Source organism: Calliphora vicina, chromosome 4, assembly GCF_958450345.1.
Source record: "Calliphora vicina chromosome 4, idCalVici1.1, whole genome shotgun sequence".
NCBI classification, from domain to species: domain Eukaryota; kingdom Metazoa; phylum Arthropoda; class Insecta; order Diptera; family Calliphoridae; genus Calliphora; species Calliphora vicina.
The window spans coordinates 102,914,785-102,986,453 of record NC_088783.1 but is presented as its reverse complement, the minus strand read 5'-3'; the positions used below and the strand labels follow the sequence as shown (position 1 = coordinate 102,986,453).

The 71,669-nt window shown below is 30.2% G+C and overlaps 8 protein-coding genes across 10 annotated transcripts; 3 read left to right on the top strand and 5 right to left on the bottom strand.

Moving 5' to 3' along the window:
• Positions 1-5,633: 5,633 nt before the first annotated feature.
• LOC135958957 (general odorant-binding protein 28a-like) lies at positions 5,634-6,403 on the bottom strand. Its single transcript, XM_065509905.1, has 3 exons — positions 6,265-6,403; positions 5,916-6,004; positions 5,634-5,852 (listed from the first exon to the last, which is right to left on the bottom strand). Exons 1-3 carry the CDS (start codon positions 6,401-6,403, stop codon positions 5,634-5,636), a joined length of 447 nt encoding a protein of 148 aa, XP_065365977.1.
• A 5,786-nt stretch (positions 6,404-12,189) lies between these two features.
• LOC135958919 (general odorant-binding protein 28a-like) lies at positions 12,190-12,939 on the bottom strand. Its single transcript, XM_065509865.1, has 3 exons — positions 12,801-12,939; positions 12,516-12,604; positions 12,190-12,444 (listed from the first exon to the last, which is right to left on the bottom strand). Exons 1-3 carry the CDS (start codon positions 12,937-12,939, stop codon positions 12,226-12,228), a joined length of 447 nt encoding a protein of 148 aa, XP_065365937.1. The 3' UTR covers positions 12,190-12,225.
• A 7,164-nt stretch (positions 12,940-20,103) lies between these two features.
• LOC135958225 (general odorant-binding protein 28a-like) lies at positions 20,104-20,822 on the bottom strand. Its single transcript, XM_065509112.1, has 3 exons — positions 20,678-20,822; positions 20,401-20,489; positions 20,104-20,322 (listed from the first exon to the last, which is right to left on the bottom strand). The coding sequence occupies exons 1-3, from the start codon at positions 20,814-20,816 to the stop codon at positions 20,104-20,106; spliced, it is 447 nt and encodes a 148-aa protein (XP_065365184.1). The 5' UTR covers positions 20,817-20,822.
• A 3,846-nt stretch (positions 20,823-24,668) lies between these two features.
• On the top strand, positions 24,669-25,602 carry LOC135957767 (general odorant-binding protein 28a-like). Its single transcript, XM_065508568.1, has 3 exons — positions 24,669-24,857; positions 25,085-25,173; positions 25,235-25,602. Exons 1-3 carry the CDS (start codon positions 24,719-24,721, stop codon positions 25,451-25,453), a joined length of 447 nt encoding a protein of 148 aa, XP_065364640.1. The 5' UTR covers positions 24,669-24,718; the 3' UTR covers positions 25,454-25,602.
• A 12,081-nt stretch (positions 25,603-37,683) lies between these two features.
• Rpb5 (DNA-directed RNA polymerases I, II, and III subunit Rpb5) lies at positions 37,684-38,528 on the top strand. Its single transcript, XM_065508954.1, has one exon. It carries the CDS (start codon positions 37,801-37,803, stop codon positions 38,431-38,433), a length of 633 nt encoding a protein of 210 aa, XP_065365026.1. The 5' UTR covers positions 37,684-37,800; the 3' UTR covers positions 38,434-38,528.
• Positions 38,529-39,627: 1,099 nt separating this feature from the next.
• Positions 39,628-42,335, bottom strand: LOC135958102 (zinc finger protein 286A-like). Its single transcript, XM_065508965.1, has 4 exons — positions 41,942-42,335; positions 41,662-41,880; positions 40,739-41,311; positions 39,628-40,669 (listed from the first exon to the last, which is right to left on the bottom strand). The coding sequence occupies exons 1-4, from the start codon at positions 42,227-42,229 to the stop codon at positions 39,746-39,748; spliced, it is 2,004 nt and encodes a 667-aa protein (XP_065365037.1). The 5' UTR covers positions 42,230-42,335; the 3' UTR covers positions 39,628-39,745.
• A 1,370-nt stretch (positions 42,336-43,705) lies between these two features.
• Positions 43,706-47,132, bottom strand: LOC135958630 (zinc finger protein 782-like). The gene is made up of 4 exons (XM_065509522.1): positions 46,812-47,132; positions 46,551-46,757; positions 45,979-46,455; positions 43,706-45,059 (listed from the first exon to the last, which is right to left on the bottom strand). The coding sequence occupies exons 1-4, from the start codon at positions 47,130-47,132 to the stop codon at positions 43,794-43,796; spliced, it is 2,271 nt and encodes a 756-aa protein (XP_065365594.1). The 3' UTR covers positions 43,706-43,793.
• Positions 47,133-47,927: 795 nt separating this feature from the next.
• On the top strand, positions 47,928-66,501 carry LOC135958945 (zinc finger protein 502-like). Of its 3 annotated transcripts, XM_065509897.1 has the most exons (7): positions 47,928-48,292; positions 50,070-50,249; positions 55,309-55,396; positions 55,463-55,528; positions 55,588-55,775; positions 55,866-56,025; positions 56,093-56,247. In XM_065509897.1, exons 1-7 carry the CDS (start codon positions 47,990-47,992, stop codon positions 56,224-56,226), a joined length of 1,119 nt encoding a protein of 372 aa, XP_065365969.1. In that variant the 5' UTR covers positions 47,928-47,989; the 3' UTR covers positions 56,227-56,247. The 3 variants fall into 3 exon arrangements, with proteins under 3 accessions (XP_065365969.1, XP_065365968.1, XP_065365967.1); XM_065509896.1 differs by lacking the exons at positions 55,309-55,396; positions 55,463-55,528; positions 55,588-55,775; positions 55,866-56,025; positions 56,093-56,247 and adding exons at positions 50,863-50,926; positions 50,983-51,341; positions 51,405-51,564; positions 51,623-51,898; XM_065509895.1 differs by lacking the exons at positions 55,309-55,396; positions 55,463-55,528; positions 55,588-55,775; positions 55,866-56,025; positions 56,093-56,247 and adding exons at positions 60,900-61,394; positions 65,485-66,501.
• The last annotated feature ends 5,168 nt before the right edge of the window (positions 66,502-71,669 follow it).

Below are 71,669 nucleotides of genomic sequence, written 5' to 3'. Positions count from 1 at the left end.
TGTTGTTAATTAACCCAGGCCTACTTTGAGACTGCTCCTTGGTCTTGATATATAACTTGTTAATGGCATTTAACATGAAATCATAACACACATTTAGAATAATAGTGTTGTTTAAATAATCGCTAAAGTTAATCGCAAAATCTTAAAATAAATAAAAAAAATATTCGATTTTGTCGAATAATTCGAGACAAAAAATCCGTTTTGTCGAATAACTCGAAAACCGTCCTTTTGTAAAAACCGGAAAATTGGAAAAAAACGGTTTTTCCGATAATTTGAAAACCGGTTTGACCACTCTAATACAATATTGGAATTTAGGCTACTGTCAGTAATATTTACTGCTTAGAAACAGATTTTTTTTATAAATAAGATGGTCTTACGAAATGGCGAAAAGGATCTTTTTTATGGGATACTGAGTTAGAAAAAATACTCAGTACAAGTTCAGAAAGTGATGAAGAATGTGAAGATTACAGTTTTGATGACGAACTTCCAGACAACATCGAAAAAATTCTTAAAATCCAGCACTATTGTCTGACATGTCCCTAGAGAGTAAAAGTCGTATCGGACATATGTGTCCGACGTGGCGTAAGCCGCATAATGCAGTGTCACACATATGTGTCCGACGTGGCAGTCAATGTGTTAAATCATTTGTATCTATTTAAGATAAATTGTCTAAAAAAATTAAGTTTACAAAAATCCGTTTTTACGTTCGAATAACTGTATACTCAAAGTGTCCAAAATGGGGTTTAAATATTTTTACGAAAAAGTTCTTTTCCAGATGATGCCCTTTCATTTGCACGTGATTCATCTGTATGAAGTTTTCTTTACGACGAGTATCAAACTTATAATAATCTTAAACTTCAGATAGCGCTTTGGGTTTCTCTTCAAATTCAGAATTTTTTTTAATTCCCAAATCCTGAAGAATGATCAATCAGTGTGAGATCCTTGAAGTTTTTTACTAGCAGCTAAATCTAAAAAAAGATCTAAAACTACATTCCATACAATGACTAGAATAGCTGTTTCTAGATACTATAATTTTCGTAGCAATCCAATAGCTTCAGATCGTGTAGTCGTTTTCTCGTCTTTGTTTTTAGCAATTAAGTCGAATGCATTAATTATTGCGGATCACTCTTTTTGTAAATAATAACATGCATCATGTCGAGCAGATTATCGAGACCTAAGATTTCTTTTGAGCAGAAAATTTTTTTTAAAAGTTAAATTTTGCAAAAAAAAAAAACGTCCAAAAATTTTATGTCTTGAGTTACAAAATATTTATTTTGATAGATATCCCACTAAGCGACTAAAAAGATTTTCAAGGAAAATATCTAAGCTTTCTTTTGAGAAAAAAAATTTTAAAAATTTGGAAAAAAAAATTCAAAAATTTTATATCTTGAGTTACAAAATATTTATTTTGATAGATATCCCACTCGCATCCCACTCAGCGATCAAAAAGATCATCAAGGAAAATATCTAAACTTTGTTTTGAGCAAAAAATAAAGAAGTCCATTTTGAAAAAAGAGTCTACAAAGTTTTTGATTTTGCCAAAAAAAGTCAAAAATTTTATGTTTTGAATTACAAAACATTTATTTTGATAGATATCCAACTCGCATCCCACCAAATAGTTCTGCAAGGAAAATATCTACAATTTTGTGTATAAAAGTAGGATCACACGATTGCCGCAATGCACCAATTTAATACAGATTTTATTGTGCTGAATTGGGGCCCAATAAAGAAATTGTCCCAATCAAATTCTCTGCAGTCACATGACTGCCTCATTTTATATAAATTTTGATTGTCGTAAATTGGCGAAAAGCGGTTTAATGGCAATAATTGTCGCATTCCAGTCACACGATTGTTCTAGTTTACGGCAACTCAGAGAAACAGCTGTTGTGCTAAATGTTAAATTTTGTTTTGTTTACATACATAAATGTAAAAAAAATTTATTTGTGAAATAAAAAAAGAAAATTGCGTCGGCCTTAATTATAGTATAAAAAAATTAATAAAGAAGATGTATGTGGGTCAAAGAGTGGCTCACAATAAGAATATTTCATTTACAAAAATGAATATTGGCGCTAATTGTCTTCTTTGATTGTCGCACTAAAACACAATAAATATTGGTGAATTTTTTACTTTTTTATTGGTGCATGTTGCCTATCCAGCATTCATATGATTGCCGCACCAGGGTTGAATTTGATTGGGCCAAATAAGCTCAATATTGTTGTGGTTTGACATATGAGCCAATAAGTTGTGAAATCACACGATTAACGTTTAAAATAGACCAATAATTGGTGCATTGCGGAAATCGTGTGATCCTACCTTAAGAAGTTGTGGGCAGATGCGGGCCAAATATCTAAAAGTCTACGTGAAAAATTACTTTTTAAAAAACGTGAGTTTTGAAAAGGTCTAAAAAGTATTCTGCAGGCATTTTTTAATGGGCTTATATTTTTGCAGCTTTTATTATTTAATTTGGTAGAAAATTAGTTAAAATTTAACGTTTGTAGGGGTTTTGGAGACTTCTGCCACAATATCGCGAATAACTTTTTAGATAAACTTAAGTTTTCTTTTATGACAATATAAAAATTTTATATTCAATATAAACATACCTCCACTTTCAACGGACACAAATATTAAATCTCGCAAAAAAAAACAACAAAATTTGTTAGATTCATAACTTTAGAGTGTTATTAATAAATTTAGTGCAATAAAGCTTAGAAAAAAACTTTTATTTTTTTGGATTTTTGGCCTATGGGGAAAACCACTGTGATATGTTTATTTTCCAAATTATCTTTAGTTTTTTTGGGCAGCTTTTGTTTTTAAAATATCGGCGTTTTAATTTTTTTTTTGGTTATTCTGTAGTTTTTTTTTATCTTATTGGTATAAATGCATAAATGGAGACTAAAATTAAAAAAACATTTTTGTACTGGTATTCTTTTATTATCAAAAATTATCATTTCTTTGACATCAATTTTATTTATCAATTTTATTTTCGGGAACCGAAATGTCTGTTCCGCAGTGTAATTAATACAAAATTTTGTTTACTAAACATTAACTGCCTGTTCCACGATGTCGAAAGAAAAATGAGTGGAAAAAATTTGTATGAAAAACACTCAGTTTTTTAAATTCTTTCGAATAGTTTTCATACAAATTTGTTCGAATCATTTTTCTTTCGACATCGTGAAACAGGCCTTAAATAAAAATATTTTTGGTTCGAAACTTTTCTATTTTATTGCATTAGAAACTAAATTTAGATAGACTAAATATATTTTAAATCATTACGGTAAATCATTTTTGATATGTCGTAGTGGAAATTTTTTTCCCTCATGCCAAAAGCTAAAAATCGTGGCAAAATATCGAAAAAATTGTGTCCTCACAAATCGGACCACCCTAATATATATACAAATTTTAACATTTATTTAACATTGTTGTTGGTCCGACTATTTCTGTCCTAAATCAGACATGCGCAAAAATACCCAGCAGTTAAGCAAGTAGTCAATGTATATATAACTTGGCTGCCTCCAATTTATATATTTTGGTCATTTGACACGTGTGTGCAGTTTGTAGTGCAGAGAGAAGACAATTGGTTACTTTATACATCCCAAGTAATCTAGCGTGAAGACGATCGTCACTTAAGTGTGTCTAAGTAATCTGGAATGTAGTCACCTTAAACGTTTTGTGAGTAATTCGTACTCAAATGTCTTATCACTTGGCTGACTCCAATTTATATATTTTGGCCATTTGACACGTATGTGCTCTTTGTAGTGCAGAGAGAAGACAATTGGTTTCTTTATACACCACAAGTAATCTGGCAGGAAGACAATCGTCACTTTAGTGTCTCTAAGTAATCTACGCTGAAGTCACTTTAAAATATTATTTTGTTCTGTACTTTAGAAAGTAGTTATTTTACCCACCAGAAGTAATCTATTGAATAGTCAATTGTCTCCTAATGTCTCATTTTAGTCTGAAGTATAGTCTGTTTCAATTTTATTTAACTTTAGGGATAAGCCATTTTACTCACTACAAAAGTATAACTATAATTATATTTAAGGACTAGCAACTTTACTTACTACCTTATGTTACTTTGAAAATAATACTTTGAGACTAGTAATTTAACTTACGCTAAGTAACCTGGAGTCGGTCAATCTGACTATGTACATATTCACCCCTATCGGCAATAACATGTGAAATTTTGTTCCCATGAAATATTCATTTCCCTCGAAGGGAAAATTGCTATCGGGAATATCATTCACAATAGTTGATTTTGTTCGTAACAGCTGTTTATTGTTTACAAAATTCCATCTAAAAATTTCACAACAAGGGGAATTTTTTCCACGTGAACAAAGTTGATGAACGAAAAAAGGAAAATATTTCATGTGAAATGTTGATTCGCGATAGGGGTGATTGTATTTTAAATATATCATTTTGGTTTTATAACTTATTACAACTCTTAAATTGAACTTAAGAAATTAGTTATTTAACTCACCAGAAGGATATGTCTTTTAGACTGACTATTTGGGGTCAATAATCTTCCGCATACGACACAAAAAGCTAGTTAAGTAGCTTATCAAGTAACCAGTTTGGTAGCTAGTAAGCTAACTGACTCTATGTAACCGGTATGTGAATCCAATACGTTGACTACTTTGGACCAACTATAAGACAGTCTCAATGTAATCAAAAGGAGACAATTGACCCCCTGCCTAGGACATGCCCGTGTTAAAATGGCTAGTCACGTGGCTATTGAAGTGACTAGCTCCCACCCTAAATGATGGGTAAAATCACTAGTTCGGTACTGTCTCCTCGAACTGCTGGGTAAATCTTCTCACCAATACACTTACTCTCACCAACACATTCAATTCTTTATTTTATTCAGTGCACCTACAAACACACATATACAAAAACTGGAAAAATAAAGAAAAAGTCATTCACCAGTGCCCATGCGTATTCCTAGTTGTCTCGTTGAGTGGACAACGATTACTAAAATGTAAGAGCATAAGAATACGTGTGATTTGATCTTACACAATTGTGCTATTGGCTGCGCATAAATGTCCTAAATATTCATATTGATAGCTGATATAGCATCCCCTATATATATAATTTGTCATATCTGTGGGAGGTGCAACGCCCACTAATCATAACAATTTTAAGCCAAACTATGTAGAATGTTTGAATAATGTCGTAATTATAGTTCTCAAGATATTTAGAAAGAACTGTTTACTTTGTATGGGAGGTGACACGCCTACTAATACAATCCCGCATATTTTTAACAAAACTCCGTATAGTGATAAGAAATTAATTCGTACAAAATTTAAATACTTTTATGATTATAGTTCTTCAGATATTCGAAATTAAGGAACTACATTGTATGGGAGTAAATTTTTTATTGTATATTTTTTTTAATGTAAAATATTTGATGTTAAGTTAGCTTTTCAAGAAGTATAATCTTCATATAATTTTTTTAGATAACTTAAAAAGAACAAAAGTACTTGTTTCCCAAAACTATTGAAAAATCGTATTTTTAAATTCAAATGCATATAACTTTGGAGTCAGTCATGATTTTTAAACAATTCTTATTTATAAATCTAATTTTTTGTCATCATCATCGTCCAAATCCAATTTAATTGTTTGGTATTATTTCGCCTTTAATAATCAAAATCATCCTTAATGTTGTGAGCCACGGCTTGTTCCTTGAAGCATTTGCCATATTGCTCTGCAGCTTCACAGTGATCATCAGCTACTTCAATGCTACTGCAGTTATCAATTATTTCATGAGCTATTTTCATTCTATCTTCAGAGCCGTCTGTGTATTTGTGGGCATGAGTTACGGCAACATCCTTAAGGAATTTACCATTATTGTCCATCTAAAAGTAATAGAGTAAAAAATAATTAAAATTCATAGTTATGTTTGGTCAATGAACACCTACCACTTCGTATTTCTTCATGAGACATGAACGCAAACATTTGCCTTCCATCGTAGATGAAGGTGTTTTACCAACTAGTTCCTCAACATCAGCTAAAAATTAAATGTTAAGCAATTTGTGTTTAAAAATAAAAATATATGCTGTTAATAATAAACTGTTAGTTCAAATCATAGAATAAATATATAGAATGGAAGGAGAGAGAAATTTCAATGAAAAAAATCAAACAAAATTGATTTCTTCTCACACACATAAATATGTTTTTGGCTCTCCATTACCTATCTAGTTGTCTTCTATGTTTCAAATACTTGGGACAAAAATGTATAAACTATTTTCTTGTTACAGTAATACTAACAATCCTTGGCTCCAACTTCCGCTTTGCAATCATCCACTTTCGCCATAAATGCTGTGACAGCTGCCTTTTTATCAAATCCGTTAACTAAAACACCGCCAAAAACACTTATAATTGCGAAAGCTACAAAAAGTTTTGCCATTTTATTAATATAAATTATTTAATTGGTAAACAAACTAAAATTGCTGCAATGCTGATTTTGAACTGATGATTTCAAACAAAACTTTTCGTGTATTTATATGATAAACAAATATTTTTAATTTGAAAATTATTGTTAAATTATTTTTAAGTAAAATCAATCAACTAAAGTTGTTATAGTTAGTAAGTAATTAATTGCATGTTTGTCTAAAAGTTTACAATAGTAAACATGAAATTATATGTTACGCCCGAAATATCTTTCAACCAAAAAATATTATGACATTTTTATGCATGACCTTTGGTACTTTTTGTGCCAACAACTATGATTGATAATAAACGAATTGAAATATTTGTTCGTTATAATATAATGTACATTAGGGTGGGTCGATTTTTTCACGAACAATCGTATAGCAGAAACGCATTCTGCGGAAAATTCTAAGAAATTTTCCCCAAGAAACCATAGCACTATAGGTTAAACGGCTACCAAAACTGTGCTAAAGTCCAATTTTTCAAATGCAAATATTGCACTTTTTTAATGACATTTTGTAACCAATACTCCAAATTAACTTTGGATTTTTGAGATGCAAAATGACGCTGTAATGGAAGCTGAGAAGACATATTTTTTAAGCTCCGAATTAATATTAATATTAAGCTGTACCTCAGATCCATTAATTTCCAACTCATTTTTAGATAGGCGCTTACAAAACCGGAAACGTTCCATACTTCTACCAGAAGTAATTCAACTGTTATGTTGCAGTGAACCCATGGAAGAATTTCACTTTAGCCACCAAGACAATGAAATTAATGAAAGCGAATGAATTAGATTTAAGCAATTACTAAAAGTTTTAGTATAAATAAAATAAATTAATGTATTAAGTTTGCATTAATGATTGTAAATGTGTTAATTTTTGGTCGTTAGTGGGTTAAATTCAATTTTTTTAATAGAATTATTCTTACTTTCGAAATTCTTTAAGGTTTTGGTTTGAATACCATGATTTTGTAGTCGTTATTAATTTAACACAGAAAAAGTAGTCATTTAACCTATATTGCGTAGGTCTAAAATCAAATCCTATCTTGCGCATTTCGTCTTTTATCCAATGATATTTCAGTATTTATTTTTATACCCTTCACCTTCGTGAGAAGGGTATATATAAGTCTGTCATTCCGTTTGTAATTTCCACAATATAATTTTCCGACCCTATAAAGTTCTGGATCCTTATAGATAGCGGAGTCGATTAAGCCATGTCCGTCTGTCTGTCTGTCCGTATGTTGAAATCAATTTTCTGAAGACCCCAGATATCTTCGGGATCCAAGAGAAGTTTCCTATTTAAAATCAGCAAAATCGGTCCACAAATGGCTGAGATATGAGAAAAAAACCAGGACAACCTCGATTTTTGACCTATATCTGGATTACTAAGTCATTAATATAGACAATATGGATATCTAATGATAGTTATTTCAAAGACCTTTGCAACGACGTATGTAAGACCATAGTAAGTTGGACCTACAATTGGTCAAAATCGGAAAAAAATATTTTTTAACTCGATTTTTTTTTTCACCAAAAAATAAATTTTGTTTACCTAAAAATATTTAAAAATTTGCATTTTGTAATATAATTTGGTGATAAGGTTTCTTTGGTATTGAAAATGGGATATATAGTTCCATGATTTCACCTAACCCCCATACAAATGTCCCCCGGAATACTGTTTGACCAGTCATAAATATGTTGACTATGCGGCTATCCTGTTAAAAAGTATGGCGATAATCGGGCAATATAAATCCCTATTCCCTATACAAGGTCCTCATCAGAAAATTACTTGAACATTCATTGCCGCATTTTTTTCATTTGCCATTCATGAAAGACAGTTAACTGTTGATCATTTAGCCGTACATCTGGAAAATGATAAAAAAGTGTACTTTACTATGGAGAATGTATTACAAGCAGTTGATCGACCAACATCTACAACATTGATCAGATTTTTAGAAATGTGTCGGAATGATGAACTTGGCCGAACGCAGCTATACTACGAAATTCTTAAAATCAATCGTCAAAGAAATTTCAACGGCGGAAACAATGAAATCCAGGGGCCGAATTACCGCATTCGTGATCGAATGAACTATCGTATCGAAAAATAATTTCGATATCGTAATTATAACAAAATGTATTAAATTTCATGGTCGATATCGAATGCCATAATCTCAAATAAGAATATTACGATCGAATTTACTTGATATCGAATGCGGTAATTCGGCCCCAGTTCCAGGTTTCCCTCATTTATTTTCCACCGACACATTAGGTCACATTTACACAGTCAATCCAAGAAACGATGTGTGTTTCTATTTGTGATTGCTATTAGTTAACATTCGTGGGCCAATATCATTCCATGATTTGCGAAGTGTGTTAACGCTTGCGATTGTTAGAGAATGACACCCATTGACAATACACCCTCGGAAATGCTGAGCTTTTGTCAAATACTCATCAAAGGGGACACACCCCTTTCTACGATCACCTTAATTTTTGGCAAAATTATATAGATAGATATTCGAAAATATTCACCCCTATCGCGAATCATTATTTCACATGAAATATGTTCCCTTTTCCCATTTTTCGTTCATAAACTTTGTTCATGTGAAAAAATTTCCCATGTTGTGAAATTTTTAGATGAAATTTTGTAAACAATAAACAGCTGCTACGAACAAAATCAACTATTATGAATGAAAAGTTTAGGGGAATATCACGATAGCAATTTTCCCTTCGAGGGAAATGGATATTTCATGGGAACATAAATTTCACATGTTCTTCACGATAGGGGTGATTGTTACGAAATTGTACTTGAATTCAAATATAACGATTTTAAAGGCTGATTGCTTTAAAATATCAGCGCCTCTCAAACTGTAACATATCTGTGGGCATTATTAACATTGAATAAAAGCTTTCAGTTGACCATTGATCGTAAGTATGGCAACGCTGTTGGCTGCGACCGTATATTCGAATTCGAATATTCAGTTAAAGAACATTGTAGAAAGTACGCCACAGATGGCGTATTAGAAAGCTCTAGAATATACGAGCTTTGACAGTTAAAGAGCAATCTAGAGTGCAGATGGAAGTGTTATAAATAGTGGCAGAGGTTGCAGTCGTTAGTGAGTTTATCAGAGACTCTATTCGAATAAACATCAACTGAGTGCCTTAAAGTGTGCTGTATTTTTCAAGTGAATTCATGTACATTATAAAGTGTGTCTGTATTTCTGCGAATTTATAAACGTGTATAAAAAACATTGAGTGACTATTTAATTATGTGGTTGTACATTTTAAATAAATAAACAGTTGTTACAATGTTAAAACTACTAAACTACTTGAAATCAAAAGCATCCGGTTTATTTAAAGAAAATAAACCAACGTTTTGAAAAGTTAAAACGTAACAATTGGTATCAGAAGTGGGATTGCAAATTAATAAGCATGAAGTTTGAGGAACTAAAAGTTGAACAACTCAAGAAAGAATTGAGTAAGTTGGAGCTACCAACAGCAGGTAACAAGGCAGAATTGCAGAAAAGACTGATAGACGAATTCAAGCAGTGTGATATTGACATCGCACAGTGGTATGAGAATAAAAAAAGAGGGAAATAAATCTGTAACTTCTAAACCCTTACGCAGATTTGAAATTTCACATGCGCAAAAATGAAGTGTAGTCGAGTTTTGAATTGTTCAATTTTATGTTCAATTTTTAAAATGATCCCATTTCTTCGTTTGTGTTCCGATTTAAAAAAATTACACATACAGAATCTCCTCGTCGAGCACTACATAAAACCTCGTCGTAGCTATCAATTATCTCTTATAGCTTAGGAGATATTCGCATTTGAAAATTTAATTTTCAACATTTTTACCCACCCTACACCAGTTTTTTGGTGACCGCGGTTCCAAATATTATCCGATTTTATCCATTTTTCTTTTATAGGATTAACAGTAGATCTATATATCAAATACAGAAAGAAGTGTTTAAAAATCATGACTGAGTCCAAAGTTACATAATTTTTGATACCAACGGGATCAGGTCCATTCAAAATTTTTTTTTGTAAAATTCAAATTTAGGGCAAAAATTCTCAAATCGCATATTCAATATCAAAATATAGTAACCTATTTTAGATGGCCCAATAAGTTCTTAATTATTTTGTAAAGGGTTCCGATAACCCCGCCCATATTATGGATATTATATCCAAAAAACGAAAATATTCTATTTTTGGGATTTTTCAAGATTTTTTTGGGAACTGCGGGATACTTGATTACAAATTTCAAAATTTGTTTTTATTTTTCCATTTTAAATAGAAAAATCTAAATAACTGTGAAATTTCATTAAAATATATTCATAAATAAAAATTTTATTTCAATTTGAAAAATTTGTATCTATGCAAAATTCAATAAAAGCATTTTTTGTCATATTTTTCAAAAAAGTATTCCATGAATTTTTTAATTGTCAAAAGTTATATACATTTTTGAACAGTAGACAAAATCCTCTATCCATTGATATATAACATGTCTACCTTATGTTTTTTACGTGTCAAATAAATTAGGGAAAACTTAACAACTCGCTGAGAATTTACCTAACATAGAAATTCATAAAAAAGCATGTTGCCTACATAATAACATTTTTATGAATGTAAATAACAGTGCTAGGTAGTTGTTATGAAAAACTTTGATACCATTTTCAAAAATATTGATTTATTTTATAGAAAATTGTAGCATTTGACAACATTTCTTAAAAGATATAAATTAATTGCATAAAGAATTCAAAAATTCTCAATTTCCATTAAATAAAAATTTAATATAAACCGGTTAACCGGTTTTTATGAAGACAAAAACCCAAACCGCTTAACCGGTTTTTTTAAAAGACAATAATCGAAACCGGTTTTTTCAAAAACACACTTTTTCGGTTAAACCGGAAAACGGTTTTTTAAATTTGCTGGTTTTTTGGTCACTCTAATGAGAAGGTCATTCATACTTAGCCGATCTCACCCAATTTCAGCAGCAGGGAGCGGAACAGGTGGGCTAGTTATTATTAGTGGACATGGAACCTCACATACAAGACAAATAGATATTATCAAATAAATGGTGAACTGTATTTGAGAAATCATTAAAGCTTTGAACGATTTATTTCGTTAACATGGTACGAAGTTGGTTGCAAATGTGCCGGATTGTATTAGTTATTTTCTAATATTATGTCTCGAATTGTGAATATTTTTAAGCTTAATACGGATGTATATCTTACCACTGTATGAAGTTTAACTAAAAATGGGCGAGATCGGGTGTAGAACCTCCATTACAAAGAAAATTGTAATTTCGATAGTCTTCATTGTAGTCGATAGTCATTATAGTATTTATTTGTATGATGTTTTTCAGAAATTGGGCGGGATCGGGGAAATTACAATGGACCGAACGTCTTAAGAAAAGCATCAATATTTTTTTACCTAAGCAGGGTGTCAACTGACCCTTTTTGATTACAATGAGACTGTCTGATAGCTGATCGAAAGTAGTCAACGCCTCTGGTGGGTAAAATAAAGTGCGGTACAAAAAAAGTTTGAAGTGACTTCGCCATAGGTTACTAAGATATGTTACATGGGATATCAGTATACTTAAGCAAAAATAAACTGTATGAGAATTATATCAACACAATTTGTATAAAACCAGTTTGTACGAATTACTCACAAAACGTTTAAAGTGACTATACTCCAGATTACGATAATTCAATACTGAATTTTTATTAAAACATACATTTTTAAATTTAAAAATATCATCCATCATATCCAATTGAATAGCTTGGGTTTATTTCTTCTTTAATAATCAAAATCATCCTTAATATTGTGAGCCATGGCTTGTTCCTTGAAGCATTTTCCATACTGCTCGGCTGCCTCACAATGATCATCAGCTACTTCAATGCTACTGCAGTTATCAATTATTTCATGAGCTATTTTCATTCTATCTTCTGAGCCATCTGTGTATTTGTGAGCATGTGTTGCGGCCACATCCTTAAGGAATTTACCATTAGTGTCCATCTTAGTAACAGAGTAAAAAATTATTAAAATTCATGGTTATATTTGGCCAGAGACCGAACTACTTCACCTACCACTTCATATTTCTTCATGAGACAGGATCGCAAACATTTGCCTTCCATGGTAGAGGAAGGTTTCTTACCAACTAGATCCTCAACATCAGCTATAAAATAATTGTTGGAAATGTTTAAAAATTTAAGAAACCGTAAAATCACTTCACACATATATAAAAAGCTAGACAACAGATAACTGCATAATTAATGTTTTGAGTTATTTTTGAAATATTAATATTAATTTGTAAACTGAATTGCACAGAAATTTAAAAATAAAACTAGTTCTTTTGTTATGTTAATACTAACAATCCTTTGCTCCGACTTCCGCTTTGCAATCATCCATTTTAGCCATAAATGCTGTGACAGCTGCATTTTTATCAAAACCATTAACTAAAACAGCGCCAAAAACGGTTAAAATAGCCAAAGTTATAAAAAGTTTTGCCATTTTTATTATTTTTTTTTTTTTTGCAAATTGGTAAACAAACTCAAATAGTTTCAATTTAGAACTGATGAGTTCAAATAAAACTGTTCGTTTATTTATATGATAAACAAATATTTTCAATTTAAAAATTATTGCTGAATTATTTTTTAAGCTAAATCAAACCAATAAAGTTGATATGGTACTTAGTAAGTTATTAATAATATGTTTGTTTAAATTTTTACAATGTGAACATTAAATTATAGGTTACGCCCGAAATATTTTTTAGCCAAAAAATATTATAACATTTTTATGAATGTTCATTCAGAAAAGTATCCAAACCATTGAATAAACACATAGAAGGGAGGGGGAGAGAAATATCAATGGAAAAAAAATTAATCTCTTTTTACACATGATACAATAACAAAATTCATGGCAATACATTCTCATGAATTAGGTTTTTGACAACAGACTTAAGTTGTTAGCTCCAAACTTTTTGTTGAAAAATTCCGTGGTATTATACTTTTTTCAGTTATTTTTGAGATTGAACAAGTTAAGAGAGTTAATTATATTCGGCTGTGCCGAATCTTTTATGTATATACACTAGAGTGCTCCAAGATTGTATGGACGAAAAAAACTTTTTAGATACAGGCCGTCCCCCCCTCTGGAATTGTTCTATGTATTGTAGAAACACGTTGTGTAAAATATTAGGATGATAGGATAACGTTAACTGGTGGCGCAACGACACTGAAGTTTTGAGGTGCATTTACAAGGGGAAAATATGCAATTTTTTCAGTTTTTGTAAAAATGTTGCCATTAAATAATGACTTTTACAATTTAATTTAAAAGAATCGAAATGTGTACGTAATTGTCGTTATAATAAGATATAAAAGACAAAAATTGGTGAAAAAATTTTAAAGTTATTAAAAAATCGCCAGACCATTAACGTGTCTCAGGCCACTAGAACAAGAAATTTATGAACAAAATTAACATATTTTGAGAAATATTAAAATAAAAGCTTATTTTTACTTAAAATATATCCATATTTACTTGTATATGAGTTTTTGTCCTCGTAGGATACCGTTAACCTATTCGCAGGTATGACGAAAAAAAATAAATTTTTTTAACGGCAGTTTCAAAACTCCACTTTCAAATTTTTAAAAATTTTGTTAAACAGATTTCAGAATTTTTTGATCATCACATGGGGATTTATTGACAACATAATAGGGAATAAAAATGTGAAAAAAGTATGTCAATACCTCCTATAGTTTTTCCGTACCTGCGATATAAATTTTGCGATTTTCGAGAAAAACTAATTTTTTGGCCATATTTTGGGGAATGACCAGAATTTCCTTACTGTAAAGATTTTTAAGTAAAAGCTATTCAGAATAATATAGTCCAGGCAATTTTAAATATAGTCTGAACGTTTTACTAAAATCGGAAAACTTTAACCCTTAAATCGTGAAGGTCAAAAGTCAATTTTTTCAATATTTGGAATTTCTCATGGAAAGATAGCGAAATATTATATATTTTTGGGCCGATTTTGATGAAACTTAAGAAAAATATAAAATGAAGTATAGTATTCACAATAACAGTACAAAAATGGAAATTAACCCTTAATAGCACTTGGGGTCCAAATGACCCTCAACTTTTAAAATCACGAAAAACACATTCATTTTGACCACAAGTACTCTTAAGGGTTAATTTCCATTTTTGTACTGTTATTGTGAATACTAGACTTCATTTTATATTTTTCGTAAGTTTCATCAAAATCGGCCAAAGATTTCGCTATCTTTCCATGAGAAATTCCAAATATTAAAAAAATTGACCTTTGACCTTCACGATTTAAGGGTTAAAGTTTTCCGATTTTAGTAAAACTTTCAGCCTATATTTAAAATTACCTGGACTATAATATTCTGAATAAGTTTTGCTTAATATTCATAAGAGTAAGGAAATAGAGCTCATTCGCCTAAAAATTGCCAAAAAATTAGTTGTTCTCGAAAATCGCAAAATTTATATCGCAGGTACGGAAAAACTATAGGAGGTATTGACATACTTTTTTCACATTTTTATTCCCTATTATGTTGTCAATAAATCCCCATGTGATGATCAAAAAATTCTGAAATTTGTTTAACAAAATTTTTAAAAATTTTAAATTTGAGTTTTGAAATGCCGTTAAAAAAATTTAATTTTTTTGGTCATACCTGCGAATAGGTTAACGGTATCCTACGAGGACAAAAACTCATATACAAGTAAATATGGATATATTTTAAGTAAAAATAAGCTTTTATTTTAATATTTCTCAAAATATGTTAATTTTGTTCATAAATTTCTTGTTCTAGTGGCCTGAGACACGTTAATGGCCTGGCGATTTTTTAATAACTTTAACATTTTTTCACCAATTTTTGTCTTTTATATCTTATTATAACGACAATTACGTACACATTTCGATTCTTTTAAATTAAATTGTAAAAGTCATTATTGAATGGCAAAATTTTTACAAAAACTGAAAAAATTGCATATTTTCCCCTTGTAAATGCACCTCAAAACTTCAGCGTCGTTGCGCCACCAGTTAACGTTATCCTATCATCCTAATATTTTACACAATGTGTTTCTACAATACATAGAACAATTCTAGAGGGGGGGACGGTCAAAATTCGCAATTTTATTTTTTTGGAGCACTCTAATATACACATATGTATAATACACATTTTGTAAAAAAAACATTTATTTTTATCAGATTTTATTTATTTCCAATACTTAACTTTGTATAGATATGTTTGTATGGGTACTAGGAAAAATCATGGTTCGATTCAGACCATTTTCAACAGAAATTGTTATTTTATAATAGGAATAACGTGTTCAAAATATCAGTGTATTATCTGCAATGTATTTAAAGAATGTTACAAAACAGTTTTGAAAATATGTACATATCAACTTTTTTGGAGCATGTCTCACATTTTGGTTCATAACTTTGATTATACTTGAACGATTTAGCCCATTTTCAATACAAAACTCTAGAATTTTATACAGAATATCTATTTTTGTGGGTCTGCGATGAATATTTCTATGCAAAGAATAACAAGAAGGGAAGCCTCTCAATTTTTCTACAACAACCTCTCTCTCTTCTCACATACATACTACCCATGAATGAAATAAGCAAGATTGCGACCAGCCAACCGATCGCCATGAAATTAGGACGCGTAACATATTTCCGTATGAAACTAATTTGTGTTGAATTCTGTCGGGATACCAAAACTTTTAGAAGTTAAAGTAATTTTTAGGTGTGGGCCCTATATGGAGCTATGGTGAATAATGAAACGATTCACACTCAATTTTTAGGTGTGACATATTTATGATTGTAGTGTAATTAAATAATATTCATCCTCTGGGTAATGTTATAACAGCATTAATATTATTTTAATTTAACTATTAATTTTGAAACGAATCCAAATAGAATTTCTCAAATATTTAAAATTTGGTAGGTTGTGGTAGTTTTTGGTAGTTTTTAATCAGAAATTTGGTAGGAAAAATATTTTATGAGTGGCAACGCTGATTGCGACATCGACAATTCCGTTATTTTAGTGTACTCTTTTACTCTTTTTTCGTGACGTCAACAGTGACCCTTTTCTTATGTTTTGAATGTAAAATACTTACCTTTTATATGAAATTTCAAAACAAATAGTGAAAAATAAATAAAAAAAATTAATTAAAATGTGGTGTGCAATCAAAAATTGCAATAATAATAATAACTAGGATCGCCCAATTCGACCACTTTTAAACGCTTTTTACCACTTTTATGGAAAGAATTTTTAAAAAAAATAATGTTCTGCAAATCTAGAAAATAACCTTTTAAACCAAATATGTTTCATCAATATTGGTGGACAATAACATACTTAAAAGTGTAGCACAAAAAAAACGTGTGGCCTATTTATATATAAGATAATAATAAAAAATCAAAATCGTGAACTAAAATATAGCAAAACAAGTAAGAAAGTATGGTCGGTCAAGCCCGACCATATAATACCCTACACTAAGTAAAAGAGCAAAAAAAATTTTCTTTTAAAATTTCAATAATTTATATTTTTAGTGATTTTTGGAAGTGGGGTTATATGGGGGTTATGACCAATTATCGACCGATCACCATGAAATTAGGTCATGTGATTTATGTCTATATTAAAGTTAACTATGTTGAATTTTGTGTGTTTACCAACATTTTTAAGCGATTTATGCACGTTAAAGTGATTTTCGGAAGCTATGACTAATTATGGACCGATCGTAACAAAATTTGGTGACATGAATTTTGTGTATATAAAACTTATTTGGAGCGGAATTTGTGGAGATACATATATAAATTAAACATTTATGACCGATAAAGTCCAATTTCGGGAGGACATTCATATGGGGGCTAGGTGAAATAGTGGACCGATTTCAGCCAGTTTCAATAGGCTTGGTCCTTGAGCCGAAAAAATAATATGTACCAAATTTGATCGAAATATCTTCAAAATTGCGACCTGTACTCTGCGCACAAGGTTTACATGGACAGCCAGCCAACCAGACGGACGGACGGACGGACGGACATCGCTTAATCGACTCAGAAAGTGATTCTAAGTCGATCGGTATACTAGTATAGACTAATATTTTTGGGCGTTACAAACATCTGCACAAACGCATAATACCCTCCCCACTATGGTGGTGTAGGGTATAAATATTGAAAATTAATAAAGTAAAATATGTCTAATAACATAAAACCTAAACTACATTTTATTTTATTAAACTAAACTTTTAAACATAATTATTGACTTTTCCATTCTAAATCACATACAATTTTCATATAATACAATCAGTTAGGGTCACTGTTGACGTCACTGAGCTTAAGAGAATTTTTTTAAGAGAGCCATGTCGCCATCTGTGTTTATTTCTTTATGCATACCTGTATGTGGAGAGAGTGAATTCAACACACTCGAGAGAGAGATTTAACTTCAAAACTTTTTCTTGAAAATTGCAATTTCACTAAATTAATTTTTTTCATATAATAATTCAATTTATTTGTAAACTAATTAATAACTCACTTGTTGCCTCGGGTATATGAAAAATTAAAGCTGATGTTATACCCTTCACCTTCGTGAGAAGGGTATATATAAGTTTGTCATTCCGTTTGTATTCTGGATCCTTATAGATAGCGGAGTCGATTAAGCCATGTCCGTCTGTCTGTCCGTCTGTTGAAATCAACTTTCCAAAGCCCCTAATAACTTAAATAGACGATTCATACATCAATATCTCCGGAATTCTTCCGGCTATGTTGCTATTTAAAATCGAGAAAATCGTTTTTTTTCGCTAAATATTAAAAAAAAAATTAAAAAACAAAAAAAAAATTTTTAAATTTCAAAAAAAAAATTTAAAAAACAATTCGAAAATTTTTTTTCCAAAAAATGCAAAAACAACTTTGGAAAAAAAAATACATTTTGTTTACCTAAAAATATTTAAAAATGTTTTTTTGAAGTATAATTTGGTGAAGGGTATATACAATTCGGAACAGCCGAATATACCTCTCTTACTTGTTTTTTTCGCTCCGATTTTCGGGGGACCCGCGCCTGGTTTGATCAGTTATAAAATTTCTAATTTCAAAATTTTATTAATATCAATGATTTTATTAAGTTCTATTGAAAATTTTGAGAATGCAATTACGCTTTGATACAATCATACATATATCGAAAAGCATAATAGGCTGCGTATACAGGTAGGCCTCCATTTACGCAGTTTGTTGGGCCCAAAAAATAGCGTGTAAATCAAATTCGCGTAAAACAAGGTTCTAATTTAGAACGAAATGCTTATGTGGGGCCAATATTTTTTTTATTTCGCGTAAAACAATACATCAGTCACATAACAAAAAATAAATTGGGACCTAAAAATCGCGTTAAATAGAAAACACATATGTACATACATATATATCGTCACCTTAAATGAAAGCGGACGTAACTACACAAAAATTCAAAATCGAGTTATTGATTGATTGAACAATTGCCAAGAATACTCTATTATTATTATTGATTTTATAACGTATCCTGTAAAAACAATAAAAATGTAGTTACGTCCGTTTAAATTTAAGGCGACGATATACAGGTACTTTAAGTAAACATATTTTATTTGTAATTCTAAAAACTTACGTAAAACAAAAGTAAAGTAAAAAAACTCAGCTAAAAAAAATATTTCTTATCGAAAATTAAGGAAAAAATTTCAATTAAAAAAACAAAATATTCTAATACATAAAAAAGATCAAAACATAACAAAAAATTCATAAAAATTAACGATGTTTTCAAAAAAAAATCTGTTATTCGCTTGTGTTTTTTCATTTCTTGTTGTTGTTGCCGCATTATATAAAAATCGTGTAAAAAAAGTCGCGTATTTGAAAAAATGGTTGCTAATTTGAGTTCGAGTTATATCTAATTCGCGTAAATAAAGTACCGCGTAAATGGAGGCTTACCTGTATAATGAACAATACGTTTCGAATATGTATTTCGTGTATGTATATAATGGATGACGGTACAGACATTTCAGCATTTATTATGCTCCATGTAAATGTTTACGCTAGATAAAGTAACCAATTGACTTCTCGCTGCATTATAAATAGCACATACGTGTCAAATGACCCAAAATATATTAATTGGAGTCAACCAAGTGATCAGACATTAGTGACAATTACTGTCAATAAGGGATACATTTACTACTTGCTTAACTGCTGGGTTATTACGAGATAAAAATTAAGGTTGGATGCTACATTACAGCACGTTCAAAATATTAATGATTTTAAAAGGTAAGTCGCAAGATAGAAGCTCTAAAGATTATGAATTTATATCAGTATTCATACCAAGATATTACAATTAATATATCCATCGTTTTTTCATACGAACAATTATAATTTTAAAACTTTAACTATTTAATTCTTTAACTATTGTATAATTTAAAGAGTCGTAACTGCTGGGAACACTATTGTGTATTTTTTGGATATTGTGCAATCCATAGTTAATTATTTTATGTTTCTGCACAAAAATATTTGTATATATTTGTAATATAATAATGTCAAGGAAAATCAGTTCGATTAAATTGATTTATTTTAAATCAAAAAAACTGGAACTTATAAATAAACAAATTTTAAATTTCAATATCTCATATCAGTAATAAATTTCTGCTTCAATAATCGAAGTCATCTTTAATATTGTGAGCCATGGCTTGTTCCTTGAAGCATTTTCCATATTGCTCGGCTGCCTCACAATGATCGTCGGCTACTGCAATGCTACTGCAGGCATCAATTATTTCATGAGCAATTTTCATTCTTTCATCAGAGCCATCTGTATATTTGTGAGCATGAGTTACGGCGACATCCTTAACAAATTTACCGTTATTGTCCATCTAAAAGTAACAGTAGTAAGTTAAAATAACTAGATATGTAGGTGTAAATATTTTAATGTTTGGCCGATGAACACCTACCACTTCATATTTCTTCATGAGACATGAGCGCAAACATTTTCCTTCCATGGTAGAGGAAGGTTTTTTAGCAACTAGTTCCTCAACATCAGCTGAAATTGAAATGTAAGTAATTTGATGTTATGATTAAAAAAATCTTAAATGCAGAAAATAGTATTTTGTAACTATTTATGTATGTATTACAGCAGCCGAACCACTTAAGATTTTAACATATTTTAATTTTTTATTTTACTACTATTTTACAAATTAAAATTGTACTTTTTATTTAAATAATACTAACAATCCTTAGCTCCAACTTCAGCTTTGCAATCATCCATTTTCACCATAAATGCGGCAACAGCTGCCTTTTTATCGAATCCTTTAACTAAAACAGCGCCAACAACACAGCAAATTGCCAAAGTTACAAAAAGTTTCGCCATTTTTATTAATATTTTTTTTTACAAGACAACTCAAATTGTTCGAATGTTTATTGAAAATAGATGCTTTTTAATTAATCTGTTCAGGTATTTATATGATAAACAAATATTTTTAATTTAAAACTTATTGTTAAAAAAGTTTTAAGCATTATCAATATACAATATATACTTAGTTGTAGACAATTAATTGCATGATTGTCTAAACATTTACACTTGTATACCACTTCATCTGTGAAATTATAGGTTACGCCCGAAATATTTTTTTGCCCAAAAATTAGTATGACATTTTTATGAATGACCTTCGATACATTTTGTTTCAAATTTAAATTGATGTGAAGACAGAAATGAAATATATATCCGTTGAAAAATTATAGATTGGCTTAGGGTGGTTCCTAAAAATACAAAAAAATAAAAATTTTAGAACCTTGCAATCTTTATCAATAAAGCGGAGAAGTACATGTTTGGCATTCTTCTATAAGTCTAATTTTTGTAGTATTGAGCACAATTACAGCAACAGTGATTTTAAAACCCAAGGTACTTATGATGTTTTATAAGATAAAAATTCAATAGAGACATGCCTACTTTGTACGAGTAGGCATGTGATAAAACTTTATTTTTTAAATTAATATTCTTTAGTGCAAACATTATCGGCTTTGGAGACGTAGCACATTTTTGATGAACGACATAGTGGGGAATTTAAAAGAAAGTGGAAATAAATACATATAGGCAATCGATATAAAATTCACACCAAAGTCGTTTCCTAATACATACAGTTTCTATAGAAGGGCCGCTTCCTATGAGATTTATTGTTATATCTAGACCGAGTTACAAGAAAATTAAGTCCCAATAAGCATATTCACTGGATTTCAAACTGAAAGCAAGTGTAATTCAAGGCTTGAATTATAGTCAAGCAATTGAATTACAGTTGTATTACACTTTGTTTCAATAGCATTCTCCAGTAAAAAGGAAACATAAATTCAAGCCACATGTTTTTTTATTTGAAAAATATTTAATATTTTCAAATATTTTTCAAGTTTAAAACATAGGCCCATAATCATAGTCAAACACTAAAGTCGGTTCTTTTTAAAAACAACTTTAAAATAAAAACCTGCTTTGTATTAATTTGCAACCATAGTAAAAATTAAAGTATGTTTTAAATTGAACCGACTTTAACTGGGTGCCACCGCAAATGTAGAAAATGTTTTCATACAATATACTACAAAAAACAGCTGACATACAAAATTAAAAAAAAAATCCAAAAAACGTAAACAATAAAAGTAACCGGGACATCTAAAGAAAGAAAGTTGTTTGTTGTGGAAAAATGGAAAAAATAAGATTAATATCATAATTACGATATTTTGGTACTAATTTTATAAAGATTCGGCAGCACAATATAACGAGTAAAGATCAGCTAAAAGCCTTTATAATGGAAGAGTGGTATAAAATACATTCCCTGTCAACAACAAAGCATTAAAATCGGCCCAAAATATATAACATTTCGCTATCTTTTCATTAGAAATTCCAAATATTGAAAAATTTGATCTTTGACCTTCACGATTTAAAGGTTAACGTTAGCCGATTTTAGTAAAACGTTCAGACTATATTTAAAATTACCAGGGCTATAATATTATGAATAGATTTTACTTAAAATGTATAACATGAAAAAAATTGGCCTCATTCGCCAAAATATGGACAAAAAATTAGTTTTTCTTGAAAATCGCAAAATTTAAATCGCAGGTACGGAAAACTGTAAGAGGTATTGATATAAATTTTTCATCTTTTTATTCCCTATTATGATCTCAATAAATCCCAATGTGATGATCGAATAATTCTGAAATTTGTTTAACATAATTTTTAAAAATTTAAAAATGGAGATTCGAAACAGCCGTTAAATAAAATCATTTTTTTGCCATATCTGCGAATAGGTTAACGGTATCCTACGAAGACAAAAACTCATACACAAGTAAATACGGATATATTTTAAATAAAACTTAGCTTTTATTTTAATTTTTCTCGAAATATGTTAATTTTTTTCCCTAAATTTCTTGTTCAAGTGGCTTGAGACCGTTAATGGTCTGGCGAATTTGTAATAACTTTACAATTTTTTAACCAAATTTTGTCAGTTATATCTCATTACAACGATAATTACGTACACATTTCGATTCTTTTGCACTCAATTGCAAAAGTATTTATTTAGTAGCCGAATTTTGGCGATAATACAGTTTTTGGGTCATTTTGACCCAAAGGAGATACAGGGTCAATTTCCAAAAAAAAAATTTTAATGTAATATTCATTAATATAAATAAATCTACATATTTCTAGAAAACAATGCAGAAAGTTAACGAGTTTCACCTATTTATTCCATATAAATAGTAAAATTTAGCATATATCTGAACTTTGACCTCCATGCGCGTCCAGAAATCGTTGTCCGATTTGGCTAAAATTTTCAGCACTTAACTTTTAGACAATGTTCCACCCGGCACTCTTCAAAATTTTAACAGAAATTTTTTTTCCATACAACTGATTGTCACTCTAATCTACATATCGTCACCTAAAATGCAAAATAACGTAACATCACTTTTCATAAGTTTATAGGAGAAGCAAAAAACGATATAAAATGAAAACTACTTGAGATATTGAAACAAAATTTTCAAATCTAGAAATATATTTTATGAAAAAAAACTAATTTTTTCAAAGCACACTTTACTTACGTTTTTTTGAATTGTTATTTTCTGAAACAAAAAAACGTATCATCAATATAAATTTTTATGAAAAAATAAAAACTTAAATAAAAATATTTTTTTATTTTAAATAAAAGCAGTTTATATATACATTTTTAATGGTATTATGTTTTTTTAATTTTTTTTTAATTACTAACAACTACTTTTTTAAACTAAAAAAGGTTCTTCATTAAATTTTCATTAAGACTGCAAAAAATATTCAATTGCAACAAATTTATTAAAAAAAGTTAGGATACTACCTAAAATAAGGTAAAAACGATTTATTAATTAATTACTCAAAGCGTATATGTTATTTTGTTTAAGAAAATCATATACTTGATGATACTTTAGTTTCAATTTTGGTTATAACTATGTAATATGATGTAATTAATCGTAATCAATAATAAAATCAATTTCGAATTTTTTGATGATACGTTGTTTTGCATTTTAGGTGTCGATATATACTAATTATTATAAAAAATAATAATGCATCCACAACAAAGGTGAAGGGTATATAAGATTCGGCTTAGCCGAATATAGCACTCTTACTTGTTATTATTCTAATTCAATATAATTCAAATAATATATAAATAAAAATGATAACTTTTTGTGCATTGTTTACACCGAAAATTTGTTTCTAATGGTAAAATCTGCTAGAAAGTTCTGAGGGGTTACTGCGTAACTCAATCCGAATACGAAAATGTTCGAAAAGGTGTGCTAAATGCATTGTAATTCGAAAAGTTTTTCTTTCAAATCGAATTAGGGAGTAACCCCCCTGGTATTATATTCAAATTAACAAGTAATTTATTGTTATTAAATAAACACTTTTAATATTCATATTTTGAAATCAAAAGTTCGAAGGTCATTAATATGAAAAGTCATATCATGTTTTTGGCAACAAGTTATTTCGGGCGTAACGTATAATTTCACAAATGCAAGAGTATTATACCGTAGACGTTCAATCGTACATACTATATACATGCAATTAAATGTCTACTACGTATTTGCTATATTGAATTGTATGAAGTATTGAATTGAAATTTGATAATATTTTAACAATGAAATTTAAATTATTAAATTTTTCATATAAATACATGAAGATTTTTGGTAAAAAGCATCAGTTTTCAAACAACAATAAAACAATTTAAACTTGTTTAAATATTTATAAATTAAAACAAAATCAAAATGGCAAAACTTTTCGTAACTTTGGCAATTTTATGTGTTTTTGGAGCCGCTTTGGTAAAAGGATTCGATAAAAAGGAAGCAATTGCCGGATTTATGGCAAAAATGGATGACTGTAAAGCTGAAGTTGGAGCAAAGGATAGTATGTATTAATAAGAAGTAAAACAATTCCGAAATAAATCTTCAATAATTCTACGAAGCAATATTTAAAAAACATTCATAATTACTAGAATTTATTTCTGCTATTATTTGTTCTGCTTCTGTCTCATTCTAATGTTTCATACAGAAAAGTTTAAGTAAAACCTGCAAATCTGAAGTTAGTATTTGCGATTTATATAATTTACAAAATTGCTTACTTTATACTTTCAGTTGATGTTGAGGAATTAGTTGGTAAAAAGCCTGCCTCGACTATGGAAGGCAAATGTTTACGTTCATGCCTCATGAAAAAATACGAAGTGGTAGGTGATCATTTCCCAAATATGCACACATCATTATATTTATCTTTCCTTTCACTTGCAGATGGACAACAACGGTAAATTTGTGAAAGATGTTGCTGCATCACATGCTGAAAAATATACAGATGGAGCTGAAGAAAAAATGAAGATTGCTCATGAAATAATTGATGCTTGCAGTGTCATTGAGGTACCAGCTGACCATTGTGAAGCTGCCGAAAAGTATGGAAAATGCTTTAAAGAAGAATCTTTAGCCCATGGCCTTAAAGATAAATTAGACTTTTAAAACTGAAATCTATGAATTTAAATCAGATTCGATTTCGACAAGGATTGTTAATGGCTAAAAATGAGATTTAGAAATTTAAGAATACTGTGTATATTTTTCTTGTTTAAATAAATTAGTTCCTTTCGTTACCTAATGCAATTAAAGCAAAATGTTTTATTGTTATCTTATTAATCATATTTGAGTGATGTTACTCCAAACTATTAAGGCATAATTTTGTAAATCACGTCACCAAAGTGATATTTATGTGCAAAAACAAAATTTCACACATTTTAAAAATTTGTTTTCATTTTATGTAGAAAATTTTCAAATTATGAAAGGAAAATCAACGCTTTAATTTTGGTGCGCTTGTTTGGTTCAGAATTTCTATATAAAACAAAAACAAATTTTTGAAATATGTGAAATTTTGTTTTTGCTATGCACATAAATATCACTTTGGTGACGTGATTTACAAAATTAGGGCCTTAATTTATATTCGACTTACACCACATTTGCTACATTACTTTGTTATATCATGCTCTGTGCAAAAACGATTGTTAAAACTCCATTAGCTTACCCCACTTTTTTCTACATAATTCTTACATTTTCCCGATGCATTACGAAGACAAATTGCTTCACATTTAGAAGTATTAATTTTGATTCCCCAATCATCATAAAAATGTTTAACATTTTGAAGGTCTTTAACCACCTGTCTTAGAGCATTAATTGGGGATTCGCTATCAGAATACAAGAGGGAATCATCTGCATAAAAGTATGCCAGTTGAATTTGGAAAATTGTGAGGAAAATCATACATGAAAATGTTATAAAGATGTGGAGCCAAAATTGAACCTTGTGGTACCCCGCAATTTATATTTTCGAAATATGATTGATCGCTGTTAAATTGTACACAAAATTTCCTTGTGGTGAAAAAGCTTTGAAAGAGTTTAACAATACAAGGACTAAATCCAACTTCAATCGTCTTAAAAAGAATACCATTGTGATATGCATGATCAAAAGCTTTTTCGACATCTAATGAAACTGCTACTGTACAAAAACAATTACGAAGATTCGAGATTACATCATTTTGAAATTTTAGTAAAGCATCAACTGTAGAGTGACCCTTTTTAAATCCAAATTGAAGATCTGGCATATATGATTCATTTAACGAAATGTCCATTTCCGTTGCCTGTTGTCAAAAACCTATCTCTTGACAACAAAATACATGCTAGTCAATGTATTTTGTTGTTGTATCAGACATATGATTTGTTGTATTTTTGTTTGACAATTCGAAGTGTCTCGTCTCTATGTATAATTCTCTATGGCCAAAACTATATCTAGCCATTCCCTCAAAAAAAGCTCAAGCGACACATTTTTCATATAGCGTTTTTTAATAAATTTTGACGGTCACACTGTGTACTGTTATCAATTTATAATAAAAACTATTTTAGCTTATACTATGTTCACATTTGCAGAGTTAATCATCTCAAACGTGATTAAGCTCTAATCACTTCAAAATCGAGATGATTATCCATACATTTAAATGATTTGTTAATCACTTCAAATTGACATGATTAAATCTTAATCACTTCATTAATCACGTAGAATCAACTGAACATACCTCAAACTGATGATGATGTAGCATCGGCCACCTTTTACTGTAGTACCGAGAAATAAATTTCGACAGAAGTTTTTTTTTTCTTTTAAAAACCTTAAATAATCCATCATGTTCACAATTTCATTATTAAAAAGTTTAAAATAATTTGCTGATATCTTTAATAAAGTATTTATTTCCATATTTAATGCCTTAAAGAAATATAAATTTGTTTGTTGTTTTTTTATTTGTCAACTTAATCATTTTAGTGTCAACTTAATCATCTCAAATGTAATGTGAACGGCTTTGATTAACTTAATCAAAATTTTGATTAAACGCGATTAAAAGCCCAAGTGTGAACATAGCATTAAGTGCACTTTGAAAAATTTTTGTTTTTTTGTGACAGGGGTTTGTCGCTTAAGCTAAAATTTCTTAAGAAATAAACTAAAAAATATATTGTTTTTAAAAGTTATAATATAATTATTAGACTTGTGATTTTAGTTCATAGTCCAAAATTGAACTACGTGAGTTTACAAGATTCGGCACAGTAGAATATAACACTCCTACTTGTTGTTAAACTGTCAATGTAAGAGAACCCTGATGCTCCTTGATTAAAATTAAAAAAATCTGGCACCGTTTGGATTTGAAGCGATATTAATATTATAAGTATGCTGAAATTTATTTTCTAGGTATTTTGGGAACTTCAAAAATCTTCCTAAAATATCAAAAATTTTGTTATTTACTGTAGTATCCCGATTTTCGGGATAGGGCGATTGGAGGTTAGGCCGAATAGAAGCTGTACATGCCGGTCGGAAGAAACGTGTACGAGAGGCTGATATTAAAACATCATCCGGCGTTATAATCCGGCCAATAATCAAACAATGCATGTTTCCGTTAAGTGAAAAGTATGTAGATTAGCATGTCCTTTTGCATACCATATCATGTCCATACGTGTTCCACCACAGTTTTTCAAACGTAATCTGCCTCTCCTCCCTTTGTTTAAATTATTATTTCTTAATTGTCTGTAGTGTGCTTCAACTACCAACTCCTAGCTCCTGAGTTCGCGCGTCATTGTCATTATCGCTTAAGGGCAATCAGGCCGTCCCTTTTTCGCTGCCTTCGAGAGTTTTGCGGCTCACTCTCGCATTGGATAATGTTTGGCGTCGTCTAACTGTACCGCGTTACAGTTTCTCGAAGTTTGCATTGTCCACATGCAATCGTTTTTGGTTTTCATAACATAACTTTTGAATAAATGATTTAAAGTTCCAGCTTCCTGTATGAAGATATAGGTCGACTGGGAACTAAAATCAACGTGGGATAACCTGGCTATTTGAGAGTTTTCAACTCCGCCAACCAAATTTAAATTTAAAAAAAAGAGAAATGTCTGCAATTTTATATTAACATTGAATAACAAAAACAATTTACATATGTAGAAAGAATGTTTCGGTTATATTGGAAGAAATTACAAAATTAAATTTTACTCCTTTTTACAATTTTTCATACCATGAACTTGAACCAATTTTAAAACTACTTAAAAACACTTTTGATAATTTAGACACGGAATATACATTTTTAAAAAAATTGGAAGAATTGGATTTATTTCAACAACCTTCAAAATTTCAACAATCCTTTTGAAAATAATGTACAAAATGGAATTATTATAAAATTGAAGACGAAAGTTTATTAACTAATGTTTTGGAAGATATGTATAAAAACAAAATCGGAAATAAGTCATATCCAAAATTTTATATCATCCAAATTAGCTATTTTTTTAAGCTTAATGCATTTTTGAAGTCGTCCGATTTGTGAAAATACGTCAAGAAACTCAAATTGACAGTGAACATGCGTGGCGACCTGCAGAACGATCAATCTGAAGAAGTATTTTCCAAAAACAATTGCTGGACATTGGCAACGGCAAAATCCCTGTTGACATTTCGACCAGCTGCATTCAATTTCCCGTCGCTTTCATCCGAAAGGTGTTTCCAAATATTGCACAAAATTATAAAAATCATCAGTTTGAGCTGACGTGCTATATTGGCTGCGAAAAACATTGATGTCGATGAATTGAATTTTAAGTTTCAAAGTGAAATTGATGACGTACAGATCAGTAGATTTCATAACTTCCCAAGATGATGTCATCAACTATCCAATCGAGTTTTTTAACTCGCTGGAATTAACCGCATTACCGCCTCACAATATCCACTTGAAAGTCTTATCGGTAATCATAATGTTACGAAACATAAATCCACCACGTCTTTATAATGACACCCGACTTGCGGTAAAAATCCTGATGAATAACGTCATCGAAGCAACAATACCGGGGAGAAGACGTTATAATTTATTTATTTACAAAATAAATTACTTTACAAAATAAAAAAATATAACTTTACTTGGATATATTTATAATTGTCCAAGAATAAAAATATAAATTAACTTCATTATTACTGAGAATTTATAAAAGAATATAAGGAAATTGAACAACATTTTTAGTTGATTTTTCAAACTTAGAAATCAACTAAAATTTTTGTTATATTAATTAACATAGAAAATTTGTATATGACATTCTATCCTTGCGCTTATTTAACTTTATAATATACTAAATGGCCGCCCGGCTTCGCCCGGTAGCTATTTATTAATGTAGTTCTTCAAGTTTCTCATTTCATTTCATTTATTATCCAATATAATCATTTTACAGTGTTTCTTAAACTAAGTTAAATTACATGTTTCCTTGACGTATCTCGAACCTATCAAAGATTAAGTCCATCTGGTAAATAAAATTGCAGCATTGCCACATACTCTTAAAATTAATATTTGTCAATTAAGTTACATTTCCAAAAAAAAAAGGTAAAAGAAACAAATTCATCTTTGCTAATATCTAACTTAAATCCTATACTACAAACTAAATAATGCTTAAAACTATTGTAACAGAAAATGAAAAGTAAACTCAAAGAAAACAAAATAAAAATAAGAATAATATTAAATGATGACATTCAGATTCTACTGTTCATTGTTATACTCCAAATCAGATATGTTAAGGGTGTTTATCCTCCTATGGTAAAATAAGAGGCCTGCATCCCAGTATAGTAGACCCCCATTCCTAAACGCCAAAAGATCTAACGGTGAGATATAGCGACTCATATGCAAGGTCTCCAGATCAGAACCCCTTCGGAAGCAATCTGCCACCAAATTATTCCCCAGCGAACTAGACCGCTCCAGGAATCAAAGTGTAGACTCAATAAGAAAAACGTCAACCCTTGGAAAATCAACGCAGTCATATATGGTCCTACATGAGGGCCTACGGAAAGTGCCATCGGGACAGATCCCAGGACCATGACAAGACGACAGTATATTGACCCTGCGGTTAAGAGTAGCAGCTCTTGGGCCACTGACAGCAATAAGTATGTCGTCTGCATACATAAGAAGGATATCCGAGACAAAGATGTTGTACAATACAGGACCCAATAAAGAGCCCAGTGGTAGCTATAATACGGGCACTGGACTTAACATCCCCTACCCTACCTTCACCCTAAATGTTCGTGCCTTGCCCTTGTTCGTGCACGGTCAAAGCCCAATTCCATCATCTTGTAGAGAATGCCCTCCTGCCAAACCGTATCAAAGGCTTTTGAGAAGTCAAGACTAACCGCCAATGTCGACATAGTCCGCGAACACTCTTCAAGTTTCTCCAAAAAATGTCTCTTATTAAGAAGAGTGAGAAGTGAAAAGAACGCAATATATTAAAAATTAAAATTTCCGAATTTTTTTTCTTTACAAACCATCTCCTGAAAATCAGTCAAATAGCTCTCACGTGATGCCATTACATACATGGACCATTTCATTTTTATATATATAGATTTTAAAGAAAACTATGGATTTTTTGTGTTTATGTTAATATTCATATTTTCTGTATTGCAGGCCTTAGGCCAGACGAAGGGACTTTAAACTCTGGGGTGTATCGAACACCGGCTTCGCTAAAATCACTTTTTCTGTATATCAAAATTTTCTGAACTATCATATAAATTCAAAAAGAAATTATTGGTACACAATGTTAATGAACAGTATCATAATGTTTAGTTGTAAGCCGGGTGAAGGGGGAAAAGGCTGGACAAATTGGAAACTCTCAAACTCTATGACCCAAAACAAAATCGTTTAGATTTTGTACTCATAATTATTGTAAATGTAAGTTATTAAATAAAACACGCAGTGGTTTTATAAAAATCGTTTAATTGTATTCAATTTATTTGAGGTAATGAAAAATTATATTTCAATATTTTTTCATTCAACAAACAGTTTACAATAATGTTTCTATGATTTTATAATACAAAGTTGTTTTCAATTAAAGTACAATATTTTTTTATTAATTGTACATTAACACCCCTTCTCAATCTAACAAATATTGTAAACAAAGTAAACAGTAACAATAATACAAATTAACAAGATAATCCAACTAATTCTCTAAATTTAGAAATTTTAATTTTTTGTAATGGTTTAGTAAATAAATCTGCTAACATCTCATCAGTTGGGCAATATTTATAACTAATTCAAAATTGCTTTTTAACGTATTTATAACGGTCTTTATTATAGTGTCATCTTTACATGCAATTATGATGTCATCTACATAAATTAATACGTACACTTTTAATTTATTTATGGTTTTGACGTAAAGACATGGGTCGGCCTTTCCCCTTCTGAATCCTGAATTGATTAAAACATCATTGATTCGTAGATTCCAACAGCGAGCAGACTGCTTCAAACCATAAATGCTACGTTTTAATTTGCATACTAAATTTTCTTTACCTGGTTCTATGAAACCTTCTGGTTGACGTATGTAAATTTCAGTATCCAACTCACCATTAAGAAAAGCCGTTTTGACATCTATATGCTGAACTTTCATATCATTAAAACTTGCTATTGCTAATAAGCTTCTTAAAGTTGTCTGCTTGACTACCGGGGCAAAGACTCGATCATAATCTTCTCCATACTTCTGCGAAAATCCTTTAGCTACCAACCTTGCTTTATATTTCTGATTACCATCAACAGTTTTCTTAATTTTGAAAACCCACTTACAACCAACTAATTTTCGATCTTCAGGCATTTCAACGAGTTTGAATATCATGCATTGATTTTATTGATGATGTAATTTCATTTTCGGATGATATAGATGAATTAAATTCTTCAGCCGATTCAAGGATTCAGCATACTGTGGTATATGTTCTGCTTCATCTTCAATACTTTCATTTTGCATAAAAAAATTTACCATGTTATCAGAATTTCCATTATTTTCAATAATATATATGTATGTCATCACTGGATTCAATAAATTCGACATCTCTACTAATAATAATATTATTAGTTTTTAAGTTTATTAAACGAAAAGCTTTTGACTCATCACAGTAGCCAACCAAACTGCATTTGACCGCAACATCATCCAACTTTCTTCGTTTTTGTTTATTGATGTGAGCATATGCTATCGATCCAAAAACACGAACATGTTTCAAATTTGGAGTTTTATTAAACCACAATTCATACGGAGTAACATTAGTAGCTGATGACAACATACGATTTTGTATATAATTAGAAGTATTTACGGCTTCTGCCCAGTACTTTTTATCAATTTTAGCATCACTTAACATGCACCTTGCCATTTCCATTAAACTTCGGTTTTTCCTTTCTGCGACCCCATTCTGTTCAGGCGTATAAGGAGCAGTAAGTTGGCGAGTAATTCCTTTGCTTTTTAAGTACGTATTCATCTTCTTATTACAAAATTCACCACCACGGTCAGTTCTAATAACTTTCAATCGCTTTTCGAATTGATTTTCAGTTAATTCGATAAACTCTTTTATTTTATCAAAAGCCATATCTTTTGTTTTTAAAAAGAAGACGTAACAATACCTGCTAAAATCGTCGATAATTGTTAGGAAATATAGATTACCACTAGGAGTTGCATTTTGCATTGGTCCACATAAGTCTGCATGCACCAATTCTAAAATACTATCTGCTCTTGACGTTGAAACTTTTGGAAATGGTTTTCTTGTTAACTTGGATTTTAAACATATGTCACATTTGAAATCACAATTACATTTTCCAATATTTACCCCAAGTAGAATTCCCTTATCAACGCTTGACTGGATTGCTTGAATATTTCTATGACCCAAGCGACAATGCCAGACATGAACACATTCTGCTTTGCTTACAGACACTTTATTTGCATTATGATTTTGATTAAGCACATATAAATTGTTCTTCATAGCTGCCGTTGCATGTACTTGCCCTTTCATAGAAATGGTACAATAATTTACATCAAAAGACACCCGGAAACCTTCCATTGCCAATTTTCTTACGGATAACAAGCTTCCATCCAATTTTGGAACATATAAATCATCTCGTATAATAAAGTTCTTATTTTGACAGATAAATTGACATTCTCCAGTTCCACTTGCTTTCAATTCTGTACCATCAGCCAAATAAATAATATCGGTTTGTTGCTTATCCAATTTTATGAAAAACTTTTCATCAGAACACATATGGCATGTTGCTGCAGAATCAATATACCAATCTTCATTGATTTTTGTTGATGTAACACCAAAACAAACTTTTCGATTTTCATTCTTGGTTGCAATTTTTGCACGATTATCACTTGATTTCTTTTTAGGACAATTCTTTTTAATATGGCCAGGCTTACCACAAGAATAACATTTGGGAATAAACTTCTTCTGAGTTTTAAAAGCGACTTCAACTTGTTGTTCATTACCATTTTTACGTTTAAATTCTTGAAGTAATTTTTCTTTTACAAGATCAATCGTTAAATCTTCTTCAGGACGCATTTCCAGTGATGAAATCAAAGTATTATATTCTTCTGGTAAACTTCCAAGTAAAAAGGCAACAATTTTATGTTCTTCCATTACCTCACCCAAATCATTTAATCGATCCACTATATTTAAAAATTCAGTGATGTGTTCTTCCATTGATTGACCACCGTTCATTTTCTTCATAGATAGTTGACGAAGAAGACTTACTTTATTGGTAAGATTTGATTTTTCATGATGTTGTTTTAAGGCATTCCAATAATCTTTGGCAGTTTTCAATTTCTTGATATGAACCTTTTGAGATTCTTCAATTGCCAAACCAATTGTAGCTCTTGCCTTCCCATCACGTAAAAACCATTTTTCATCTGGAGAATCCGGAGTGGCTGCACTGATGATGTCCTATAGTTCCCTTTCCAGCAATAACAATTCCATATTAAATTTCCAAATATGGTAGTTGAGGTAATGAAAAATTATATTTCAATATTTTTTCATTCAACAAACAGTTTACAATAATGTTTCTATGATTTTATAATACAAAGTTGTTTTCAATTAAAGTACAATATTTTGTTATTAATTGTACATTAACAATAATAATTTAACAAATAATATGAAATGAAAAGGAATAAAACAAAAAGATTAGGAATTTTCCAATTATTTATTAAATTATTTGGAATATGGATTCTTACCAATAAGGAACAATAGGAATATGATAACGAAGTGAACAGTTCAAAGTTTGATTTGTATCTCTAGCCGACAAGAAGTATTTACTACACTTTACGATTGATTTCGTACTAAATGGCAAGTGGAAATATACTGCAGCACATAGCATTCTGCATTAGTATATTTTGAGGAAAAATATGAATTGCAGGGAAATTAGGAAAATCGCTAAGTGTTGTTTTTGGCGTAAACGCATATTATATATCATACTAGATGACCGCCCGGCTTCGCCCGGTAGCTATTTACTAATGTTAGTTCTTCAAGTTTCTCCAAAAAAATGTCTCTTATTAAGAAAAGTGAGAAGTGAAAAGAATTATTTTTATTTTATGTATAATCAAATTGTGAGTAGTGTAATTGAAACCGATTATGGCCTTTTGGCTAGGATTCTGTAACTGAATGAATAAGTAAATAAATAAATAAAATCGGTGTATTTAAAATATAAATATCAATTACTACGCTTATACGTAGCCTATTCGCAAATAAATTTTATTTGCAATTAACTAACTCACTGTTTATACAGTGACCGACAAAAGTCTACATACGACCATTATTTTCGTAGCTCGCGGACTTCTAAACCATAATAAGTTAATAAAGTAATGATGTAGTTTTATTTCAAATGCATTTTTAGTAATATAACAAAAAATATCGCTAAATTTATAATTAATTTAACTTTTATTCACAAAAAATTAAAAAAATATAAACATTTTTTAGCGAATACAAATTTTCATTAAATTCAATATTTCGTTGGGCCACCACTGGCATCTACAAGCGTCTGGGCATCGAAGCAACTACATTTTCCAGTTCTGCGGACGTTATATTTTGCCATTCTTCTGGAAGGTTCTCCTTTAACATTGGTGCACAAGTAATAAGATGTTTTCGGATCTTCCGTTGTAGAATTTCCCACATGTGCTCAATAACATTTACGTCCGGGCTTTGAGGTGGTGTGTACAATTGTCATGGGACATGATAAGTAGCCTATCTTTGACAATTTGAGACCAATGTTTCGGATTGTTATCTTGCTGAAAATCCAACTTTAACCAAGAGTTAAAATATCAACGGATGCTCTCAAATTGTGTTCCAAAATGGATTTGTACTGATAACGATCCATATTATCCTCAACAAACACTAACTTTCCCAGAAGCAGCGACAGTACCCCAAACCATCACACTGCCAACACCATGCTTAACTGTAGCGAGTAACTTTTTCGTATCCATTGCTGTATTTGTTTTGCGCCATACTTTATCTCTCCCATCACTTCCAAATATGGTATACCTCAACTCATCAGTGAACAAAACTGGCTTCCAGAATTCCATGTCCTTTTCAAAGTGCTTTTGGGCGAATTCCAAACGAAGTTTGCGATCCGTTCGCTAATTTAGGAGGAGTTCTGCTTTAATTACCATTACTATTTAAGGTTCTTTGAATTGTTCGTGGATGAACAATAACTTCTGATATTGTTGCGAGTTCTATGGCCAATTTTGTGGTATTTACTTTTCAGTTTTTGTTGACTTCTTTTAAAATGAAGATTACATCTCTACGATGTAGTTTCTTTGGGCGACCACTTCGCAGCTTGTTTTTAACTCTACCAGTGTTTTCAGTTACTGAATATTGTTTGAACTGTAGACTTAAGGTAGGGTCACACATGACAAATATTTGACGAAAAAGACGTAACCACTAACTAGAATATATTTGAATTCGTTTATTTATTTCAAAAACTTATTTTACTTAGGATTTATTTAATTTGATGCTGTTTGATCTTACAAAACACTTGTAAGAGTAAACACGTCAAACAAATTTTTGTTAAAGTAAGTGGTTATGCTTTTTTGAGTAAATATTTGTCATGTGTGACCCTACCTTTAATAAATTGCATGCTTATCTGTTGCTATTCTAAAAAAACCAGGACATGCTGTGGTCGTATGTAGACTTTTGTCAATGTTTTTTATTGTTTTTTATGAATAATTTTGCAAGTTTACATTGCGACAACATTTTTTTTTTTTTGGTACATAGCAATAAAAATAGATTTTAAACAAAACTGCAATATTATTTTTTTATTTACCGGGTTTTCTCTAATAAAGTGGCAGAAATTGTGGTCGTATGTAGACTTATGTCGACCAATGTATGTTACGGAAAATTCTTGTTTTTATGAGATGCCGGATGGTAAAATTTAATATTTTATTGAGCAAAATATGATAATTTTTTTAATGCAAATGAAATAATCAAAAATTCTGGTTAATTTTGCAATCCAATTAATGCAAAAACACAATGAAATGTTTAAAAATCGCATTAATAAACTAAAAACGTTAAAACATATGGCAATGTTTAAAATCTTATTTGCAAATAGTGTCGTTAATCAGGAATTGTTTTCGTGAGTTAGCTATTCGGAAATAAAAAATTTATTCACTGTTTATGCGGCATTTTGTTCTAATTGCATTATTATTATTTGCGAATAAGTCGTGCGTATAAACGTAGTAAATATCTTTTAAAGTGTATATAAAAAGCTAAAAGGGTGTTTTTTAATAGCCCACATATGGGCTGTGGACGCCATGAAAAAAATCTGCTATAAATCGCTTTCAGAGTCCACAGACCACATATGGTCTTGAACATTGTTTGGATGAACAGACCACATATGGGCTGTGGACTCCTGGCGCTTTCCGTTCACAGCTCATATATTGGCTGTGTACTGTTAACGTGTTAAAGATATTTTGAATCACTTCAGTGATACCCATAATGATCAGATTATATTCTAAAAATAAGATATTACTGTAGTAATCCCCACTTTGATTATCGTTGTCGTTCGACTCACTGTCGTAGCATAAACTAAATTATTATGTACTAATTCCTTTTTTTAACCCTAGAAATATAATCTGCGTGAAATTTACGCATACTTTTTGTTTTGAAGTTGTTTTTTCTGATAATAAATATATATAAAACTCGGGTATTTTTACTTCAGCTATATTGAAAAAAGTAATCAACATTAGTTTATTTTAAATTAATCAAATTTTACGCATGATTATATTTAACGTGTCAGAATATGATTATCTTTCTAGGGTTAAAACCAAAAGTGGCCTTTATTTTACCCAGCTAGTATAACATCTCTGTTATAGCGGAAAATACAGCTCTGTAATCAACACGCAAATTTTGACATTTCATTTTACTTGTGTGCGGCGTGTTGTGAATGAAAGTGTGATTTTTCTGGAGATTTCGTACAATTTTTAACATTTTCATTTTGTTTCATTGTTAATTAAAATAATTTATATTAAATATGGATGATGAAGCTGAAACCTATAAGCTATGGCGCATTCGTAAAACTATTATGCAGTTGAGCCACGATCGTGGTTATTTGGTCACACAAGATGAATTGGATCAAACGTTGGAGCAGTTCAAGGAAATGTTTGGCGATAAACCCAGCGAAAAGAGACCAGCACGTTCAGATCTTATTGTTTTAGTTGCCCACAACGATGATCCCACAGATCAAATGTTCGTTTTCTTCCCTGACGAACCAAAGATTGGTATTAAAACTATTAAGACCTATTGTACCCGTATGCAGGAAGAAAATATACATCGTGCTGTTGTAGTTGTACAAGCTGGCATGACACCATCGGCCAAGCAGTCTTTAGTTGATATGGCACCTAAATATATTTTGGAACAATTTTTGGAATCCGAATTGTTGATTAACCTTACTGAACATGAATTGGTACCCGAACATGTAGTCATGACACCTGAAGAAAAACAAGAGTTACTGCTTCGTTACAAACTAAAGGAGAACATGTTGATGAGAATTCAAGCCGGTGATCCCGTAGCTAGATATTTTGGTTTGAAACGTGGACAAGTTGTAAAAATTATTCGTTCATCAGAAACAGCTGGTCGTTATATTTCATACCGTTTGGTGTGCTGAAGTAGTTTTCAACAACAGATTTTTAATTTTAAGATTTTACTTTATACTATAGATTTAAAAATATGTATCAATAAATGATTGTCTAATGAATTATATTTACATTGATGTTTGAAATGATAGTTAATATCAAGTTTGGCTACCGTTGTGCAGTGGGGTCGATCTTAAAAAAGTCGTATTAAATCTGAATCTTTTAATTCAGTTGCAAAATGATATTCGAGCCAATAGAGGAGCACATATTCTATAAGAAAAAAAAAAATTGTAAGAATACAAGTGTCAAGTCGACCTGCTCTGGCGGGTAACTCCCAAATTCTATCGAAAGGAAATCGTTTCGAATTACAATGTATCCTTCTTCAGATCGAAAATAGTAACAAATTCTTTATCATTTAAAAAGATAAATGTTATCGATTAGTTAGAATTATTTACCACATTAAAATATAGTTCAAGAAATAACAGCAAATACTCTTACCGAAGTAATTTGAATTGAAATACACTCGCTCGATGTCGAATGCGGTAAAATTTACCAAGTTTTCCGTATAATAAACATGCAAGAAGCCGCGTACATTTTAGAAAACTTCAGATTTTTGTAGATTGAAACTTTATCTTTTAAATTGATTTCGATTTTAAGATTTTTGTTTATCAATTATTACAATTGTCCATAATAGTAAATGGTATGAAATGCTAATAATCGATTTTCGACTTTTCATTTCGATTTTTACAGTCGATTAATCGAACCCAATAATCGATTTTTTAATAATCGACCTGCATTTTTTGGAACTATAGCAAATGGCCCATATACGCTATAATTACGGATTAAAATCATCTTTTGGAAGAGTATTACATATAACTCCTTTATGTTGAGGTGCTCATTTTATAAACCGTAACGGCAAACATATGACAACTTTATGGAAAAAATTTCGTAGCACTTTTTATAAAAATTTCTTAAGGTTGAAAAAATTTCGCATTAAAAAATTAGGTCCTCCATGAATATTTTCCGATGTCAGCTGAAGATTAATATATTGCAAATTTTAATGAAAGCAAAAACCTTGACAATACTTAAAATTCCGGAATTTTATTTCTATTTCGATTAATCGTTATCAAAAATCGATTTCAGCATAAAAATCGGAGTATATAATCGATCACGAAATAATCGTTTTTAGACCCTGAAAATCGATTTTCGACCATAATCGTAATCGATTTACCATTCACTAGTCCATAAATTTATTAAAATTATTAAACCTATTAGTATAGTACATAATATAAAATTAAATTTACGATCTATGTATGTATATCTACATTAATATTAAATAATGTTTTAATTTATTTCATTCAAAGTTAGAACTCTTTTTTTCGGCTTTTCGCCCATAACTGCTGCCACTGCAGCAACTGTTGTACCATGATCTTTTGTCATATGTCTCGATAAACCACGATAATGGGCATACGTCTTACCACACAATTTACATACACTTTTCTGCTGACTATGTACGGTGCGGTGTTGAAATAATAATTTCGAATTCGTAAAACCTTTACCACAAACATTGCATATGGAGTCCCTTATGTTATTGTGTGCTTTTAAATGCCAGTTAAGAAGTTTTTGCTGTGTAAAACCTTCACCGCATATATCACATATAAATTCCTTTTCGTATTCTGGATGATTTTGAAAATGCAATTTGAGTTCTTTCTTACATGGAAAGCCTTTGCCACAATATTTACACACAAAGGGAAAATCTTGCGTATGACGTCTTAGATGTATAACGTAACCTGGCTTCTGGGTAAATTCGTATTGACATACAGAGCATTTGAATGGTTTTGAACCATCATGTTTGGCAGTATGAATACGGAATGTATATATGTGTGAAAGAACTTTGGGACAAAACTGACATTTGAACGGCCCCAAGTGTTGTAACAGAAATTCAATATGTTCGTAAAATTTACATGATGATTTGTATTCTTCAACTGGTTTATTGGCTGTAAATTCTATAATATTTTCCTTTTCTTTTTTCACTAGTTTATGTATAAATTCGATTTTTTCCTCTACTTCGGCTAAAGTGTAATTTGATTGCAATTTCTCATTTACTTGCGTCAGCAGGGTCTGGAGGGTTTCCTGGCGTCTCTGATCAGAGTTGTAGTAAATATCTTGTTCGTCCCATAAGCAGGCATGAGTTTTGTAGATATCGATTAATGTTTTGATTTGTTCATCTTTTAATTCCGGTTTAGCCAACATTTGCTCCTCCTCAAGCTATAATGAAATTATCAATGTTTGTATTTAATGATCTACATAGAAAATACTTAAAATTGACAATATTACCTCCTGTATGAAACTTAATGTGGGTTTTAAAAACTCCAAATGGTCATAAAACCACAAAGGTTTATAGTCTTTATCTTTATTTTTTATATAATTCATGCGTATACGCACTTCACGTATATAGCGGACTCTCATGTATTTTATACATTTCTCCACATCTTTTGTGGTCATTTGTATTTGCATTTGCTCCAGCTCATCACATATGATTTTAAGACATTCTTCACGTTTCTTTCGACATCGATTTACTAATTTTGGTGGTCGTGTTGCATCCCATAATTCATCTTGTTTCTGATAAGATGCTATAAATAGTATAACTTTCATTTTATTTTGCATAAACTCATCGATGTCTAGGCCATCGTCCATTTTAACTTTGGACTTTTTGGCTGGCGGTGTTTTCACTTCATCCAAAAATTCTTCACCTTCGTCTTCATCTTCATCATCATCTCTTATATACTCATCGTCGAAGTATTCTTCGTTGTCATCTATTTTAGTAATTTTTACTAGTTTCTCTTTTTTATCCTCCAAGTCTCCGATGTCCAGTTCTTCTTCATCACTATGTACATTTGAATTTACGAACTGAAGAAAAAAACATTATTATATTTAAATATATTTATGTACATATCTGCCAATTAAAGTTGTAAAGGCAATTTTTAAGATTGAAGTAATATTGTTATAGCATTTCAGCAGAATAATGTATTTAGTGGAAATATGCAATCCCCACTATATTTTAATATGTATAAATATAACATACGATAATTTCGCGCAAAGGGTTCGATATGAACTTTATCTGAAAATTTGTATTATCATGTTACACATTTAAATTTGTTTAATAATAATAAAAACAACCATATAAACCTTCACATTTACCTGTATTAATAATAATGTAACAAATTAAATGTGTAAATTATCCACAATTGGAAAATTACCTCGATTTCATTTGTAGTTCCATCATTGTATGATTTACTATCGATATCAATAGGTTCCTGTTTAACATCTTTGTCTTGTAACTTTTTATTTTGAGATTTTCTTTTCGATTCTTGTGTACATTGTCTTATTTGTCTGCTACACACTTGATCTTTTTCCTTTGAAGCTAGATTTTTGACCAACAGTACCTCTGGCTCTTCTAAAGGGTCCATAAGAAAATCCTAAAAACAAAGCATAAAAACATTTGTAGACAACTTACACACATTTTACAAAAAAAGGCACCTTTTTATCCTCATCTTCTTCGTTATCGGTTTTACCATATTCACTTAGGACAATGTCATCTTCCTCGCCGAAATCTTTGTTTTCCTCCTTGGTTATTACATCCAGATATGAGTTTTCATGTTCCTGTTCTATGTGTATCATAAATGTTTGAAATTGTAAACAAATTTCATGGCATTGCAAACACAACAAGGCATATTGTTTTTCTCCAATTACCGGAGATTGTAATATTTCACCACATTTTTTATAGTTTGAATATGTATTATAATTTGATAAACTTAACGCAGTCATTTTAGTTTTTTAAAATTAATGATTTTCTGCAATACAAATCGTTTTGTAAAATTTTTAATAAGAAAAACAAGAATTTGTTTTTCTTTTCCTACTGTTTTGTGGCGTATGTTCAGTGTATGACAAGTTATTCAACTGTTATACTACAATAATGGCAGCGCTGATGCAGCGTAAAAACTATATGTTTGAAGGTTCGCCGTCAAACATTCAATATAAATTTCTCAAAAGAGTTGGAAGAATACAGATATATGTATAAGGACTTCAAACGATCTTGTGTGAAGTGACAAGTTTGAAGATTTTTTTCTGCTACAGCAATTATTTTAAACAGAAAGTTATTAATTATTTTTATTTTTAAAATAGAGTCTTTTCGTGTCATTAAATATGTATTTTGTATGTAGTCTGTTGTAATTTTGTATTGGTATACTTTCTTTCTAAAAACTGAAAAAATCAATTGATATACATATGTATGTAGTCAATTCATTGTTTCTAGGAAATCATCCAAAAGCTTAAGCTTTGTAAAACTTATAAATAATAATTTGAGTTAAATTATTTATAAAGTTCATAATTATATTTATTAAAGATTAAGGTATTTTTTATAAAAATCTTTATATTTCTATTTCTTCTGTACATCTTCAGGAAAAAAAGATGCTACACAATGAAGTAGCGACATATTGAAATAAAAATACAAGATTTTTATAAAAACGAACTAAATTATCATTTTAAAGTTTAGAAAAAGTTCAAATAAAAAACGACTTTAATTTTTTTTTTTAAATTTAAAAATACATATATGAATTTAATGAAAAAACGCTTAACAATTTTAAGTCTTAAAAATACATATCGTTAGCTTAGTACGCAAACGTGCCAAGTCCCATTTTTTGAATTTTATAGGAGATACTTTTTGTCGTTCTATCTTTTTTTGCTTTCAATATTCTTTAGATCTGTAAACGCAGTTCTCTCCTATGATCTGTTGGCTTTAAGTATGAGTTGAAAAAATAAAATAAGTGCAATTTTTAGGGACTTAGCTCTTTTGATTTTTATGATTTTTATAAACAAATTATAAATTAAATTCGATTAAATATGTTTGTAAAATATTTTATTTTATTACAACTTTCAATTCTATAGAAATAATAGTAAAAAACTAACGATCCTACGAATGTGTATGTCAATTAATTTTTGTTTGAGGTTTGTATTACTATCAAATTTATTTAAATTGCTCTTTATATTTCATCACTAAATTTAATAGATTTTTTATTTATTTTTATAAATACTTAAATTAAAGTACAATTTACTTAAATTAAGTTACATTATAAGAAATAATTAAATTATTATTGAAAGTACTTTAATAAATATTAAATAAAAAATAACTTTAGTTTGGGAAAATTTATTTCTATTATTTTTGAAAGCATGTTAGTAAAATATTTTTAAATTTTCCAAAACTTATTAGTTCCCGCTAGTTTTTGGATCATCTCTTTATAGCATTTTTTATATGGTTCTACTTAACTTAAAACTAATCTAAACCACTTTCAAAATAACAAAATGTATTAATTTGGTAAGTTAAATACTAAAATTACTGTGGTGTTGGTGCCAATTTTTGCTTTTCCAATAAAGCGTCCAAGTCTCGTATGTTAGTACCGTGTGCTTTTGTAATATGTCGGCATAGTCCCCGATAGTGGGCATAATCTTTTCCGCATGCCTTACACACAAATTTCTCTCCGGTGTGTACATTTTTGTGTTGATTCAATAGGTTGGTATTTGTAAAAGCCTTTCCACAAACATCACATACTTGATCACGTATATTTGAATGGGTCTTTTTGTGATCAGCCAAATTTCTGGGATAAGCAAAATGATGACCACATATATCACAAACATGTTTACGTTCTGCAGGATTACTTTGTTTGTGCTCTTTGCGATGCTGCTTGGCATCTTGTATGGAAAGAAACGTTATTTTACATATTTGGCAATTATACTGAGCCATAGATGCGGCTGAAGGTTCCTGTCCTGACTCGTGCACTCTAACATAATGTTTACGCAAACTGCGTGGATTTGAATATATATTATCGCATAGTGAGCATACACATTTCGTTTTATTATGAGTCTGCAAATGTTGTCTTAGCAAGCCACGATGTGTGAAGCCTTTGCCGCATTCAGGACAAACATGATCCCGTATATTGTTGTGATTTTTCATGTGATTGGTTAACTGATGTTGGGTATAGAAACTATCGGCACACAGTTCACAGACATACGGTTTGGAGCCATGTTTTATAACATGTCGATGCCATTCCTTTTTGCTGGGAAATGATTTGTCACATTCCTCGCACTGAAAAGGACACTCCTTCGTATGACGCCTTAAATGACACACAAATTCTTTTTTGTGTGTTAATTCGCGTGGGCATAGCATACATTGGAAGGGTTTGGTGCCTTCATGTCTTGATATGTGGAATTTGTAGGCGTATATATCAGTAAAAGTTTTCGGGCAATAATTGCATTTAAAAGGACCAACGTGTGGCAACAGAAATTGTATGTCTTTATAGAATTTATTGCTGGACTGATATTCATCATTCTTATTACTGGCAATATGACTCATCTTATTTGCATTCTCTTCTCTAGCCATTTCGATTATTTCGTCTATTGTATTTTGCATAATATCAGCATTAAATTCTTTATATTCACACATTTTTGAAAAATCATTTGTCATAGATTTTAAAATATCCTGTTTATTTATTACCGAAGTATGATAAATATTGTTTTCATTCCAAAAACATTCATTTTCCTTTAACAGTTTGAGTAATGAAAGGAATTGATTATCATTTAATTGTTTATAAATACCACTTCGCTGAAAAATAAAAATTTTATTTATATAAAAAAACAATATTAACAAGTAAGAATTTTATATTCGTCTGTGCCGAATCTTAAATACCCAGCACCAATATAATACGATTTTTGTGCATTTTTATAAAAACATGTATCTGGTTCATCCGTTTTAATTAATTTTAGTTGTAAATTTCACTTAGATTCTAGATCCATGCATTTAAAAAAACAAAGTTTTTCCGCTTCAACCTATTTCGTTCATTTTTGGACATTGTTTTTACCAATAACTATCTGTCCCAAATTCTTTCCTTATCGCCTTAAGTCCTTTCCAAAAATCTAATACAATTCTCGGAAGTGGTCCTTATGACCTATTAAGGGCTGATCCTCATAATACATATATGTGGATGTGACGAAGTTATTTATAAAAGATTTATGCTTTTTTAAGAGATTTTCGGTAGGACCATAATATATATACCATAATTTTCTGATCAACAAAGAATATTTGGGGAAAATGCAATTTCACTACATCCTTCCCTCGAGGCCATGTCATGCCTCCATTAGAATTTTTAAGGGCCCTGAATATATATACTTTTAGGTTCTACAACTAATATTTCAATATGCTACAAAAGGAATGACAAAAACCCATATATTTGGCGGTGAGTATAAAAATAATAGCTTTGTTTCAGTATTTGCCGGATCTGCTAATTTTTGTAGGAAATCGAAATAGTAATAAAAATTAAATTTTTGTTTAGATTTTCTGATTAATTTTGAGATGTTCTGACTAAAAACTGTTAATTTGGCAAGTACTGGAAAAGAGCTAATGTAAATTTAATAAGATTATATTAAAACCATGTATCTGATTCAGATTCGTAATCATAATGTATTCTTTATAGAACCAACGATATCTCCATGGTGAATAATGACAAATGATTTGAGTGTCTTACCAATTTATTTTCCTTTAAATGTGGTTCTAAAAATGTTAATAAATCATAGAACCATAAAGGTTTATAGGATTCTCCTTTATCTCTTAATCGTGAATGATGTATAAATCGCAACTTAAGGCGTTTAATTATACGCTCTATTTGTTGCAAAGTTGCACTGATGTCAAATTTTTCATTAATTTCATTTAATATGATTTTAAGGGCTGTTTGCTTTTCTGGTGAACTTCTTTTTTTGTTTTTATGAGCAATGTCCCATAGAATATTTTGCTTTTTATATGCATTTATAACTGCTTTAATAAATTCACGATTTTTGGTAAAACGTTTAAGATTTGTTTTCTTATTTTCAAATTTCAGGTCAAATAACTCAATATCGTCATCGACTTCATCATCATTATTATCCTCGTCATCTTTATCATATTCCTCATTAAGATATTCACCAGCATTGTCATAATTTTCATCGTCAGTGGTGGCCTTATCTGGCTTTAAAATATGAAAGTACAATTATGTTTATATTAAAATAGTAACGCATTTATTAATCGTTATTAAAACGAAAATATTTTAGATCTTGTATTTACCTCATAATCTTCATCACTACTATTATTGTCATCATATTCGAATTGGTATATTTCCAAAATTTCATTGTTATGACTAGCATTGCTGTTACTATTGCTATCCCGGTTTAAATTAACATCATTGTTCTCAATCGATTCAGATGCTTCTTCCTCTTTGACAGTCACCGGTAGGAAATCAGTGTAATCGTAACGGGTTTCATCCAAAGGGTCCTAAAAATTAACATATTTGTAGCATTACTCTTAAATAACTTTCAGCTGCATTACATTTTCTTTATTATTCCTAGGTTCCGTAATCGGCTTTGCTGAACTCTGCTTCATTTTTGATTCAGTGACATTTCCATTGCTTGCTACATTTTCTTCGATGGGATCCTCTTCTTTATATAAATTTGAACATATATCATCTATTGGATGATGAGCATTATCCAGATGTTGTAAGAAAGTGTCCAGCTCCCAAGAAATATCTTTACAATAAATACATGATAGAAACCTGTATTGTTTTTCACTTATTATAGGAGATCTATAAACTTCACCACATTTTTGAAATTTATCAAAGGATATGGATCCTTGTATGGACTTTAAATCCATTTTAATATTATAATTTTAAGAAAAACTTATATTTATTAATCAAGCAGAAAAAGTCTATGTTTACGTCTTAAAAACAATAACAAACTAACAACTCTGTTATTTAGTATAACAGTTACTTACAAGAAGAATAAGTACTAAACATACTACACCAACAATAAACCGCCGCTGCTAGTAACGGCGTTATTTAATATCCTCAATAGCATCTATCGTAGATTTTTCATCAAAAAGTGATTTTGATAGCAAAATATTCAGCAAAGAAAGTCACATCTGTTATAAGTTTAAAATAAAAACAAATAATTTTTAAACATTTTATTGCAATTTTTGTAATTTTACTTTTATATCTTCCAAATTGTAGCGTAAAGTATAAAATAATGTTGATCTTCCTATTTTAATGAAACCATATACATGTCATATTGTAATTTATAACATATGTATATGTAATATGCTTATTGTTTTGTTATATGTATTTAAATTTTAAAACATGCTAGAATTGACCGAAGTCACAATCAAAACGCAGCCCCATTAATTTCTGCAACTTTGGAGTGTGCTATAGTTTTTTTGTTTATAAACAAATTTCTTAAATTGTTATACTCATAAGGTAACATAGTGACGAGACGTAATTGTCAAAAACCGAAGTCTGCTGTCAAAAATCAAACTCTCGCGACAACAAAATACATGCAAGTCAATGTATTTTGTAGTAGTATGAGACATATGATTTGTGTTATTTTTGTTTGACAAAACAGAGTTTCTCGTCTCTATGCTTAAATTTCTATGGTAATACTTTGTGATATTGTATTGAAAAAAAGTATAATTATAAATAAATATTATTAAAAAATATATAATTCAATATCATTAAAATGAAAACACTTCGTCAGCCATCAACAACTAAAAATTTAAGCAATTTGAATAGAAAATGTGGAGACATAACATACTGCATACAAGTGGGAAAAAGAGTTTATGCTCTAAACTGTTTATATTGTCCCCAGATTTGTTTACAGTGGGACATATTTATTAATCATATGGAGGAAGAACATAATGAAGACCTTAATTTTGCATTGCAACATCAAAGCCTTGAAACGGAGCCACAAATAGACAACGTACAGGATGAAATTTCTGAGGATTTACAACGAAATAAAACCACACCTACTACATTTAATAAGGTAAATATTTTGCAACATACAATCAACATAGCGTAAATCTTAAATAATTCCAATACTATATACCTACCTAATATCATAAATAGAAATTAAGGTTAACCATTGTTTATGGACTCCACTCTTTTTAAGTTGAACATGAATTTCCCAAGATATGGGCCTCCGGAATTGGGTCCAAATCTGTTAATAATTTGGGATGCTTTAAATCCCATTTTTAAACCTATTTCGAAAAGCTTTCAAACGATATAAATAAATGCGATACGATAACAAATATGAAAGATATAATAATATTAGCGTTTCAACTTCATCTTTCTTTTCCACAATCATCTTTTCCTACCCCCTATTTCAAGATTTTTAGATTTGTTCCCAAATGAGTTTTAATCTAATAGTTCATGAGATCTATTATTGTATTGCATTTGGCCAATTTTATGTGCCTAGAAACGCCAAAATGTTTTATATTAAAAAATAGGGACGGAAAACAATTGGTCTGTTCAATAACAAAAAACTATTACGAATTATTACAAATTTTCACACAAAAATTTTAAATTTATATTGAAAAACTGGAAAATTTATAAACAATTTGTGATAATTCGTAATAGTTTTTTGTTATTGAACAGACCAAATGATTATTCTTGAAATTTCAACCAAAAAAATCAAATAGTAGGAACACCAGGAAAAAACGAATTGATTACCTCTATGTTATTGATGTAATCAATTCGTCTGAGTTTTATTTAAAAAACTTAATTGTTTTTGCTACAATAACAAAACACATGTAAAATGTCCCTTAAAGTACTCGATTGTATTATAAAAAGTTTTTATAGTGGGGAGGGTATAATGCGTTTGTGCAGATGTTTGTAACGCCCAAAAACCGATCGACTTGTAATCACTTTCTGAGTCTATTAAACGATGTCCGTCCGTCTGTCCATGTAAACCTTGTACGCAAAGTACAGGTCGCAATTTTGAAGATATTTCGATAAAGTTTGGTACATATAATTTTTTCGGCCCAAAGACCAAGCCTATTGAAAATGGCTGAAATCGGGCCGTTATTTCGTTATTATCAATAGGCTATTTTATTTGGACTTTATCGGTCATAAATGTTTAATTTATATAGATATCCACACAAATTTAGCTCCAAATAAGTTTTATATATACGAAATTCATGTCACCAAATTTTGTTACGATCGGTCCATAATTAGTCATAGCTCCCATATAGACCCGCATCCGAAAATCCCTTTAACGTGCATAAATCTCTCAAAAATGTTGGTATACACACAAAATTCAACATAAATAAGTTTCATATAGACATAAATCACACGACCTAATTTCATGGTGATCGGTCCATAACTGATCATAGCTTCCATATAAGGTCCACTTTCGAAAACCAGTCACGAATATAAATTATTGATATTTTAAAAGAAATATGTTTTTGGAAAAACATTTACTTAGTATATGTATTATATAGTCGGGCTTGACCGACCATACTTTCTTACGTGTTTTAATATCAAAATTCTCATGACTATATCTGATATATTGATAAAACCCACAAGGTTTTTCGACTTCGCCAAGCTTCGTCAAATCTATTATGCTATATGTATATAGGGCTTCTGAATATATATAAATTATAATCAAAATTTAGCTACATTGCATTCCAATCAAATTTTTTGATGAAAATTATGAATTCTTTATTATGACTATGTAGTTGGAAATGAAAATCCCTTATTCTTAATTACTTTGTGCAAAATATGTTGTTAAACTAATTGTATTTACTATATTTACATTTTAGCTCGAAGAACCGAACCGTTTTCCATTTAATGATCCCTTAGAAGGTGATAATTCAACAAATGCAATGTCTTTGGAAAGTTCAATCAAGATAGAAAAAATAGATTGCACACCAATTCAGACAATGATTGATGATGATGATTTTCAATATGATAAAAGTGAAGATGATAAGAATGACGAAGAGGTAAGTTATTAGCAAAAAAATTACAACTCTTATAAATAAGATAAAAGTTTATAGTTTTCAATCATTAATTTTCTCTCACTAAATCCACCCTTCAAAAACGTTCTTTCACAAAGTCTTTTTCCTCTTTAAATTTCAAAATTACAAACAACTACGTATTTATGTAGATTGTAAAAAAGAATTGTATTGTTAAAAAATACAGAGTTTATTGTCTGTTTTCGTTGATATCTGTAATCCTAATTGGAATATAACTCAAATGTAAAACAATTAAGAGTGTTATACTTGTTTGTGGCTAATTTTATAAACTCTACTTTTGTATATAATAAAAATTATTTGTAAAAAAATTTTTTGGTGGAATCATTTTAGTATTATTCGATTTAAAAAAAAATATAAAGTAATCTTCTTAATTAATGATCAAAATGATACAAATTTTGGAACTTCTATAGAGAAGTCATGTTTTCAATGCATTTATTATGTTCGTTTGATGGTTTTTACTACATTTACTTGCTTTGGCAATTTTCAATAAAAAAAAACTATTTGTAAACGAACAGTTTGAATATTTAATAGTTTTAAAAAAGTGAAAAAATTATATTTATCCTACTTATTCACATCACAGATGGATAATACGCAATATATATACAATGATGAAAACGAGCCCATTGGACTTGTAATAAAGAAAGGTAAATAAAAAAATTAAGACGACAAAGTATTCTACTATACAACTATTTTATTTCAGATATACGACATATCCAGGAGCAATTAGATACTAATAACAGGCTTATGCAGCAGTTATTTGAAGAAATAAAATTGATCCAACATAATAAAGTGCCACATTTTCTCGTTCCTTCTACATCTGAATCTTCGCTACGGTACGACTCGAATCTTACTCGACCAAAGATTGTCGACTCAACGACAGCTAAACCAAGTGGAAGTTTTTTCCACAGGAAAGAACGTTCGACAGTAAACATGTTACAAAAACATTCACACATTCTAAATAACGCAAGAATATTACCAAAAACACCCTTTGTATGCAAGGAAGAATTTTTAAAATTTGAAGCAAAAATTCATGAATCTGAAGAAAATTTTGCGAATTTGGTATGTCAAATTGCAAACACAAAATATATTTTAAGCAAATTATTAATACACTATTTAATTTAGGTAAAAGATTTTAAGGAACAATCAATTGAAAATGCCTGTAAATTTATAAAATATTGTTGGCGGCTATTGATAAAGGACGAAGTGGCAAAAGAGTTTTGCTGGCAGGGTTCTAAAGACAAAATGGGAATAAAAAACTTTTCAACATTGTTAGCAATTAGACGTGAGTGATGGTTATTGATCTACTAATAACATTACTTAACTAAACTTATTTATTTCAGTTTCATATGCTAAAAAATATACAGACCATAGTGAAACAGAATTTGAACGGGTGGTCATCTTGTATTTTCAACAGGCTAAAAATCGATGCGATAAGAAATTAAAACAATAGTTTTCAGTTTATTTTTTTAAATAAAGCTACTATTAGAGATTTTGTTTTTTTTTAATTTTCTGTTTATTGTATGTATCTTAATTTTTTAATGAACTAACAATAAGTATTTCATATTTTATATCTAATAAATTTTATTTATTTAGTCCAACCAATGTCGGACGGAAAATGTGTATCCATTGTTTTTATTTTAAATTGGCATTCTTCCTTGTTGTCTTTGACCCAGATCTACTGTACACCTCATTCTTAAATTTGAAAGTAAATTTATTCTTTCTCAAGTTTATTATTTATGTAATAATTCAAAGAATACCATTGTAAAGTAATTTCAATTTTAAATTGGAATGAATTTTATATTCTGCCAAGGGCGTCATCAGTAATCTTACATGTCGAAGATGTACTGTAAACATCATATGATGAGATTTTTTATGGACCTCCTCTTATATTAACTTAAAATTGTTGAGAAATAAATTAATTAAAACAGTTTTATAAAAATTTAAATAATTGGGGGATTCAAACAGTCTGCTAACAGTCGGTCTGCCTGTTCAAATCTTCCTTATACTATTTAATGGCTTTTTAAAAGGTGTGACGATGAACCTTCAGATAATTTGCTATTTTTTTAAAGTTCATATTAAGGTTATTAATTTCAAAGTGTAAAAAATCAGAGTCTAATTTTCCATTTTTTTTGAAATATTAAGGTTAATATGAAATGGAGACTGTAAGGCAACCAGACAATACTCCGTATGCGATAACGACTCTTCAATTGAGACCAGAGATGTTTTCACAGATCTGCAATTAACGTAGGCATGTTGGGATTTAGATATGAGCAATGTTGATATAGTCATTCTCAAGTGAACATCGATGACCCTCTCTAGGATTTTCAGTAGAAAGAATCCAAGACTAATTGGTTTATAATCCAATTATTTAATTCAAAATCAAAACAATTTGTTTTCTCTTAACCTTTCCATTGATGCATTCATTATGAATTAATTCATTCCTTTGATAAGTCATTCTTTATAAAATTTATTCATTATTGTATCATTCAAATTTTCTTGAATTCAAATCCATTAAAAAATAGCTTTAAAAATGTATTGAATGATTAAATTTTCCACGAAAAAATATGTAATTTTTGAACAATTTTAAAACAGTCCAATTGCGCATTTTTCGGACACTATACATTATAGTGCTCCAAAAAAATAAAATTGCGAATTTTGACCGGCCCCCCACTAGAATTGTTCTATGTATTGTAGAAACACGTTGTGTAAAATATTAGGATGATAGGATAACGTTAACTGGTGGCGCAACGACGCTGAAGAGGTGCATTTATAGGGGGGAAAATGGAATTTTTCAGTTTTTGTAAAAATTTTGCCATTAAATAATTACTTTTGCAAATTCATTGAAAAGAATCGAAATGTGCACGTAATTGTCGTTCTAATAAGATATAAAACATAAAAATTGGTTAAAAAATGTTAAAGTTATTAAAAAATCGCCAGGCCACTAGCCCGTCCCCCCACTAGAATTGTTCTATGTATTGTAGAAATACGTTGTGTAAAATATTAGGATGATAGGATAACGTTAACTGGTGGCGCAACGACGCTGAAATTTTGAGGTGCATTTACAAGGGGAAAAATGAAATTTTTTCAGTTTTTGTAAAAATTTGGCCATTAAATAATTACTTTTGCAAATTAATTTAAAAGAATCGAAATATTGGTTAAAAAATGTTAAATTTATTAAAAAATCGCCAGGCCATTAACGTATCTCAGGCCACTAGAACAATAAATGTAGCAACAAAATTAACATATTTTGAGAAATACATATTAAAATAAAAGCTTATTTTGAATTAAAATATATCCATATTCACTTGTATATGAGTTTTTGTCTTCGTAGGACAACGTTAACCTATTCGCAGGTATAACCAACAAAATTAAATTTTTTTAACGGCAGTTTCAAATTTTTAAAAATTTTGTTAAACAAATTACAGAATTTTTTGATCATCACCTTGGGATTTATTTGGAACATAATAGGGAATAAAAATATAAAAGTATGACAATACCGCCTATAGTTTTTCCGTACCTGCGATTTAAATTTTGCGATTTTCGAGAAAAACTAGCCTAATTTCCATACTGTGCCTAATTTCCATACTGTTATGATTTTTAAGTAAAATCTATTAAGTATATTATAGTCCAGGTAATTTTAAATATAGTCTGAATGTTTTACTAAAATCGGAAAACGTTAACCCTTAAATCGTGAAGGTCAAAGGTAAATTTTTGATAATATTTGGATTTTGATGAAACATAAGAAAAATATAACACAAAGCATAGTGATTACAAAAACAGTAGAAAAATTAAAATTAACCCTATATAGCACTTGGTTTTAAAATAACCCCAAACTTCTAAAACCATAAAAAATTATGATTTTAAAAGTTTTGGTCAATAAACCATATATTATTTACAAAAATAAATTAAGCGCCTGTGCTTTTCGAAGCAGGTCCTTTATGCTTAAAATGGTGCAGTCGTATGATATAGAAGGTCAATTAACGTAATTTTAATTTATTCGTGTCTGATAGTTTCAATCTGTTACTCAGGCCGTCTAGTCAGAGATATTTCCTTAAATATTAAATTAAAATAGTAAAAAATTGCGATAGCTTAGTAATCACGTAAGCTAAATATAGGATTCTATGAAATAGGAACAGTGTCAAATTTAATATTATTTACAGTTGTCTTCCGCTGTTTTGGAATTCGTTTACTAACCAAAAAAAATGGATATTTGAATATGATTTCATTATTTGTAATTTTTAAAGACCACATGATGTGAAAATATTTTAGCACCCTTCTAACATTAACTAGTCTTATCCTTTTGATCTTGAGCTCTTATACACTCAGTTTTAGGCACACCACCACAATTATTTGATTTCCTTTTCATAGAGAATATGCGCAAGATTTTAAATTGGTAAAGAAATAAATAAAAATTCTTAAAATTTTCTTGGTTTTCGAAAAATTCACAATATTGAACAGAAAATGCATCATTCGTTAATTCTATTATCCTTTGTAGATTTCATGTCCTTGAATTTATTAGTATTAACAGTAAATTGCTGTATTGTAACCGTATTATAGTTTTTAACAATTTTTTATAATTATTTTTTCAAAATTTTAAAAATCAAGTCAATTATCTTAGAGTTGCATATTTTTTGCTTGCTCAAATTTAGCACTGTTTTTCCTAAAAATGTTATAATTATCCTTGCATAAAAAATATTGGATAAAATGTCATACAATAATTGCCTAATAATAAGAATAAAAAAACAGCAGATGTGGACAATTGGATACCTTTTTGAGCAAAATCAGTGCTGTTGTAAATCAAATTGCATAGCGTTGCATTTTTTATGCTCGCTACTGTACATATACATATATGTAGCTATTTGTCGGCATTAATGTCTTCTTTCTATTAGACTTACTTCTAAATGTTATTCTTTGACCTAAATGATTATTTTAAGTTAAGAAGAAATCGTATTCCGTTAAAGAAATAAACAAAAATAGTTGTGTTTCACAAATTAGATAAAAAATGAATTTGTTTTTACTCCTTTAGTTCACAGTTAACATGGAGCAAAATTCGCTGTATCAAAATGCAAATTTCTCTATGACAGATAACCAAGAACGCCAATATAAAAATAGTGGTAAGTACAAACAAAATTAGAAACATTTCTGGAAAATTTGAGATTAATTGAAAATTTTTTTTTTAGATTTTCATAATTTTAGGATTGAAATTAAAGAGGATTTACAAAACACTGAAATGAAACTAAGTAAAGGTGAGTGCTGGGTATATGTATGTATATGATTAAAGGCAATTGAATAATATTTTCCACAGAAATAAGAGAACAAACGAAAGCTATAAAAAGTATTGTAGTACGCATTATAGAGGAAATTAAACTCAATAAAAATTTGAGGACAACGCCAAAAACGAGCGTAATACCAAAAGAACCTTTCACTTCTATTGACGATTTTTTAAATTTTGAATCCGAAATACAAAATGACGAGAAAAAATATTATCAGCTCGTAAGCTTCACATAAATTATTAACTTTTATCATTTGATTATGTCTTGCATATATTAAACATCTGCTTGCTTATTTAATATTAATTTTCAGGTTTCCGATTTTGAAGAACAATCCGCAAATAGTCTTCAAAATTATGTGAAATCAATTTGGAGAAAATTAATAAAAGATGGTGCAGCCCAGCATATGTGTTGGAAAGGCACAGAAAGAAAAACACCGGTACGATCTTTAACAGTAACACAAGCTTTGAAAGGTACAATTCTTAAAAACCAATGTAGTAAGGATATAATCATATATACTTATTTTTTTATTTATTGTAGCGGCTTGTGTTAGTAAATTTACTGTGGAAGCAGATTTAAATTTTGAAAAAATATCCATACAGCATTTTCAACATGCAAAAGGACGACATCTAAAAAAACTAAATTATAAAAATAAAACCAAAACAACAATTTAATATACTGGAATATAATAATAAAATTAAGCTTTGTGGATCTTCATGTAAATATGCATTTATGCCTTTCATACTGTGCAATATGTAAAGTGTGGAATACTTCAATTAAGATCAGATAATTTTGGGTTTTAAAAATATTATATTTACTCAGAAAGCGACTTCAAAATTAAAATCAGATAATTTTGGCTTTGAAAAATATTCGGATTTAATCAGAAAAACAAAAAAATATATTGATTCTGAGTACGGGAACAAGAATCTGTATTGTTTAAATGAGTATTCTTATTATTATTTTTAATCGTTATTATTATTAAGATTTTTGATATTTTTTAACTCAATGCGGTTTAGTGGTCACTTTTCTAAGTACCTTTTCTAGATTCTTTAAAACATGTTTTAGTGATATCTATTGATATTTTGCTAAACAATTAAATTTTTTGAAGTAATCGTTTATGTTTTTTTTTGCAAAACTTTGCCATAAGGGTATACCAAATGATATAATAGAATTGAATTGGAGAAAGTCTCACTTACACAGCTATTTTGTTTGTTTTGGTCCGGAAATTTAGTCAAAATGATTATACGCTACGAGAATTTGTATCATAATTAATTTTAATGCATGGTGATTAATAAACTAACAACCCCATTCCATAAAAACCTTTAGCTTTATTTTTAATAAATGAACTTTATGTAAATTAAAAATGCAATTGTTTTGATTATAAAATTATTATATAATTATAACCATTACATTTCCGAGTTGTGCCGTTTACAACCGTGTTATCTCCATTTTTAAAAATTGTGTAGGAATACAATTTGTAGCCTCATAAAAATGTATCTTTTTGAATTATTGAGTTTTTACATAATTTAACTAATATGCATGGAAATAAACTTTAGTTAAAGTCTACAAGTAACTTATTTTTAGTTCGATTTCAATTTTTTTTTTTATTTTTTTAATGGATGAAGTCATTGTGTTCAAATTTCGTTTATTCATTAAATAAATGCAAATGTATACAAATATTAAATAAAATAATTCAAATAAGAATAAGAAGTTATTAAAATCTTGTAACAGCTTATACTACACAATTTTCTAATCTGGGGGTTCTGCATCGAAGACAAGGCCAATATATTGTGCTACTTCAACTGGGTAGGTCCATAAATCCATTGGACTAGGTGGCGTTATCATGAGGACCCTGACCACAAGCTGGGCATAAATTTGGGACGGAAAGGTCTATGTGGGACCAGTAAACAAAGAGCCTGTTGTTCCATCACGACCTAAGTTGTGCCAGATCTACTCTTCTTCTCCGAGTCTGCTGTGGGCGACTTCCAAGTACGATAACCGCGGTTTTATGGCGTCTCTATGAAGCTGTTGTATACGAATTACTAAAGAAATTTAAAACTTTGTTTTTATAAAAGAAAATCTAATATGAAAAAAAATCACTGAGGGGGTGCTTTAGTTATGGCCGATACTGTATATAAAAATTAAATGGTCCATGTATGTAAGGCATCACTTGAGAACGTCTAGAGCGATTTGGCTGATTTTTTTTATTCGATTCGAAATTTTCAGGAGATGGTAGCCAAGTATTCTATTTGGTGAGAGATCAATTACGTCCCACGGGGCCATTAAGGCCCTTCCGAGCCATTTAGTTCTGCAAATTGCCAGCATTGGGCAGTAGTATAGAACATGTTCAGAGGTTTCGGCATGAAGTCCACAAAACCTGCTCTGTTTATTCTCAACGTTACCTAACATAAATTGATGATACTTCAAATCTCAGTGTCCGGTGAATAATCCAGTAAGTATCCTCAAGTCACCCTTTTCGAGCGAAAGCAACGACTGGGGTCTACGTCTGGATAGGGTGATGAATCGTTTAGACTGTCTTAGTCCTGGTAAATTACCCCAAAAATTATTAATTATTTTTGTAAATGTTTTGTAATTATTTATACATATGTACATATGTATATACTTTCATAAAAGTCTGTAAGGATTTAATCCATTGACCATTGACCCTTTTCGAGCGAAAGCAACGACTGGGATCTACGTCTGGATAGGGTGATGAATCGTTTGGACTGTCTTAGTCCTGGTAAATTACCCCAAAAATTATTAATTATTTTTGTAATTATTTATACATATGTATTTACTTTCATAAAAGTCTGTAAGGATTTAATCCATTGACTTAAATAAATAAAAAAAATGCCAACGAGCGTTGTTGTTATTGTAGCAGCAGTGATTGCTGAGTTGACAGCCCTTGGCCGAGTGAACTCGGGTCATTCCAGTACGTAGAACCGGCTGTCATGGCAAAACCAACGAGCGTCGAGAGCCCTTGTTGGCGATACAATCAGCACAATGTAAGTTCATTGTTCATTCAAGGATGTCCAGCAGTCCATAACAACACCAGACCTCACTTCACATGATGATAAGACTCTAAGAGCAGCCTGACTATCAGACATAACAAATATTCTATTAATCCTTAGTCTCCTTCTTAAGCACTCGTTGGAGCATGTAAGGATTTCGTAAATTTCCGTCTGAAATATTAATGGGAATGTACCCATTGGGATACCCTTTTGAAAATTGGGACCATAGACACCAGCACAAGTGTCAAAATTTGTCTGTTTGGAACCATCAGTAAACCATACTTGATCGGCATTATTTTGCCACCATGTTTGATTTAACCACTCGTCCCTTTCAGGTATAAGGACCTAAACATCCTAGTTGGTGACATATAGTCCGATATTGCAATACTAGGATCATTTTCATAGATGCCTAGAATGCGCATGTGCCCAACCAGATCTTCCGGCCTTACACGGGATTTTCCCGGTAGTCTGGATGCACTCCTATAGGCCAATAGATGTAAGGGTGGGATATGTAGGATTGCACCCACAGCATGAATGGGACTGGTGCTCATGGACCCAGTAATATAGACACAGATGAAGCGATATACCTTGTCAAGTAAAGCTCTCGCGGTCACCTGTTCTACATTTTTACACCTGCCAATGCATATGTAATTATTGGCATAATTACCGTAATAAAAGACCAGTAAATCTTCTTCGGTTTTAACCCCCGCGTTCTACCAAAAAGACGCTGGCAGGCATATATTGCCCTAGTGGCGTTTTTGATAGTGTTGGATAAATGAGAATTCCAAGTGAGAGTCCTATCAAGTGCAACCCCAAGATATTTTACCTACTTAGAAAACCCTATAGATGAGGCATTCAATGTAGGCTCTATCATTCTAATAACTCTCCGTTTTGTAAATGGTACAAGAATTGTCTTGGCTGGGTTAATGGTCTGCCACCTTTCCAAGCACCACTTGGTGGTTATATTCAGAGCAGCCTGCTTCCTTTCCGATATGGTTATGTCATCCCACCCAGTAACAGAGATTACTAAGTCGTCGGCGTAACCATATGTGCGGAAACCGAAGTTGTTAAGTTTTTCCAGAAGTTCATCGATGACAAGAGTCCACAATAGAGGCGATAGTACGCCACCTTGTGGACATCCTCTAGTTGCCCTAATGTTCCTCGATGATAGCCCCCAAATAACTTACATACATGATTCATACATCAATATATCGAGAATTCTTCCGGCTCGGTTGCTATTTAAAATCGACAAATTCGACCCACAAATGGCTGAGATTTAAGGAAAAAACCGGAACATCCTCGATTTTTGTCCTATTTTTGATCAATATTTGGATTACTAAGTCATTAATATAGACAATATGGATATCTAATGATAGACTTGATAATTTATACAAATTATCACTGGAAGTTACGGGATTCCGTTCGGTTTCTTTTAAAAACTTGTAACGAGAGAGCAAGAGAGTGTTAAAAGTGAAAGTTCGAGGATAGAGAACATGATATTTTTTAGTTGTAAATGTAAACAGAACTAAAAAGTTTAAAATTAATACAATTTACAAGTTTTGCAAAGAAAAGAAGTAAAATAACACAAAACAAACGTTTTAAATTGATTTATAATAAAATTCAACTTATTTTTACAAATTGTTGTTCGCGTACTTTTTTTTTTGTTATTTTTCAGATTGAGAGTAATTTATTTTTACTCTCTAAAATAAAGTTACTGGATATTTTTTACTGGAAAGTACGCGAACAAAAACATAATCACCCCTATCGCGAATCAACATTTCACATGAAATATGTTCCCTTTTCCTTTTTTCGTTCATCAACTTTGTTCACGTGAAAAAATTCCCCTTGTTGTGAAATTTTTAGATGGAATTTTGTAAACAATAAACAGCTGTTACGAACAAAATCAACTATTGTGAATGTAAAGTTCATCATGATATTCCCGATAGCAATTTTTCCTTCGAGGGAAATGAATATTTCATGGGAACAAAATTTCACATGTTATTGCCGATAGGGGTGAATATTGCTTTGTCATCAGGTGTATGCATAAAAACATACAAACATTGCAAGTTAAATAAAAGCTGTCAAAAAAGATCTTCATCACGGTTAACCGATTTAAAAAAAACGGCCTGTTGAATTATTCGAAAATATAAAATATTCGAAACCGGTTTAACATTTATTTCTAGTTGAGTGACCACTAAAGCTTGTGTTCACAGCCCCTTATAAAAAGTCAAATTTTTCAAGAGAGTAACAAACTTCAAAAGTTCAGTTTAAGTTTACAATTAATTACCATAACAAATATAAACTAAAGACATATATATTTTTTCTTCCTTTTTAAGACATCTGAAGAAGGTTATGATTGGAGTGAACTAAATGATGACATTTCATTACAATCCTCATCATCTTGCAATAATGACAATAACGATGATCACAAGAATTTTGTGTTTAATAAAATCAAACTTACTGAAATAATAATTAAATATTACAAAAATTATCCCGTATTATGGCAAACAAATCGAAATGAACATACAAATGTTATAAAACAACAGGAAGCCTACAAAAAAATAACAAAAGTGATCAATAAAGAAATGAATTTAAACTTCAAATGCATTCAAATTAAAGGAAAGATTAATAAGTTAAGAAGCAAGTTTCGTAAAGAGCATGAACTTCTTACAGCATTTACTGAAGAAATTGATACAAATAGTAATGAAAGTGATATGGAATGTAATGAGTTTTATACTACACCAAATGGACCAAGAACTGTATCATGGCTATATGAAAAGATGAGTTTTCTTAAAGACCACATAAATAATGGAAAAAAACGAAGTAAAAGAGTAAGTAACCTACAGTAAATTAATTAGTTTTAAAAATAATCACCCTAACTATGAAAGAAATTTTAAAGTTAATTTTTGTTAAAGTCGACTTTATTTTAAAATAGAACTTTTGTTTTTATTTGAAAAATGCTTCAAAACTTTTTCCAACATATACAGTCAAATAATTGAAAATATTTTTCAATGAATGTAAATAAAAAAAAGGAAATTTCAAAAAATTTACATAAAAGTTCAAAACAAAAAGCTTTTTTTTAAATAATAAAACAACATTTTAAATTATATTTGAAATTTGTTTTATGGTACGAAATTTAAAATAATAGTCAAATTTATGGACTTAAAATCGACTTTAAGGCTTTTATAGTTAGGCTGAATATCAATAAAACATGTTTAAAGTGTGAATATGTAAATAATACTATGCATACGTAAAGCCGTTTTCGTTCCTACGATAAAATTTTGGTGACAATTTTAAAATATTTATAAATCTCACAAAATATTGATTTATTTCCCAAAATTTTTATATATCTCAGGAAAAACATTTTACTGACTTGCTATTACTTTTCAATGACAACTGCATACCATCTGTATTATTGTACATAGAAGTAGTTTGGAAATGGTTGACATATAATCTGATATAGAAGTACTTGTTTACGCAATTCAGAATTAATCTTCTTCTATCTATATAAATAAAAATCCAATGTCGTTCGTTGGTAATTGCATCAGTAGAGAACGGCCGGACCGATTTATACAATTTTTTTTTTAAAAATGTTGGTCATAGCCCAACTTAGGTTTTTACAGAATGAAAAATTGACCACGCCCACTTTTTCGATTTATTTAAAATCAGAAAACGGCTAAACCGATTTGGCTAATTGTTTTGTTTAAATGATCGTAATCCAGTTTAAGTTTTTACTGAAAGAAAAATTGACCACGCCAATTTTTTTTTCGATATATCTAAAATCGCAGGACGCCTGGACTGATTCAACTAATTTTTTTTTAATGTTCGCAATACATAGTCCGCAAAAGTTTTTACATAAATATAAATTGTCCTCTACCTCTAAATTTGCTAATTTATTTTTTATTTTAAATAAAAGAAAACATTTCTATTTATAAAATGTGTAAAAATAAATTATCTATCATTTACTTTTACAAAGTTATCCTATTTTAAATATAACTACTCAATTGAGTACAGTGGCGGAATCCATATACAAATTTTTCCAACACTCCAACACAGCAACATTGGAAGATAGTGACAGTGATTCTTTCTATGATTTCGCAATCAATTAACAGATGAAGAAGAAGGTGGTGATGAGAACATGACAGTTGACAACTTACCGAGAGATGTGACAGGCAACATTGAGGTGTTTAGACTCGACTTAAAGAAATGTGTGGGTGTACTGATATTGATTTGATATAACAAATAACCCAGAGAGGATTTATAGTGGTCTTATGATAAAGATATTGGCATGGAAATTGCATTAAATTCAATGTCAAAAACGGATATTGCTACACTTACGATTTATATTGTAGAAAATAGGAGGCAAATTTTATTGATCCCCTAGGGTCAAAAGTAGTAAAAAAAAAATTACTTGAGAAAAAGAAGAGGTATTTTTTGATAACGTTTTTACTAGTTGTATTATCTTGGTCGATCTCAAGGAAAAAAGAATTCGTGCTATTGGCACAATTTGAGAAAACGGAACAAACAAGTTTCCATTAAGATTTGCTAAAGAAATGAATAAAGAAGAGTGGGATTCATATGACTATAGATTTGACAAACAAAATGAAATTCTTTTGATAAAATGGAAATACACTAGCGTCTGTACAACGCATAAGCGTAGCTAGACTATTACTCTGGGGTGGGCAATTGTACTTCCAAATAGTAAAAATAAACAATTTTTTTTATCACAAAAATTCAGTATATGTTAGCAAACTACTACTTCATTTTTAATATTTAAAACTGCTAATTTATTTTATAAAATATTTTTATATATTTAACTTCCAATAATCAACTGAAGGAATAGAATCCGGCAAATCCAGATTTTAGCTTTTACCTTATGTTGATTCTATATAAAAATCTTCAAGAACACTTTTAATTACAGCGTAATTTTTAATTACTGACTTACAATTTTCATATCTACAACTCCATCTAGTTATGCAAAGGCTGTTTATTTTATACTGTTTAATTTGAAGAGCTTGGCTTAGGCTTTTTAAATCATTATTATTTTCTGGTTTCAAAAAGTGAATGCATAAAGCCTCTATGCTAATAATGTTTGCGCTGATGATATGTGTGAACACGAATCCACAATAACTAAGTTTAGCCTGTCGGATAAACAATGAACCAAAATGGCTTGCGGATTTGACTCCTTTATTTTAGCTTGTAAAAACCAAACATTACAAGTGCTCCGTTGTACGATTGGCATTGGGATATTTTTTAACTTTTTGGGTTCCAAAAACTCCATGATTAATGTTCTAGGGCACAGGAATCTCATAACGGAACAATCTACAAATCCAAAAAAATCTTTCTGCGACTTTCCAAATTTTTATCTGGGGTGGGCAGATGCGAGTCTGGGGTGGTTTTAAATCATTATTATTTTCGTGTATACCTAGCATATAGTATCGAAATCGTTTTTAAAATTTAATGAATTTATGATTTTAATGAATAAAGCCTAGTACTCTGTTCATATGTATTTGCGAAAATTTATGTTTTTTTCATGCGAAACTGTTGGTTTAAATTTCATGTGAAAGAAGTGCGTGCTGCTTATATTATTTCGTAGTTACAAAAAAAAGGTTCCTACAAAAAATTTAATGAATTTATGATTTTAATGAATAATGCTTATTACTTTTTTGAGTATTTTATGTTTGAGGTTTTTTCTGGTTTCCGCTCTATGTATATTTTCTGTATGGTGTAAAAAAAGTTTTTTTTGCTTCGGAAATGACGAAGTTTGTGCCAATAAAGCGTCATAATAAAGCACACCGATTGCTCATCGAAGCGATGGTTTGTGCGATTCAGATGTGGCGATTTTGACACAGACGACAAAAAAGTTTGCATTACTCCATGAATATTGTAATTGCTACATCACTAATTCCAAAGCAGCCATTAAAGAAAAGTGATTCTGATTAAACTCATTCTATAACTAGTTATTTTAGAACAAGTTCTCAAAATTATCTTTTAATTTAATGTTTGTCTCCCTAGATTAGTTAAATGGACACAGTGCGATGACTCGAATGAATACGTTTTCATACAAAATTCGGTTTCTCTATTTTCAACAAAAATATTGTTACGAAATTGTACTTGAATTCAAATATAACGATTTTAACGGTAGCAGAATGCTTTCAAATAGCAGTGCTGTAATAGCAAACTTTAACATATCTTTGGGCATTATTAACATTGAATAAAAGCTTTCAGTTGACCATTGATCGTAAATTAACAATGCTGTTTGCTACAACCGTATATTCGAATTCGGATATTCAGTTAAAGAACATTGTAGAAAGTACACCACAGATGGCGTATGTATTAGAAAGATATTGAATATTCGGGCTTTGACAGTTAAAGAGCAATCTAGAGTGCGGATGGCAGTGTTATAAATAGTGGCAGAGGTTGCAGTCGTTAGTGAGTTTATCAGAGACGCTTTTCGAATAAACATCAACTGAGTGCTGTGTTTTTCATGTGAATTCGTGTACATTATAAAGTGTGTCTGTATTTCTGAGCATTTATAAACGTGTATAAAATAAAACATTGAGTGACTATTTAATTCTGTTGTTGTACATTTTAAATAAATAAAGAGTTACAATTTTTAAACTACTAAACGGCTTTTATTTGCAATCAAAAGTTTCCGGTTTATTTAAAGGAAATAAACCCGCGTTTTAAAAAGGTTAAAACGTAACAATATCATTTTTTTCCCTTTATTTCCTTTCGAGATCAAGGAACAATTTCTTACATTTAAAATGCAAACAATCGCAATAATGTTTCTCCTGTAAAGTTTTGTGTTTTGTACTTAAAGTTTACCGCTGTTAGCGCTCGACTTTTTTTCTTTTTTACAGATAAAGTTTTTGTATACAAAATCAGTTCATTTTTAATTTTTTTTTTATTTACTTTAAGGGTACCAAAGCATTGATGAATGACAAAAATTATTTACCACTTGCAAAATTTTCTTTTGAAGAAAATCAACAATTTGTGGAGCTTTACAAAAGTTATCCCTGTCTATGGGATGTAAATCATATAGGATTTCGATTTAAAAATCTGAGGCAAGAAAGTTTACAAGAACTATTAGAAGCTGTTAATAATGAAATGAATTTAAAAATATCTCTAAAGGAGCTGCAGAAAAAACTATATATTATACGTTACGCAATTACACAAGAAAAGCACCGAAAGATCGAAAGTGAAAAAATTAAAGCTGTATTTACGCCGCAATGTAAATTGTACAATGAACTATTATTTCTAAAAGACTCTGTGGGACCTTTTAAATGTGAATATTGTGATCAAATTTTTAATGGACCAGACCAATATAAAGTACACAAGTCCTCTCATGATGGATCAATGCCATACACTTGTCCCCAGTGTAAAAAAGGTTTCATGAAGGTGGGCAATTGCACTGTACATTTGAGAAGACACACTAAAGATTATCAATTCGAGTGTCAAGAATGTGGAAAAAAGTTTCCCACATCGACGGATTTAAATGTTCACTCACGTCATCATACCGGCGAAAAACCGTACTTTTGTGATATTTGTGGACAATCGTTTCGTACATGGACTTATTTTGATTCCCATCGAAGGCGTCACGAAAAGAATCCAAATCATAAATGTTCGCTTTGTTCGAAGGGCTTCTATGAACATAATAAACTAAAACAACACATGAAGTCCCACATGAATGTACGTGATAAAGTTTGCGATGATTGTGGAAAATCATTTACCTGTACAAAGTATTTAAATCAACATAAATTAACTCATGCGGAAAAGAAAAAATATTCTTGCAAAATTTGTGGTAAAATGTTTGCACAACGTGGAGCTTTAAGTAATCACACTAAATCACATGGGATAATTACAAAATTATAAAAATGTTTAGTGCAACATATTTAATTTATATATAGTTGACTAACAGACCCGGTGTGCTTCGCCACCCCAATTAGAAGAAATAGTACTATCAACTCTCACTTTGTGAATCTAATTGTAAATGTCTAATTTCATATTTCTGGGTCCATTATTATAGAAAATGCAAAATGGGTTCCTAATTTTAAATTTTTAGGTTTATTATTATTATAAAATATTCAAAAAGTACCATTGCAATAAGGAAATAGTACCATTGATTATCTTTTTTTAAATTCGCATTCACTAAACCATAACCCGCCAAGTTTGAATTTTAGATTTGTATATCATTTCCTATATTATCAACTAATTTTGTTTCTATAATACTTAATAATTAATAAATTTATAAAAAAAAAGAAACCGACCGGTTTTTAATTTTTTAAAACCGAAACCGCGGTTTTGAAATTCTTCGATTTTTTGGAAACTCTAGGTCCATTATTATAGGAAATTCAAAAATGTACCCATGATAATAAAGAAAAAGTACCACGACGTATGCCCTTGAATTTTCACTCACTTGGCACCATATTCGCCTAATTTCATATTTCTATGTCCATTATTACAAAAAATTAAAAAAGTACCATTAGAATATATAAAAAGTACCAAAAATCCCCCAACTGTGGTTTCCCACTCACTCGGGTCCATATAAGCTTAATTTCATGGCTTTAGGTTCATTGGTGAAGAAATTACAAAAAGTACCATTAGAATAAAGAAAAAGTACCAAAAAGTATCCCCTAGAATTCTCACTGACTTATGACCTTGTATGCTTAATTTCATGTTTCTAAGTTCATTGTTATAGAAAATTCAAAAAGGTACTATTAGAATATAGCAAAAGTACCAAAAAACCCACACTTGTGGTTTCCCACTCACTCGGTTTATATATATAAGCTTTATTTCATGTTTCTAGGTTCATTGGTGAAGAAATTACAAAAAGTACCATTCCAATAAAGAAAAAGTACCAAAAAGTCTCCCCCTAGAATTCTCACTGACTTAGGACCTTGTATGCTTAATTTCATGTTTCTAAGTCCATTGTTATAGAAAATTAAAAAAAAGTACCATTATAATAAAGAAAAAGTACCATGAAGTATCCGCTTGAATTTTCACTCACATAGGACCATATACGCTTAATTTCATATTTATAGGTCCATTATTATAGAAAATTCAAAAAGTACCATTAGAATATAGAAAAAGTACCAAAAAGCAGCCACTTGTGGATTCCCACTCACTCGGGCCCATATAAGCATTACTTCATGTTTCTAGGTTCATTGGTGAAGAAATTTGAAAAAGTACCATTCGAATAAAGAAAAAGTACCAAAAAGTCTCCCCTTAGAATTCTCACTCACTTAGGACCATATATGCTTAATTTCATGTTTCTACGTCCATTGTCATATAAAATTGAAAAAGTACCATTAGATGAATAAAAAAGTACCTATAGTTCAGTTCTCACATTTTGGTACCTAAATATTATACCCTATTCCTAACACTAACTTCACTCAGATACATATCAGCTAACTTTAATGTCGATAACTGAAATAATTTAAAATGTTAAAAAAGTACCATTTGGAGAAAAGTACCAATTTCCCTTTTTTTCCTTGAACACCCCTCAAGTTTTTTCCATTTTTCCAAAATTGTTTATGCTATTAAAATCTGTGTTAATGTGCCCAAGAATAAATATGTTTTAAAAAAAGTACCAAACTGTTTACCCGGATTTGGCCCAATATACACCTTTGTACTCGAGTTCCAAATAACAACCTGTTAGTTAATTTTTATATGAATCAAGGAACCAACGTTAAAAAAAATTATCAAAATTGGCTTAATAATTTCAAATATAATGTTTTTACCCGACTTTATCCCCTTTTTGGTACCTTTTATATCCCCATTGAGGTGGTAAAATTTTATTCAAATAAATTTCTATAACGTGGTGGGAGCTCATAATAAAGTATTCGTATGTCTATGTCAAATTATAGAAAAACATATTTTATGAAAAAGTACCAAAAATAAACACAATTTTTATCCCTAAGGGTTCGAATTTCCAAAAAGTACCAAACTTATATTTTTTATTTTTTGATAAGTAAAGAATACGATTTAAAATTTGATTCTATGTTTATTGGTTTAAAAGATACATAGGGTTCCAAAAAAGTACCAAAATAAGTTTTTATCCGTTTTCTCCCCTAAAAGTTTCGAATAAGTACGACACACCTGTCAGCTTATTTTTTGAATGGAGTAACATGCAATTTTAAGTTTTTTTGTATCTATTAGTTTTTAAGATATAAGGTTACCGAATTTACCCTTTTTACCCCCTAAACGTTCGAATTTCCAAAAATCCCTTCTTATCGGATCGTTTTGGGGAGGGAGGAACCCACAGTTAAAATTTCATGATTCTAGCTTCAGTCGTTTGGGCTGTGCGATGATGAATCAGTCAGTCAGTAACGTTACTCTTTTATATATCTTATATATAAATAGGCCACACGTTTTTTTGTGGTACACTTTTAAGTATGTTATTATCCACCAATATTGATGAAACATATATGGTTTAAAAGGTTATTTTCTCTAGATTTGCAGAACATATTTTTAAAATTCTTTCCATAAAAGTGGTAAAAAGTGTTTAAAAGTGGTCGAATTTCGGCCACCGGGCGATCCTAGTATAGATAACACGTTTTTTGTGGTACACTTTTAAGTATGTTATTGTCCACCAATATTGATGAAACCTATATGGTTCAAAAGGTTATTTTCTCTAGATGTGCACAATATAACACTTTTTTTTTTAAAAAATTCTTTCCATAAAAGTGGTAAAAAGCGTTTTAAATTTGCTTGAACAATAACATGTTTATGCACATCTACATACACGTATATTTGTACACAAACGTGAAAAATATTTTTGCGTATACTCAATCACCAGACTGAATCACCAACATATATTTTCAGTTTATTTAGGTTATCTCATTCTACTCGGAATCCTTGTTTAATGCTGCCCAGGATATCTAATTCGACATTTGAGAGATCATTTTTTAATAAGGACGTGCAGATTATGGAACTCACTTCCAATTGAATTGAGAAATTTCAGTTTTACTATTTCAGTCATTAAACGAAAATTTTTGGATAATTTTAAGCAATGAGCTATTTTTTCTACAATAGATTTATTATATACATAGTTACAAAATAGTATTATATTTTTAATTTATTTGTATTTACATGAATATTGCAATTTATACTATATTAATCATATATGGCCCATTTGGGCTCGATTAAATAAAAATAAATGAAATGAAAAAATGAAAAGTAACTGTATAATTTCGCTATTAGTGGTCTAATTTTGACCACCAGGCGATCCTAGTATCTATAAAATCTTTATATTCAAAAGTTTGGAAAAACGTGTGTTAGATCCATACAGTTTACGTACGGTTTTTAAACCCTATACAATGACCGTTGAGTGTATTTCCACAATTTTTATTTGCGTCCCCATATAGAATATCCATATGACTTAAACACCGTGATTGAAAAATAACTGTTAACACCTATTACTGAATATAACAAGTAACAGGTACATTTAAGTCGTTCATTCATATTTTTCAACATACTGTTACTTTTTTTCTCACGGGCTTTCTTTAACTCTTCCTTTACCAATTGTACCTCCAAGTCCCTGTGGATGTTTTCATTTCTTATATACCATGGTGCTCCCGTCATGATCCTAAGAATATTAGATTGGGCCCTCTGTATAAGATTAATACTGGTGTTGCTAGCCATCCCCCATTGAATTCCATACGTCCAAATTGGTTTTAAAACGGCCTTAAACAGGATGTCTTTTATTCAAGGCTTAATTTTGATTTATCACTGATTACCCAATGAAAGCTAGAGGCTTTTAGCTTCATGTTAAGTCTTTTGGTTTCTTTGTGACGGCGCCAAGTAAGCCGTCTATCTAGATGAATACCAAGGTAGGTGACATAATCAGATTTAAGGATGGACCTTTTCGGAAATGCATCACTGCGCTGCATTTGTTTGCGATGCTGATGCAAATCAGCTGATACTGATCTAAAAATATTAAAAATTTGTATTTTAAAGTATAATTTGTTGAAGGGTATATAAGATTCGGCACAACCGAATATAGCTCTCTTACTTGTTTTTCCTATAATGTTAGATAAAATATTAATTATGTAATTTAAAAAATGTAGAGTTTTGAACTTAAGAACTAGCAGAAACAATTTTAGCGATTTGCAACTCACATGCGATTTGATAATTCGAATCCATGTGACGATTTCGTTTTTAAACGAATTCACATATTTTGGTGTTCTGTAAATGGAATCTACATGATTTACTCTTTTCACTTTCTAGTAAACATGGATATTTTCACTGTACAAAAACCTTTAATAAAATATGTACATTAGGAATATAACTAATTTTGGCGAAATGTTTGGCATACCACCACGTGATGGCCAATGTTGTATAAGTAATGAAAATAATTTTTGTAGGTCATTTGGAATCAAAATCATCACGCACCACCACCGATTTCTAAAATAAACCAATTTTTTTTCTCTCTGAAAAATTATATAAATAATTTAATTTTTTTTTTGCAAGTGTGAGAGATATCTTCACTTATTTAAAAATTATCCTTTGAAGTATGTCCGCAGTTATTATTAAAATAAAAAATAATGTATTTCGAAATAATTGAAAATATTTTATTAAAAACTTTATTGCGTTTGGTGCGTGAACTTTTTTAACAACCGCGAAAAAATTCGACTATACTATGCCAATTTGCATATTTGCAAAAATTGTCAATAGTTATATCCCTAATGTACATATGTATATTAGGCTGGGTCGAATTGTACGGAAAATTCTAAGAAAGATTCCTCAAGAAACCATAGGTCTAAAATGAAATCCTATCTCGCGCATTTCGTCTTTTATTCAATAAAAAAAACTATTAAAAAAAATACTGAAATATTATTGGATAAAAGACAAAATGCGCAAGGTAGGATTTGATTTTAGACCTATGGTTTCTTGGGGGAAATTTCTTACAATTTTCCGTAGAATGAGTTACTGCTATACGATTTTTCGTGAAAAAAATCGACCCACCCTAATGTATATATATAAAATAATTTATCTAAATTTCTACATCATGTAAATATGCAGAGCTAACGACCGATACAGCTAGTGCTCTATAATTTTCTTAGCCTTAGAATTAATTCTTAAGATTAAGTCCCATTTCCACA

Excerpts from the sequence above, each read along its gene's own strand:
- LOC135958957 (XM_065509905.1), bottom strand. The coding sequence starts at position 6,403 with ATGGCAAAACTTTTTGTAGCTTTCGCAATTATAAGTGTTTTTGGCGGT. Across the intron at positions 6,005-6,264 it reads GGAAGTTGGAGCCAAGGATT|CTGATGTTGAGGAACTAGTT; the intron begins GTTAGTATTACT and ends TTTAATTTTTAG. Across the intron at positions 5,853-5,915 it reads TCATGAAGAAATACGAAGTG|ATGGACAATAATGGTAAATT; the intron begins GTAGGTGTTCAT and ends TATTACTTTTAG.
- LOC135958919 (XM_065509865.1), bottom strand. The coding sequence starts at position 12,939 with ATGGCAAAACTTTTTATAACTTTGGCTATTTTAACCGTTTTTGGCGCT. Across the intron at positions 12,605-12,800 it reads GGAAGTCGGAGCAAAGGATT|CTGATGTTGAGGATCTAGTT; the intron begins GTTAGTATTAAC and ends ATTATTTTATAG. Across the intron at positions 12,445-12,515 it reads TCATGAAGAAATATGAAGTG|ATGGACACTAATGGTAAATT; the intron begins GTAGGTGAAGTA and ends TCTGTTACTAAG.
- LOC135958225 (XM_065509112.1), bottom strand. The coding sequence starts at position 20,816 with ATGGCGAAACTTTTTGTAACTTTGGCAATTTGCTGTGTTGTTGGCGCT. Across the intron at positions 20,490-20,677 it reads TGAAGTTGGAGCTAAGGATT|CTGATGTTGAGGAACTAGTT; the intron begins GTTAGTATTATT and ends TTTCAATTTCAG. Across the intron at positions 20,323-20,400 it reads TCATGAAGAAATATGAAGTG|ATGGACAATAACGGTAAATT; the intron begins GTAGGTGTTCAT and ends TGTTACTTTTAG.
- LOC135957767 (XM_065508568.1), top strand. The coding sequence starts at position 24,719 with ATGGCAAAACTTTTCGTAACTTTGGCAATTTTATGTGTTTTTGGAGCC. Across the intron at positions 24,858-25,084 it reads TGAAGTTGGAGCAAAGGATA|TTGATGTTGAGGAATTAGTT; the intron begins GTATGTATTAAT and ends TTATACTTTCAG. Across the intron at positions 25,174-25,234 it reads TCATGAAAAAATACGAAGTG|ATGGACAACAACGGTAAATT; the intron begins GTAGGTGATCAT and ends TTTCACTTGCAG.
- Rpb5 (XM_065508954.1), top strand. The coding sequence starts at position 37,801 with ATGGATGATGAAGCTGAAACCTATAAGCTATGGCGCATTCGTAAAACT.
- LOC135958102 (XM_065508965.1), bottom strand. The coding sequence starts at position 42,229 with ATGACTGCGTTAAGTTTATCAAATTATAATACATATTCAAACTATAAA. Across the intron at positions 41,881-41,941 it reads AAGAAGATGAGGATAAAAAG|GATTTTCTTATGGACCCTTT; the intron begins GTGCCTTTTTTT and ends CTTTGTTTTTAG. Across the intron at positions 40,670-40,738 it reads CATTAAGTTTCATACAGGAG|CTTGAGGAGGAGCAAATGTT; the intron begins GTAATATTGTCA and ends ATTTCATTATAG.
- LOC135958630 (XM_065509522.1), bottom strand. The coding sequence starts at position 47,132 with ATGGATTTAAAGTCCATACAAGGATCCATATCCTTTGATAAATTTCAA. Across the intron at positions 46,456-46,550 it reads GTAGTGATGAAGATTATGAG|CCAGATAAGGCCACCACTGA; the intron begins GTAAATACAAGA and ends CATATTTTAAAG. Across the intron at positions 45,060-45,978 it reads ATTTAAAGGAAAATAAATTG|CGAAGTGGTATTTATAAACA; the intron begins GTAAGACACTCA and ends TTTATTTTTCAG.
- LOC135958945 (XM_065509895.1), top strand. The coding sequence starts at position 47,990 with ATGAAAACACTTCGTCAGCCATCAACAACTAAAAATTTAAGCAATTTG. Across the intron at positions 50,250-60,899 it reads ATGATAAGAATGACGAAGAG|ACATCTGAAGAAGGTTATGA; the intron begins GTAAGTTATTAG and ends TTCCTTTTTAAG. Across the intron at positions 61,395-65,484 it reads GAAAAAAACGAAGTAAAAGA|GGTACCAAAGCATTGATGAA; the intron begins GTAAGTAACCTA and ends ATTTACTTTAAG.